The sequence below is a fragment of the Symsagittifera roscoffensis genome, chromosome 5 (genome assembly GCF_963678635.1).
Source record: "Symsagittifera roscoffensis chromosome 5, txSymRosc1.1, whole genome shotgun sequence".
NCBI classification, from domain to species: domain Eukaryota; kingdom Metazoa; phylum Xenacoelomorpha; order Acoela; family Convolutidae; genus Symsagittifera; species Symsagittifera roscoffensis.
This window is the reverse complement of record NC_087066.1, coordinates 13,127,975-13,198,452: the sequence shown is the minus strand read 5'-3', so window position 1 is coordinate 13,198,452 and position 70,478 is coordinate 13,127,975. Positions and strand designations below refer to the sequence as shown.

At 36.2% G+C, this 70,478-nt stretch overlaps 5 protein-coding genes across 8 annotated transcripts; all 5 read left to right on the top strand.

Moving 5' to 3' along the window:
- The first annotated feature begins 3,549 nt into the window (after positions 1-3,549).
- On the top strand, positions 3,550-7,420 carry LOC134846606 (uncharacterized). Its single transcript, XM_063863991.1, has 2 exons — positions 3,550-3,776; positions 6,841-7,420. The coding sequence occupies exons 1-2, from the start codon at positions 3,595-3,597 to the stop codon at positions 7,418-7,420; spliced, it is 762 nt and encodes a 253-aa protein (XP_063720061.1). The 5' UTR covers positions 3,550-3,594.
- A 4,585-nt stretch (positions 7,421-12,005) lies between these two features.
- Positions 12,006-14,746, top strand: LOC134846394 (5-phosphohydroxy-L-lysine phospho-lyase-like). Its single transcript, XM_063863729.1, has one exon. It carries the CDS (start codon positions 12,790-12,792, stop codon positions 14,344-14,346), a length of 1,557 nt encoding a protein of 518 aa, XP_063719799.1. The 5' UTR covers positions 12,006-12,789; the 3' UTR covers positions 14,347-14,746.
- Positions 14,747-23,462: 8,716 nt separating this feature from the next.
- LOC134845970 (NADH dehydrogenase [ubiquinone] iron-sulfur protein 3, mitochondrial-like) lies at positions 23,463-25,840 on the top strand. Its single transcript, XM_063863117.1, has 4 exons — positions 23,463-23,847; positions 24,200-24,308; positions 24,587-24,735; positions 25,606-25,840. Exons 1-4 carry the CDS (start codon positions 23,474-23,476, stop codon positions 25,772-25,774), a joined length of 801 nt encoding a protein of 266 aa, XP_063719187.1. The 5' UTR covers positions 23,463-23,473; the 3' UTR covers positions 25,775-25,840.
- Positions 25,841-26,044: 204 nt separating this feature from the next.
- LOC134845968 (uncharacterized) lies at positions 26,045-28,507 on the top strand. Of its 4 annotated transcripts, none has more exons than XM_063863116.1 (3): positions 26,045-26,786; positions 27,072-27,781; positions 28,004-28,507. In XM_063863116.1, exons 2-3 carry the CDS (start codon positions 27,087-27,089, stop codon positions 28,350-28,352), a joined length of 1,044 nt encoding a protein of 347 aa, XP_063719186.1. In that variant the 5' UTR covers positions 26,045-26,786; positions 27,072-27,086; the 3' UTR covers positions 28,353-28,507. The 4 variants fall into 4 exon arrangements, with proteins under 4 accessions (XP_063719186.1, XP_063719185.1, XP_063719184.1 ...); XM_063863115.1 differs by having other exon boundaries at positions 26,045-26,808; XM_063863114.1 differs by having other exon boundaries at positions 26,045-26,818.
- A 3,073-nt stretch (positions 28,508-31,580) lies between these two features.
- Positions 31,581-62,474, top strand: LOC134846494 (rootletin-like). The gene is made up of 32 exons (XM_063863869.1): positions 31,581-31,766; positions 33,719-34,240; positions 35,000-35,211; positions 36,665-36,830; positions 37,107-37,213; positions 37,577-37,804; positions 38,298-38,385; positions 38,692-38,798; positions 39,094-39,271; positions 39,531-39,757; positions 40,157-40,312; positions 40,687-40,966; positions 41,290-41,532; positions 41,888-42,193; positions 42,928-43,113; positions 44,016-44,195; positions 44,953-45,149; positions 45,605-45,780; positions 46,055-46,240; positions 46,902-47,146; positions 48,029-48,192; positions 48,545-48,783; positions 49,091-49,325; positions 57,490-57,667; positions 58,127-58,333; positions 58,669-58,809; positions 59,063-59,287; positions 59,600-59,707; positions 60,343-60,480; positions 60,802-60,971; positions 61,237-61,378; positions 61,613-62,474. The coding sequence occupies exons 2-32, from the start codon at positions 34,058-34,060 to the stop codon at positions 61,919-61,921; spliced, it is 5,907 nt and encodes a 1,968-aa protein (XP_063719939.1). The 5' UTR covers positions 31,581-31,766; positions 33,719-34,057; the 3' UTR covers positions 61,922-62,474.
- Positions 62,475-70,478: the final 8,004 nt, after the last annotated feature.

The following is a 70,478-nucleotide window of genomic DNA, read 5'->3' as shown; positions in this document are numbered from 1 at the left end:
TTGTCGGCTTATTTACCTATGATTTTGTTTCTTTCAGGTTTCCGATTTTATTTATGAGATCGATAAACTTTGGCTCCAAAGTTTCGAAAATTCAAAATTTAGTTTTGACCTCTTTTAACTATTTAAATAAATCTAAATTATAAAAAAAAACTTAATTTCAGTTTTATAGTTTTGATAATAGTTTCTATTATAAAAAACTGTTATAGTTTTTCAAAATAAAGTTTGGCAAATTGAAAATGGGCTACTTTTTTGTCATCTGAAAGGTACCTATGTCCACCCTATTGGAATAATTGAAACACGAGGTATATTTCGTTCTATTAACGCGTGAGCGGCAAATTAAGCCGGCTCAAAAATAATTCCAAATCGAATTAGGGCAAGCTGCTTGGCCTTATTGATGCATAACTAGACGCAAATCATCTCTTTTTTCTTTTTGCATAGCGTGTGAGTGGGATGTTTTATATCAGTTTTGACCAGTTTTTATCTCAGTTTTGATCGGTTATATCTTTGATTGGCCATGCGAAGTTCAGCTTTGCCTCTGAGTTAAAACTAACGTGCTGATCAGTGTTTCTCCAAATGAAACGATAAAAAGTAATTGTATTTATTTATTTTCGACCCAATTAACTGATTTTTAGTTTTTGCCAACAATATTATCAATTAATTTTTTTAAAATTAATGTCGATAATTTTTTTTTCAATTCCGTATATCAATCATCTATTTTCATCACCAAATCATTTAAATATATGTCGAGCACTATCTCCTCCACATTTAAGATCATTTATCCACGAGGGATAGGACCAACATACGAGCTGTACAGCTCATCACGGTGAACCGCTGTTGTGCCCCTGCTTAAGAACTACATGCAATTTTTTTGGTTATTTTTCTGGGCTGGGTAATGTTGCCTCACCCTCAAGCAACGAGCACGGATCATGGTGGGCCTAGAACATCCGACCTTTCGATTGAGAGGCGGAGACGTAACCACTTCACCACTGCTCCCCAAATATATGTTACTCTTACCTCAGGTGGATACAAGTAAAGCGTGTTTATTGATGCGGCTCGTCTCAAAACTTTTTTTGTAAACGCGTGATTTATAGGTGTGGTGCTTTGTGACACAGACCGATTAATGGAAATTAATTTCAGCAAATTAAAATTGAGCATGCAAAAGTCTTAAAGAAATCGCAAAAGTTTCAATTTAAGCAAATAAATCGAGAAGCCTGTAGTTTAGTATATTTCAAATTATTACCTATTTATATCTAGTGCCACTTTTGCTGCAGACTATTGGGAATTTCTTAGCTTATGTAGCTGCTCTATTTGTGGCTAGTGTTAAGAAATTTTCAAGGACCAGTGGCGCAGATTTAAGGACAGGGGACTCGAAATCTCCTGATTGTAGGATCGAATCCGCCACAGTAAAATATCTAGTTTTCAATGCGCATTTTATCCTTTTGTTTATTTTTTCTTATAGAGCTGCATTTTGTCGTTTTCTCGCTAGTGTTTGCAAAATGAAGCTTCGCCCCTGTGTAACTGTTAATATTACAAATCAAATGGAAGATTTATACATAAATTGAGTAAGTTGATCAAATTTTTTTAAATGTGTTATAACTCAATTTATATATAGTTTTTAAATTTTATTTGTAGTATTAACGGTTCTAATTGTTGTTTTTACCAAGGGTATTGCAATCGGTTTTTTGTCTTTTTTTCCCGTAAATAACTTTGTTTACGCGAAACACCTGGACTCCTGGTGATACCTTGCTTCATAATGACTTCAAATTTAGTTTTTCCTGCACACAGCCAGGATGTAACGAATACGCCTCGGACTACGAAATTCCTGCGTTCGAATCTGACTGACATGTTTTTTTTTTAAACGAGACATTGTTTCAAAGGAAATTTTCAGCCTAATATTTGTCTGCTGGTGTTGTCGGCTTAGTTGCAACATTTAAGATACGTTTATTTTTGCTGTAAACTATTGTCATTTTTGTTGCTTTTTGTGTTTTCGAATGCTCAATTTCAATACCTTTTTGAACTTGTTTTTCTAGTTCTCTCTTCAACGTTCGAAGTCCTCTTTGATAGTTCTTGAGTCTCTAGCTGTTCTAATCCTATACTTGTTGTATCACAAGTAAGTGCAAGTATTTGATTAAAATGATTTTTGGAATTAGCTATTGAAATTATTCGATTGCATAAACGCAATTAAAAGTATAACTGCAACTTATTTTGAGCAGCATGAGGCCGATAAATTACTTTAATTCAAAGTTGTCAAGAGTGACTGAAAGCAGTGGATTTTGGTTTTTAGGTTTCTTTTGATCCAGATTTATCACATTGAGTTCATTTAATCAAAAAGTCAACCATAAATTTGTCATGAAAATCGAAGGTCATTACGGCCATATTTTCTACTTCGGAATTCTAAATTTGATGTTTTTTTTTTCAAAAATACTTCCATTTTTTTCTCTGTTTGCTTGTGTTTACTGACTCTTGTAACTGTCTGTTGACTATGTTTTAGTTTCCATGGCTTATCCTGCCAAAGCACTCGTTCAGCATAAAATAGAAGCTTATGTGAGGTTGGGGAAAGAAAACTGAGCCAAAAATTCTTCCTTTTCGTCCGATTGAAGTCGACAAGTTTAATAAGTGCTCAAACATAGATGATTTCGCTAAGAATATGAGTGTTTAGAAACAGTTAATTAAGTCAATTAACATCGTTATTTAGTCGATTAGCGAAGTGGTTAGATCTCCGCCTCTCAACGGGGAGCAATGATGAAGTGGTTCCGTCTCTGCCTCACAATTGAAAGGTGGGATGTTCGAGGCTCGCCCGCAGCCGTGGAAGAGGCAGCACTACCCAGCCGAGAAAAATAGCTAAAGAAAATGAATATAATTCTTAAACCGGCGCAACAGCGGTTCTCCGTGAAGAGCAGAACACCTGGTATGTTGGTCCTTTCCCTTGTGAATAAATCGTCCTTAAATAAAGATCACAGATTTTCTGAAATTCAGTTCATCAAATTTTTTATTACATAAGGTCAAAAGTCAGAAACGCGCTCTACATACGATTGAAATTTGTTGAATTTTTTATGCAACAATTGTACAGAAGCAACAAAAATTGCTGAGATTGTTTTTGTTACTATTCTGTTCTCCTCGCCGAAAAGGATGAACTAACTTTTGTAAGAGACTATTTTCTATTGCCGTCTGAGCATCCGAAGCAGCGTGAAATCCAAACATTGTGTAAAAATGAAAAGCCAATTTTTTTGTATTGAAATGACATAATATGCAAAAATTTTTCGATGACATTTCATCGCTGTAGAATCTCAATGCAAAATCTTTTTTCCGTAGTAGATATCAAAAATATTTCAAATACCCCCTCCAAGCTTGACAATCTTTTTAGGAAAATAACGGATAAGATGCAAAATGAATATCTTTAAATATAAAAACTTGGATTTTTGTGGGAAGGTTTTTTACATAAATTGAGTAAGTTCAAGTTTTTTTAAAAGTTTTTTATTACAAAAACCCTTTAGATGAATTTTTGCGGGGAAGGTGTTAGGTTTTAAGTTTTTTTTAGCAAATCGAAGAAAAAAGCTGTAAAGAAAAGAGCCTACTTGTTACCATTAAACTAAGATGCAACGATATCAGTTAATCACCAAGCTAGATGAGATTTGCAAAAGACCTAAGGAAGGATTCCGATTGGACGAGACAGAAAGAGAGAAAATTGTGGATGTTTTGAGAAAATTGGATATAGGCATGTTCGGACTTGATGTAGAGGAAATGCACGAGTTGATTGTTGACCCGAAACAGGAACCGTTAGTTGATTTACCCGATTTTTTTTTCAACTTGACCTCTTTTTCAAAATAACCAAACTCGTTTCTTTAAATTAACCAAACTTGGCTCGAGGAACAAAAACAGTTTTGAACCTGAAAGATGCCAAAATTCGAGGAAAGCTCGACAATAGGAGCGCCGATAGTTTGGAAGTTGAAAGAAAACGACATTTATTGCGGTCGTGTTTTTATTTTCAGGATAGTTTCTTTTTAGTCCCCGGTCCTACGTACGCAATGCAGGAGTATTCTGCAGAAAAAAAGTAACGCAACTAGAAAAAAGTAACGCAACTAGAAAAAATAAAACCAAAAATTGAGTGAAAATTTTTGAAGCCACAAGATAAATTGGTTATGTTAGTTTTTGCCCCTAGATAGTGATATGCTCAGTTTTTATCCGAGGAAAATTACAAAAAATTTGAGACTTTTGAAGAACAACTAAAATAAGCTCAATTTTCTAGCCTATTATTGAAAAAAATTTTAGACAGTTTTTGCAAAATGTTCTAAGCCGAGCGATAAAACGTGATGTGAAGTTGCATCTCTCAAAGAATTAAACGAAAGTTTTCACTACTTACTGTTTTTTCCGGATCAAAATGTGCGAATTTTGTGTTTTTGATGTAAGGGGCTCTCTGTCTGTCAGATTTCAATTTTTATTCTGTTTCAATTCATGGGTCAGACAAAACGTTCTGTTTTCACACAAGGAATGAAAAAATTTCATGCTCACAAGGTTTCATAGGGATTTTTCTTTGAGTGTTGAAAATTGGTTGCGTTACTTTTTTCTCCAGTATATTCGTGGGGTAGGTGAATGTCGCCGTAGCCAGCCGGTACCATCTTCAGTTCATCAAGCTCAAATTTGATTTTCCGCAAATTATATTTACGCTTGCGATTGGCAAGCGTTATCAAACTGGAATATAGACTTTTTCGGGTTAATAACTTGTTTAACAGAATCAATTGTATCTTGATTCATAATCAATTCAAACTTCTGTGGGTCCCCGAACAACTTAGCCTGGAGTTAGCGAATATGCTTTGGACGGCTAAGGTCCTGGGTTCGAATCTGACCAGGACTTTTTTTTCCAAACGGGAAATAATCTGTTTCAAATAAAATTGTAGGTCAATGATTTGTCTGCTTATCTGTTGTCGGCTTATTTGTCTTATCTTGGATTCTTTTTTTTGCTGCGCGCATTTTTTTAAAATGCTTTTAGTGTTTGATTCATTCCTACAATTTGTAAGTTTACTTACTTTGACTTAATATTTTTCCTTAGTTTTTTGTTTTGCTCAAAAAAAAATTTCCACTGCCTAAAATGTTTCGGTCTATTTTTTTATTGGCTTAATGACCTAATTTGGGGTCGCTTCAAGGGAAACATTTTTGACTTTCCCCTCCACACTTATCAAGTTGGTTGTATGTTTACCAATCAGTTTGTTGAATTATCTAATTTTTCTTTATGGAAAATTATTTCCAAATAAATTGGAAATTTTTTTGTTTTTCTCAGTAACTCTGAATGATTTTGAAAAAAGGGGTATCAATTGAAAGATCGCCTACTCCTTTGTATACCTGTATACTTACTTAGAGTGTTTTTACTTGAACCCTCTGTCTACAGCCTTCGAAAAAGTCTGCGGGGAATATTTATTTGACCCATTTTTTCAATTTTTAAAATCGTTTTCTCGAAAACTACCCCTCTCAAATCCTAAGTTTTTGGTTTAAATGAAATAAACGGTTTTGAATAGTTCCCTGCATGAGCGGCTACTCCCAATATTTTTTACACATAAAGTTATAGCCCTCGGAATAGTCAAATTTTTTATTTTGACCATTTTGTGAATCTTTTTTGACTTTACTCGAAAATTAACGTCTCAAGTCTGATATCGGTGGGTTCAATGGAGACAATGGGTATAGGGAAGCTCCCCTGCATTGGCGGCCTCTCTAAATTTTTACACAAAAAGTAATCGCCCTAGGAAAAGTCAAAAAGTTTAAATCGTTTTCTTCGAAAACTACCCCTCTCAAATCCTAAGTTTTTAGTTTAAATGAAATAAATGGCTTTGAAAAGTTCCCTGCTTGAGCGACTACTCCCTATTTTTATACCTATAAAGATATGGCCCTCGGAAAAGTCAAACTTTTGATTTTTTGTTTTTTTATATAATTTTTTTGACTTTTTTTGAGAACTACCCTGTCAAATCGGAGACTTTGGGTTCAATCGAAATTACAGGTTGAGTGAATCCCTTCTGCGGCTACATTTTTGGTTCACCGTTTTTTTTTCAACATTAAAATTTTGTTCGACATGTTTTTCATGTTTGTGTTGTATCGTAAGTGGTGCTAAGCTATCCAATTACGAAATAGCAAGTGGCGCAAAAAAACAAGAAAGCAATTCCAGTTTCGAATGTTGAAAAGGTTGAAGAATCATTGTTACAATATTTGGTTAAGAAGTTTTGATGGAATTCACAAAAATGAACTGTGATTCTTAAGTCGAATTATTAACACAAATCCCTTCAGCGAGTTATGATAAAGCTAGGTTTATCCTGGTGTTGTTGCTATCTTTTAAAGTCTTTTTTTTGGTCCGGCTCATGAGTATGCACTTTTTTCAATCTGGGTAAGTTTCATATAAAAAAGTGACCGTCATATAAGAATCTTCAAAATTAAAAAACATCACGGCCATATATTTGAGTTTACAGACTCCGTGAGTTTTTGGCCACTGTCAAAATTGTCTGTTGGTTAGGTTTCACTTTCCTCTAGATCTATTCTAGGTGTCTATTTTGGTATTTTTACTACCCCACCCTTCTCGTAAAATATTTTTGAAAATGCTTATAAATTGTTTATACGACCCTTTGCCTTTAAAATGTGATGATACAAATTGCTCACGCTGACAAGTTATATTCACTCTAGCGTTCAGCGTAGTGTATTAGTACACTAGGGCGACTGCTAGAAGGGCGACTGCTCGAAAAGTTTTCATTTTGACTAAAAATGCAGACAAAAGAATATGAGGGAATAAAAAGGCTTGGGGTTGGAAAATATTGTGAGAAGAGGGTGTAAAGAAAAAACTGGGTAATTATGTTTCCTATCCAGTGACGAAATCACCACGATAGTGAGAGTGTCCCTATCGGAATCGAAGTGTGTCAGTGTCATAGCATTTGGGGTCAGGCCAGGACATGCAATCCCCTTGCACAACCACGCCTACATGTACGGATTCATGAAACATGTATTCGGAAAGGGAACCATAAAGTCGTACAGCTTCGCCGAACAAAACGACTCTTACATCACAACTAACAACCGAAATTTCTCTGTCGGAGAGCAAGTGAAAGTTGAGGAACAAGAAGTTGTTCAAGTTGATGAAACGACTGTAAACGAAGTGTTCAGATTCGATCCTGTGATTGGTAATTTCCACACAATTGTAGCCGACAAAAATGAACCAGTCGGTTTTATTGATGTTTTGCTGCCGCCGTACGACAACATTTTTAGAAAGCAAGTTTATTGGAAGGTAATTGAAGAATCTGATCTGAATTGTAAATCGCCAGTATATTTAAGGGCCATAGAGTTGCCTGCAGATTATACAAAATATGTGATAGATTTAGATACTGCATTGAATAGAGTTAAATACATGGTAAAAACTGGAAAATTTAAGCGCAAAATGAAGGCTGACAACTAAACAAGCTATAAAGCAAATCAAAAATTGATATGTTTGTTGACTTTTTTTCTGCAGCAATTAGATTCGATTGAAGCAGGAAGCTGTCTTGTGACAAATTAGTAATTCCTGGTGACTTGTTTCAGTTTCAGGTTTTGGAGTAGCCGTTGGTTAGTTTTTTAAGTTGTATTTGACCATTTATTCGTTTTCCGAGCCTGTGTTTTATAAGGAAGCAGCTTTTTCGAACAAAGATGCATCAATCAATGACATGTTTCAGGTAAAAGCTCAAAAAACGAATTAAAGACACTTCGGGTCTATTTTTTTTCCAGAAAATGTTTGTTCACGCTTGAATTTGATTTTCTAGCGGTTTGACTTTAGATTTAGGAAAAGTCGTAAATGCCTTAATTTTTTACGGAAGTGCATCCATGCAAATTAATGCTTTATGAACACTATATGTATATGTGCACTATTTGAGTTAATTCATTTTCGTCTGATAAAAGTTAGGTAAAGTTGCGCTCTCCAATTATGAGAGTTAATTTTATCAAAAAAGTGTCAAAAAAAGTTGTTCTTGAAGTTCAAAGAGCTGTAAAGTCATATACTTTGAAATTCGCAAGTTAGGTTTTTTTTCTGTTACCTTGCGTTGATTGACTTTTTTCCAGCTGTCTGTTGGCTATGTATTTTAGATTCGATTACATTTTATGGAGTCCTACAATTTAATGACATACAATTTAACACCGTACATTTTAACACTTAGTCATTTCACTACTAAACAATTTAAATCGACTACAATATAACTCCTATTTTCCAGTTTAACACAGTACATTTTAACACCTAGTCATTTCACTATTAAAATTAATGCTGTATGAATTCCGGCTCTTTTCCAGTCCCCCCCCCCTTTCATTTTTTCTGAAATTCATTATATGAAAGTCTTTTTAAAATGATTTTTAATGTTGTAAACTGCATTAAAACGTGTCAGCGTGAACAGGTGAACAAATTTTCACAACATTTCTAACATGCAAATTGCCGTGTGAACAACTTTTGAACATCTCTGTTTTGTAATTTAACAAGGGGGGGGGAACTGGAAAAGAGCCTGAATTCCTTATCTTAACTCTTATCACACCAAAGTTAATCCTGCAATTAACACACGCACCATAATGAAAAACTTGGTTTATCTTAGTTATACATGCTAAAAGGAGGCTTCCTAATTTACTAAGACTCTTATCTACAAGTTATTAATTTATTTTCAATTATACTTACCGCTAAACCATTATGACTACTAAAAAAAAGCTGCTTGTGCTAATTCATGACAATTTGACGTAAAAATTCTCACAAAAATTAAATTCTGACAATCACTTTATACTTTACTCAAGTGATAAACAAACGCAAACACAATAAACACATTATGATTGATTCTTCTTTCGAGTTCACAGTTTCATCTAAAATTAAGCCAATTTTTATAGCGTCGGGCCATGAATTTTATTTCAAGCGAAAAACTAAGTTTACAGAAAACTGGATTTGCTCAAAATATCAAACACATAAATGTCGAGCAACTGCCATTACTGAAAATAAGGAATTAATCGAGACGCGTGGAGTGCATAACCACGACATTCAGCGGGAAAATTGGAGGTCCGAAATGTCATAAAGCATATAAAAGATCTCAGCGAGAGATTTACCCTGACTGTTGCGGAAAGTAGTGGGCAAGCCTGCAAAAAGACGCTTCCCTACAAAAACTCAACTTTTTTGATGCGTCGAGTGGCCATAAGTTCACAAAAAAGAAAAAGTACGAGTATTAAATGAAAAATTACAAAAAATAATGTCCGTTTACGAAGACAAACTGATCTGTACTTTTTCAGAGCGTTATCTAGTTTGTGTTAAACCATTGTAAATTTTGTTTCATTTTCGTTTATTCTTTCGTATGATTAAAGTTCAAATTTTAATCCTACTGAAATTTTTGTCAGCTTTTTTGAAAAGACGTTTCCTTGCAGACTCCCGGAAACGTAACTAAAGCAAGAACTTGACTCGTGCCTTGGCAATTTAATCCCAGGATAATCGCCCTTATTTTCGCGATGCTAGGTTGGGACTACGGGCTGGCAAACACTTAAGCTTTGCGTTTATGTGCCAACAGTTCAAAAAAAGCTGACGAAGCGATCAGGCCTCAAGTTTAAGTTCTAAAAAAAGCCTAGAAAATTAGGCCATATTAGTCAAAGGACGCCTAATTATTTGCGGGCTTTTGAAGTTCATTGAATCATTGCTTGCTTTTGGTTCATTATGGAATGATTCATTAAAAATATTGGCAAGGCCATTTCATTTTGGTTTGAAACATTTCTTTGAATTCGTTTGCAAGGTCATCTCTGTTCAAAACTTACGCGAATTAATTAGCGCGAATTTGTCTGGCTTTAAATGGCAAAAATTCCTTTTGAAGTAAGTTTTCTTTTCATTTTGGATTAAAACGGTGTTAAGTCATAGAAATTGTTTTAAAATGTAGCGATGTTAAATTGCCAAGGCAACAAAAAGTAGGGAGTGAAATTGTAGGTTGTTAAGTTGTTTAGAATTAAAAAGGGGGGAACCAAATTTTATTTTTTAGTTGCAAAATTTGGCCGCACATATAGTTTCACAATTTGATTGAACAATTTTTCTCTGGATTTCACAACAGCCAATGAACAAAATATCAAGGAAAAAAATCTTGTTGGGAAATCCGCTGACAAACAGAAAAAGGTGCAGCTTGCTCTTGTAATGAATGATTGAGTTTTCTCGAAGAACGCTGATTTTATCAAAAAAAATGGCAGTCATAAAATGTTTTAAACGAAAAGAGCAGAAAGGTGATATTTTTTTCGGAAGCTTGATATGCTGAAATTTTTTTGATCGTTTTACATTCTACATCGTATATATTGGTGAGACATGAGTAAAAAGGTTGAAAGATGGGCCTCAATGGCGTAGTTTTAATCGTGTGCCACTGTCACCGGTGGCATTTGGTTCGATCGCATAGGCTCCAAAATATCATGATTACACTAGCGTCAGCTCAGTGTGTTATTATGAACCTTTTTTGTCTAACCTAACTCGCTAATAAAAGTGGTCCTTAAAATTGTTTACTTATTTAGAAATTTCACTGTAGCATTAGAAATTGCATAGCATCTCTGCTTTTTTTGCGGCTAGCTTTCTTTTGGCAGGTGTTTAATCTTTTACCAACTAATTAGCTTCAGTGGTCAGTGTGTGTGACTCTTAATCTCTAGGTCGCGTGTTTTTGTTCTTGTGTTTGCGAAGTGCAGCTTCTTCTGCGCGGTAAATACAACAAGCGAATTTTTTTTACTCCGAGTCTAGATAAATTGGTAGAAAGCGGTAGTTTAGAACACGTAATTTCAGTTTCTTCACCAACAGGACAGCAGGAAACTACTAAGAGAACTGCTAAAAATAATTATTGGTCATGTCGTTGCTGGTTAAGGACTTGCGATGTTATGCTTCACGGAACTTGACTTGGTATTGAAAATGCTGAAAACGCGAGCTTTTTGTCTGTCAATTAAAGAAATCTTCTTTTGCAATTTATCACTTGTTATTACGCTTGCTATAAGCAAGCGTTAACAAATCGGAATATAGACTTTTTCGGGTCACCAACTTGTTTAACAGAATCACTTGGTATCGAGGTTCAAAATGAATTCAAATTTCCAAAGCGTCTCCGACACACTTAGTCTGAAGGCAACGAATACACCTGGGAAGTCGAGGATCCTGAGCTCGAATCTGACCAATTCCTGTTTTTGTTTTCAAACGGGAAATTCTCCGTTTCGACAATATTGTCGGCTTATTATTTGTCTGTTTAAGTTTAGAATTTTTCGCTGCATGCAGTTTTCATTTTAGTTGCTTTTTATGTTTTTCTTTACTCCTGCAATTTGTAATTCTACTAACCTTCGCAGGTTTTCGCTCAAAAAGTTTTGATTAATTGATTTGGATAATATTTAATCGGCTTACTCACCTACTTTTGGGTCGTTTGAGGGAACCATAATTTGTATGTTTTCGTCCTGATTGCACAAAAAAAAGAATAGAATTTATAGTTCAAAATTTTGCTTGAAAAGAATTTTATTTTCGCTTGATAATCGTTTTTGAGTTTTACTAATCGCCGTTCAATGTGTTTCTGGATGTTTTACCCGCAAAGTAAAGATCATTCCAGACAACATTCTGAAATTTTCAATTGTGGTTTCTTCGAAAATTCTTCGAAATTGTGGTTTCTTCGAAAAGTTCAAAATTTTGCTTGAAAAGAATTATATTTTCGCTTGATAATTTTTTTTGACTTTAACTAATCGCCGTTCAATGTGTTTCTAGACGTTTTAACCGCAAAATAAACATCATTCCAGACACCATTCTGAAATTTTCAATTGTGTTTCTTCGAAAATTCGTTACAAGGTATAAAATTTAAAATTCGTATATGATTAAATGTTCATTTTTTTCCCAATAGGGGGAGGGGGATTGTTCTAAGGTACCATTACGGAGGTAATAAAAACAAAATTATTTGAAATTCTAATGTGATAGTGGAAAAGAGCAACAAAATTCTTATGAAATTCTAATGTGATAGTGGAAAAGAGTTAATGTGAAAAAAAAGAAAAGTCACTTGAGTTTTTTTTGGATTACCGGAGTAATGTGGTTTGTTTCGCGCAAAATGAGCTACCGCAAGAAATATTGCAGTGTATTGAAAGAGATCATGAAATTATTTTCAGTCATGGTTCAATAAACATGTAAAATTTGTTGAAGGATCAATAAAACATTCTCATATTCGACTATTAGGCGCGTGGTACACATTTTCCAAGTTGTGGGCAAGTTTGTAAAACTTCTTTTGTATGCAATTTGCTCATTTATGTTACTGTGAACTTCTTCTTAACACGCGGCCCTTGGCTTACTGTTATAAATTGATGACCTCTTATTCTTCAGAATTCCACAAAGTTTGGCGTTAAGTCTGACGATGTTCGAATCATTAAAACAATGAAGGCGCCCTTTGGAATTTGAGATAAAGTTGCTGTTAGACTGCGTATTTGCTCAGTAATCGGTCAGACTATATTTATTCTCCCAATTAATCATCTGATAGCCGATTTTTGTTAACTATCGTCCAATGTGGTGACCGAATGATCTCGCCATCACTTAATTATTGTAAGATGAAAGATAATCAAATGATTTTGAAAGTTGGATGGAAGCAATGATATATATCGTTGATATAAATATTTAGATAATGATTCCTTCAAATCATTCCCGTTCTATATATATATATATCACGTTAACTACATCATTCATTGTTATAGAAAAGCGGTCAGAGCTAGACTTTATTCTATATTTTGGAGCCACTTTCACATAAGGGGTGGTTTGCTCGAGTATTTTTTTTGCAAATTTATTATCTCGCCTTGCTCTAACCAATTATGAATTCAGGTACCAAATTGGCACCAGTTCTAAATATGAAGCGCACAATACCATCTGTGTCGCCTTCAGAAAAAGAAGCATCCAAAATTAATTACCACGAAAACAAAGTTGAACAATCGAAAGCTACCATCGGCCATCTTAGACAGCTAGATGAAGACGAAGTTTTATTCTCTAAGTCGGAAACAAAACGACTAAGACAAGAACATGTTGGTCCGAACGTGGCCATCTTCTTCAAAGAAGATCCGCTCATGATTGTTAGAGGGAAAGGTCAATACCTATACGATGAAAACGAAAACGAATATCTAGACTGCAATTCGAATGTAAACCACGTAGGCCATTCGCACCCATATGTTGCAGAAGCAGTCTACAAGCAGATGCTAACTTTAAATGTAAACAGTCGTTTTTTGAACGACAAACACTCGATGTATGCGAAACGGTTGACTTCGAAGTTTCCTGAGAAATTGAAGTTGTGCTACTTTGCGAATTCGGGTTCAGAAGCGATTGATCTGGCGGTCCAAATGGCAAGAGCATACCACAAAGGCGCTCGCCAGAAGGTGCTATGTCTCGAGATGGCTTATCACGGACACTTAGAAACAACGATGCGCATCTCGGATTATAAGAAGAAAAACGGAAAACTTCCGTATGGTTTCGCAGATTTGGGCAAACAGGATTGGGTGAAAGTGGTGCCCATGCCTGACCCTGTAAGAGGAAAGTTTGCCCATATTAAGGACGAAGCGGAGCAATGTGATGCGTATTTGAAAGATCTTGCCGAAGTGATCGAGTCTGAGAAAGATGAAAATGGAGTTTGTTCAGTCGCTGCTTTCATCGCCGAGTCTTTTCCCTCTTGTGCTGGTCAAATTATTTTTCCGAAGAATTACCTCAAAAGAGTTTTTGAACTTTTGCATAAAGAGGACATTCTGTGTATTGCAGATGAAGTTCAAACTGGTTTTGGGCGAATTGGAACCCATTTTTGGGCTTTTGAAATGCACGAAGTCGTACCGGATATGGTCTCGGTTGGAAAGCCGATTGCTAACGGGTACCCTTTGAGTGCTCTTGTTGTAACGAGTGAAGTTGCAACTGCATTCTGTGCCGGAAAGAGAACGTATTTCAACACGTTTGGAGGTGCACCCGTCTCAATGGCTGCTGGCTTAGCGGTACTTGATGTTATTGAAAACGAAAAGCTACAGCAACATGCTTTAGAAGTGGGGACATATTTGAAAGGAAAGTTGGAAGAGTTGAAGTCCAAGCATTGGATGATTGCTGATGTTAGAGGTCAAGGACTATTTGTAGGCTTTGAACTCATTCGGAATAAAGATACGCTTGAACCAGGGACTGAAGAAGCGGATGAGTTGCAAATGCGAATGATGAAAGAAGAACGCGTGTTGATCAATCTTGACGGCAAGTTCAATAGTGTGATCAAGTTCAAGCCGCCGATGTGTTTCTCGAAGAAAGATGCAGACACGGTTTACAAAGCGGCAGATAGGATTCTGGGCGAGATTGAAGCGAGTCTGGAATCGAATGAGGAACATGCGAAAGAGCGAGGCAACAGTTCTTGAGTTATTGAATTTATCACACTTGTTAATCATACTTTAGTTAGTAATATTTTAGATCTAATACTAACTAATAGTGTATGATAGCTTGTTATTTATACCAATCGAGGGTTCGAATTTTTAGTATAGTTAGAAATTGTATAGATCTTGTCCGTATCTGGTGCTCTATTTAGACTCACAATCTTTATTCTGTTCGAAAAGCCTGGTGCTAAACTGATGTTATGAATATTGAGTACTTACTAGTAGGATACAATACGGTAGATTAATATGTCTGATCTGGTATCAGCCAGCAATAGATTATATAATCTGTTCACACTGCGACCAGCTGTTTGCAAAAATAATCTAGTTCTCAAAATGTTACTGCTTCAGCACTAACTTGGAAACCAATTAATATATTAGTTTTGAACTAATGATGCGTGCGTTGGCTGTTGCGGACGAAGTCATTGTTTGGGGTGGTAACGATTTAACTAGCGCATCCCAACGATTTGTTCATAGACACGTAATGACTCTCATTGATCTAGTGCTGATGTACTTGTCGAGATTCCTTCACTCCCCCGCAACATTATTACACTTCTTCATAGACCCCACCCCCTAAAATATGAACCCTTCGTGGGAAAACTTTTGGCGGGTCTGCAGCTAGCCCCGAAGGATTCTGCTGCTAAACAGAGCAAGTTCTGCTGCTCTATAAAAATGTCTGCTTTTTTCTTCCTTATGAAAATTTTTCAGTAATCATGCGTTAATTACAACTTAAAATAACAGAAAAGGAATCACATTAATTTGAGTCCGATATGCTGGTGCAAACACGAAATAGTCGAATACAAAACAGTCAGAAACCATTTGAATTTTTTTACCTTGATCTTTTTGGCGCTGACAGAATTGACTTATGCTTGAAACATAGCTGAGCGTAATTAAAGATCAAAGAACCAAAAATCTAGCAATTAATCAGATGAAAATCAAAGGACACATGGTGTAGTGGTTAATGAGTTAGACTCAAACCCTTCAGATCAAAAGATTGAATCTCCGGCCGCACAAAATGTTTTCCAATATTTCGAAAAAAAAGTTGAAATTTGGGTAAATAAGATCACTGGTATATCCAGGGTACAAAAATGGGCTCAATTTTAGAAAGGTGGGTGAAGGGTAAGGGAAATTAACACCATGTATGTATCCATCATTTCACCGATCTCAAATCGATTCAAGCTCAATTTTAAAAAATCAAGGAAATTAATCGAACTTGGAAAGTTTTTTGCTTGGCAATAATGAATAGAAATGAAAATTGAAAACAAAACAATGTTTTTCGTAATTTAATATAGAAACTACATCCCCGTACAAATCCATTGATATCGTTAGGTGGATATGGCCGCATGATAGTGATTAAGTTTTGTCGATTTTTTGGTGTTTAATTTTCTGGGTCTGGTTACTTTTTGTCCGGCGCACACTTTTTTCACTAAAATGTGGTCGTTCTCTTGCTTGTCTCTGAGCTTCTTGATGAGTTGTAGAAAAAGAAGAGCGCTTGCTGTTGACTAGTATCATGAAATAGCTTTTTTTGGAATATTGGAAAAAACATTCGGAAAAGCTATTTTTCTTGAAACTTGTCAACAGCATGCACTGTTCTTTCAATTTGACGCAGCCAACTAAAACTTCGTTCATTATCGGTTTAATACGAAGGAGTGTATGTAACGTTTTTTGCGATTTCTGTAAATTTGGGACATCCATTTTTTTTTCGTTTGCATTTTTCCTTTTCATGAATGGAAGAATAATAAATATAGATTTGCCATTATCGCAAAAAATGTCATTGATTTCGAGACCATGTATATTTCCGAAGTAGCATGTGAAGTCGTGGAATAGAATTGACCGTTTTGCCTTGAAAAAAATACAATTTTTTCGTGGACACTTGAAATATATTTCATTTTTTTAACAGTCAACTTTATAGGCACCTTGAAAAAATTGAATCCCCTGGCCCAGATCAAAATCACAATGAATGTTTTTCGCGTCTAGTTTTTTCTTCTCCGACTGCAAATAAACTTGAAAAACAATTGATTGGTCTTGAGGAAAATGGGACGTTGCTGCTCCATTTTTTTTTTGAAAAAATGCCAAAAGATTTTGAATAATCAGCTAAAACTTAGTGTTCAGTTTCGGTAACGTTAAATTTAAGATCCTGAAATTAAGATTCATAGGAATAGTTAGATTCTTTGATGCTGAGTGAAAACAATTTATGTATTTGCTTGCTTTAATAACCCGTTGTCCTCAACCATGTTGACCAGAGTGTAACACAAATTGACGGCTGGAAATTCGTATTTTCAGTTCTTTTTGATGAATGATAGACCAGGAAAAAGTTCGTAATATTACTTTTTACAATGAATTCAATTGCTGTTTAGCAACATTTGCAGCATCAGCAGAGCTCGACAAAAGTTTTATTGAAACCAAACTGCATTTTTTCTGATACCGCAAAATAATTTTTAACAAGCTTAGATAAGAGTTTTTTTCGGGGTATAATTTTGGCGTAGATCAGAAGCTGGAAGAATTGCACCTCCATTGTTGCAATACTTCCGAAAAAAAAATTTGATAGAGATGATTTTTTAAAGGAATGTTTGCCCGTAGACACATAAACAAAATCCATTACAAACTCGCTGCATTTGTCGTAAGCAGAAATTGCAGCAATGATAGTAGGTTGTTTTTCAGTAAACAGCTTGGGTTTAATTTTCACAGGTTTGCCGATGACAAACGATCAAGGATTGTAGATAGTTTCATTGAGATACTTTCACAATAATATTTTCAGAGAATATCTTTTCGGGAAACATAAAATGCCGGGAAAATGAGATTTCCACTGGTAATTGGTATTTGTTGTAGTTGAGCTCTTTGGAGGCATAATTTAATATTAGCTTCTTGAATTGATGCTGATTTGAATTTCTGAGATGTAAGTTACCATTTGCTATTAGCAAATACAGCGATTTTTGATTAAAGCCTAGTAAAATAGCAGATTTTGTTAGATGAGCTAGATGCAATTTGTATTCCTGATTCTTGAGGAATATTATTCGAGCATTTTTTGGGATTTTTTGATAAAATTTCTATTTTTTGGGACTTCTGAGAAAATGTGTAAATTATTCCGTGTGATTGAAACTCTTTCTGCTGCTCTTTGAAATTTTGTGATCCATAAGCCCAATTCCGCCAGTTCTGCTGTAAGCGTAACTCTTCGGTCTGGTCTGAACTAAATGAACCCCAATGAAAATAATAAACTCTAAATTGTATATCCAAATTTATGAAACGTACTATGTTGAACAGTTTGGAAAAAAAAACATTTTTTTTTATGAAAAAGTAATAATATCAATACAACACTGAAACTTAATGCAATTTTTTGTCCAAGAAAAGGTTTGTCTCGATTTTGGCTTGATATTGATCAGAATTGTACCACAGTGTATTGCGGGGCCCCGACCCTCCGAACAAAACCCACCCGCAATGATAAACAACTCTTTTTGTCCAAAAAATGACCCAACACCGGTAATTTTTGACCACCGCCAATTAGTTTCTGCAGAGTACTTGCTGGCGTAAATATTTTAAAAATGCAAACCAGACGTTAGAGCAAGTCTTCTTATTAGGGAAAATCCATTTTCGGTTTAGTTACAATTTTTGAACAAAATTTCATTAAAGTTCTGATGGAACTCAAATAAGATTCATCAGCTTAGTTAGATTCTATGATATTGAGTGAAAACATTTTATTTATTTGGTTGCTGTATAACTAGCTACTCTCGACCAACGTGACCATAGTGTAACACATATTGACGGCGGGATATTCGATTTTTCAATTGTTCTTTTTGATGACTGAAAGATCAGGAAAAAGTTTTAGTTATTACTTTTTACAGCGGTTTTCATTGCTGTTTAGCAACAATTGCAGTATCAATAGAGCTCGAAAAAAACTTTTATAGAAACTAAATTACATTTTTTTCTGATACTGTAAAATTTTTTCAACAAGCCGTGATAAGAGTGTTTCGCAAGATTGTTTTTTTTTTGCTTGTTCCGGGATGTAGTTTTGGCGAAGAGCAGAAGCTGGAATAATTGCGCCTGCATTTTTGCAATACTTTCGAAAGAAAAAAAATGATCTAGATGGTTTTCTCTAAAGAAATATTTGCCTGTAGACTCATCTAACAAAATCTTTTACAAACTCGTTGCGTTTGTCCTAAGCAGAAATTGCAGCAATAAAAGTAGGTTGTTTTTCAGTAACCGGCTTGAGTTTAATTTCAAATGTTTGGCTGATGACAAACAATCAAGGATTGTAGATGGTTTCGTTTAGATACTTTCACATCAATATTTGCCGAGAATATCATTTTCGGAAACATAAGTCGACAGGAAACGGAGGTTTCTGCTTGTAATTGGTATTTATTGTAGTTGAGTTCGTTGGACGAAAATTGAATATTAGAGTTGTGACTTGATCATTTTTGGATTTCAGAGATATAAGTAACCACCATTAGTTAATAGCAAGTAGAGCGATTTTTGATTGAAGGAATAGTGAAATAGTGTAGTAGTGTATCGGTGCGTAATTTGTGTTTCTGAGAAAAATCAGATTTTTTTGGAGATATGTTAGATGCGTTTTGTATTTCTGATGAATGATATTTGAGCATTCTTATTATTTTATTCTGGGATTTCGGAGAAAAATGTGTAAATAATTCCGTGTGATTGAGTTTCTGCTCTTTCTGCTGCTTTTCAAAGTTTTGTGCGCCATAAATTCAATTCCGCCAGTTCTGCTTTAGCTGAATTCTTTTGTCCTGGCCTGATCTGCAGGGACCCCACTGGAATTATAAAACGATAAAATGTAAAGACAGCTTCGGAAAACTTACTGTTTTTAATAGTTTGGAACAGTTAAAAAACCTGTTTTATGCAAAATTTATAGCAATACAATACTGAAACTTTAGGCTATTTATTTTCCAAGAAAATGTTTATTTTGATTTTGGCATTATGTTAATCAGAATTGATCCGAAGTTAATTGAAGGGACCCCCCTCCCCCATTAAAACCCACCCGCAATGTAAACGTCTTTTTGTCCAAAAAATGACCAATCCCCAGGTAATTTTTGACTCCCGCGAGTTAAGTTTGCAGAGTACATGTTAGCGTAAATATTTTGAAGAAGCAGACCAGACGTTAGAGCAAATCTTCCTGTTAGGGCAAATCCCTTCGTATATAAAGCAAATTAAATGCCTTCCCTTAAATGTTTAAGATTTTTTGAAGTTTTTTAACTCTGAAAGATGATGTCATTTCAAAGTTTGAGTTTTTGGTAAATCACCCCCGCGCGCTTTGTGAAGCACTAAGTGATACATTAAGTGTCAAGTAACGTAATAGTTTTTAACAACTGGCTGTTTTCAAATCAGTTTGGATAGTTTTTTTATGCTGGATTTTTTCAATGCTTACGCGTTAATATCACGCTCTATGTCGCGTGTTAATCATCACAGTATGGCTTGGCAATTTTGAAACCCCCATAATTTTAACAAATGAATGATTGCTGGTGAAATAGCATTATAATTTTGAGCTCAGGGCAGCACATGCTTCCAGTTGATAAAATAATTCCTGTCAAAAATAGATTGTTGGAAGTTTGTCTGGAGAAAAACAACCAGTTCAAGCACAGATAATCCGTCAGTTTCTTTGAAAATTGGAACAAAAATAAATTTACAATTTTAGAACTTTTTATTTGCTCTAAAATATCATTTTGAATTGAATGCGTTCAAATATTATCACATTACTGCTATTATTTTTCTGTAAGTGGTAGGCAACGTTTTCGCCGCCTGTGATTTCATCAAATGATATTTAACTCATTATTAAACGATTGTCTGGTTTTTGTTGCAGGTGAAGGGAGTATGACTGCTCAAATCCTTGTAGTTTTCGAGATATGACGTGTTTTATGATTTCTTTTCAATTTCTCAAACTTGTAGTTGGGTACTGTAAGGGTAATCTCAGGAGTTTCATGTTGCAAGTTTTGCGTTCCATTGCCTTCCAAGTTTTGCTCTAATGCTTTCAATTTCTGAGATGTGACGTTTGTAGTTTTTTTTTAGTTGTTCAAAGAACTTAGGTTTAAAAAATTTTTTATGTCCCCATCTCTTTAGTGAGGCTTTATCAGGGCACTCCTTGGAGTTGCGAGTTTTTCCTTCAAATTTGACTGCTTAAATTGTCGTAGTTTTCGAGATATGACGTTTTAATGATTTAAAAAAAAATCAGAAAACCTAAATTTAATTTTTCAAAGTTTGTGGAATTCCTAACCCTCAAGTTGGGGTCTGTCAGAGTAGTCTCAGGAATTGCGAATCTTGCCTCCAAAAGAGAGTGCTCCATTTTTTTAATGCAGTTTTGGAGATATGGCACTTTTTTTGGTGTTTTCAAAAATATAATCAGAAAACTTCAATTTGAATTTTCTCAAATTTCGAAGTTTCCGACCCTGTAGTTGAAATTTTTCAGTACCCTCAGAAGTTACGAATCTTGCGTCCAAATTCGATTGCTCAATTGCTTTTAGTTTCAGAGATGTGAGGTTTTTCTGTCCTGTAATTGGGTGCTGTCAGTACACTCAAAGGATGCAAATATTGTTTCCAATATATACCGTTTTTTATGACTGTCATAAATTCGAAGCACTGGAGGTGCGTTACACGCTAGTTTTTTTTATTATTTCTAGATGGAATAAAGTGGAGTATCACATGTATGGTCTTAACTGACCTAGATTCTACGGATTTTTTGTCGAAGAATAAAATATGTATTGAGCAAAGTTCGGTTTTTTCTATAAAACTTGTAATTGAAATTGGGTTCTTAAATTTTTGTGAGGAGGATTGCGAACATCAAAGAATTAAAAAAGAGGCAAATAAATCATGGTAAACTTGTCAAAAAGGCTATTAGCAAGTGCTGTCAACTGGTACTCTATGGTACTCTACTTTTTTCTTGTTTACACTTGCGAGCTTTAGCGAGCGTAGTGTAATAGTACGACTATTTTTTTTTCCAATCTAAGTCACAAATATTGGTGCCGAATAAAGCTATTTGATTCAAATAACAGTGCAATGATATGTATTCAATTTTAGAAAATTTCCTACTAAATATATCAGAAATTTTTGCAAATGCATAATTTGTTCGTAATTTGGTCTCATGCTTTCCAATTTTTTACATCCAAAGTTTGTGTGGATATCTTCAGTTTGTTATATTCCAAATTATTACATGCAAAATAGTGTCTAGTTGTGTTTGGTGCCACTTAAGCTGCATCGCATTGGCAATTTGTTAGCATTTGTAGCTGCTTTTTTGTGACTAGTGTTTGCCGATAGTTAAGTGTCCGTGGCCGCTTCGCCTCCGTGAAAAAAAATGTCTAAGAAGACTGTGTAAGAATTTTGTAAATTCACGTAGTTTTCTTAAAAATGAGAATGACTTTTTCATTTGTAATGTCATTTCTCATTTTCAATTACCAATTGACATTTAAAAAAGTCTTCTGTTGCGAGCATAAAATTCAGTTCTAACTTTAAAACTGCAATAAGATATACACAAAAAACTTAGGCAATGTGAAAAGTAAACTTTTTCCGCAATTGATTCCTTCACCTGCCTTAAAATTTCCTTCGCCCGTCGGCCAAAGTCACAAGTGGAATAGTTGATGTAGACTCAGATTTTCAAGAATTTTCGCTCTCGCTATTTTTAATTTTTTTTATTGTATCGCAAAGCTATGCTTCGTTTCTGGGTAAAAAGTGAAACCTCCTTTCGTTTCTTTTTTTTTCTCAAAAACAGCGATTGGAAAATTCTGCACTATTTGCACAGCGAATTTTTTCCCGATGGTTCAAAATAACTCCGATAAGGTCTTCATTAAGAATTACGGTTTCGTGAAAGGGAAGTATAGTAATGTAATATTGATTTTTTTAAAATCGCATAGTGGTTCCAATATGGGGTCGTAAAATAGTTCTTCCTTCCAACTTTTATAGTTTGGAGAAGCCTTGACTTTGAGTTTTCCTTTTGCTCCGACTACATCACGAAGTCAGGGGAAAAGACTAGGGTATTTTTTTCCGCCCAACAGAGGTTGCGTAGGGTGTTTTTTTTTCTACCGAGTTTTTCTACCCTAAGAAAAGATGGTTAAAAAGTCAGAAAAAATACCCAGCTGATTAGTAATTGGTTTTTGGAGCGTCCGCGGCCAAGCACGTATTTCTTTTAACTTAAGGCCAAAAACTTGCAGCGAACATCCCGAAAACCTTGGTTACTTTTTCATTTATAGCGGCAACCAGTTTAGCCGGAAGTTAAGGTGCTTTTGTAATTTAACCGGACTCTCTGTAATTATTGCTCGCTATGCGTTGTTCTGTTTTTTAAGCATCATGTTTTTCATCAAAGTCATCGGGCTTTTTGGGGTCATTGCAATAAGCAAGGGTGTTGCAACCGGGTACTAGACTTTTCCCGTAAATAACTGTGCTCATATGATAACTGAAATTGGTAGTTTTTCTTGTTTTTTGTCGACTAACAGACAGACGAAGCTTAAGCATTTCTTCGTTTTATTCGGCTTTTAAGGTTTCGGCTGATACTATATCGACTCAGCTGTCTCATTTTGAGTCGTTGGATGTGCAAAGAAAATTTTTTCTTCCAAATTTTATGAGGGCGACTTTAAAGCTTCTTTAAATCAAAATCTTTTTGTTTCGGCTCAACGTCTGCTCAAGTTTTGTCGGCTTTTTAACGCTTTGTTTTCATTTTTGAATCTTATTTACCCTTAAATTGTCTTACTGGGCATGTTTTTCTTGTCTGAAGTTTATTTAAGACAAAATCAAGAAAAAGTATGAAAACTTTCTGTCTGCTTTCGTCTCATGTTCTGTCGATCATGCTAATTTTTTGTGTTGTATCGCAAGTGGTGCGAGGTTTCGCTTAGTCTCTTTGAATCTTTATTATTAAACCGAATGATGCATCGTAGGAAAAGCAGAAGGAAAAATGCAGAGGAGTATTGCTGTCTTTCATGTCTGGCCTCAGGTCGCCAATTAGATCCATTAGATGATTAGGTGGCCCTTGTCACTGTTCTTCGGATGTCAGACATGTACGTTTTCGGAAATTTTCTGTTTATTCTTTGAAGTCCCGCGGAAAAGTTAAGGCGTCGTTTCTGTTTCTGAGAGGGTGGTAACCGATGAATGTTAAAAAATCATCTTAATTATTCTGTAGATAAGAATGTTATCTTTTCGCAATTTGGTTCGAGTGGTCCCGCAAGCAATTCAAAGAACAGCACCTACTGCAACTGCAGTCAAACAACTCTCAATTTTACCCTCTAGGAGCTCAACAACTGCCAGTACAGCTAACACACTTCATCGAACATCAGTGCCACCCGACACTACAGAACGACTGCGTACTTTTGGCCAGTATGTTGCCGACTGTTTGCCCAAATATATCCAGCGAGTCATGATCCAGCATGGAGACGAACTGGAACTGTGTATACATCCGGACGGAATAGTTCCGGTTATTATGTTTTTGAAGGACCACCATAATGCGCAGTTTAAGAGTCTGGCAGATATAACTGCAATTGATGTGCCGGGCAGACCTTACAGGTTAGTGGTGGGGTGTAGATTTAAACGAAAACCGCATAGCCCTATTATAGTAAGTTAAGAAATGTCAATTTTTAAAAGGTGCCTATCACTACTGATGTGCTTTGGTGTTAACAATTTCCTTCTATCTTTGTTTTTTTTTAACTAAAAATACGAAAAAACTGCGTAGAATATCTAGAGAATGTTTGGTTGCTATAGGGTGAGGCAACATTTCCCAGTCTGACCGTAAATTTTAGGCGCAGCAGCAGCAGTTTTCTTCAAGAAATTGAACAGCTATGTTGTGTAGATCCTTGGTCTGTAGGAAAATGGTCTTATCAAAGTGACTTGTTGGAATGAAAAATGGTATTTATTGTAGGTTTGAGCTGGTCTACAATCTCCTGAGTCTGAGGTACAATTCTAGAGTGAGAGTGAAGACATACACTGATGAGCTGACTCCAGTAGAGAGCATCTTCAATGTACACAAGGTATGCATACAATAGTCACCTTAAAACACAATCTTTGATTGATTCTGATCATTATTGTGAGTTAATTTGCGTTTGACGTGTACGTTTTAGCGGTTTCTGCCAATTTATTAGATACAGCGCGGGTATCACCCCAAAATTGCGTTAACTTATTTTTGTTAAACGTATTTAAAAAAAACTAATTTTTGGTTGCGAAAACATACATGAAAACTTGAAAACAAAATAACCTTGAAACGAGATTTGCATCTGCGCCAAATAAATTGAGCTGCTCTTTGTTGTAGGCAGCCGACTGGTACGAGCGTGAGTTGTGGGACATGTTCGGTATCTTCTTCGCTAATCACCCCGACCTCCGTCGCATCCTCACAGACTACGGCTTCGAGGGGCACCCCCTCCGAAAAGACTTTCCCCTCTCCGGATTCGTCGAAATCAGGTAGTAACCACCATATTAGTGTCATGAAAATAATTTTGTCGAATGAAGTTTTTTTTGGTCAGCTTCTACTTCGCTCAGAAATCGTGCTAGGACTCGACCTGCGATATTTAGCGCGGACGCCGTTCGATATTTCTAACGTGTGGGTGTTCTCAAAAGCCTGAAATTTATTGAAAAAAAAAATATTTTTTGTTTAACTTAAGATGGTAACAATCAAACCGTGAGACGACAATTCGTAACGGGCGACAATTCGCAAGGGGCGACAATTCGTTACACACGACAACTCGTAACAGGAGACAATTCGGAACAGTAGAATTAACTGCAAAAACGGACTCTCGTGCCAAATGTAAGCCCAGAGGCGCAAACTTTCGCTGCTTGCCAATGACTGGTTACGAATTGTCGCCCTGCCCCATCAAACTGAACAGGTTTCTAGTAAGCCGCGCTAGTCTAATCGGATGGAACCCAACGGCCTTCATACTAATGGGGCTTTCGAACCATTTAGCGCCATTCATTTGAGCGGCTAAAATTAATACGTTTCTCCAGAGGTGTCGATAAACAATAATTTTACACGAGTCGAAACATGTTTATCTGCCACGTGGTCAAAAACATCCAAAGATTGCCTGCAATTTTTTTTCATAAAACTTATAAAATAGGGCTCACCAATGTTTTCGAAGAGTGCAAATTTTGTTGTAAGGCAGCAAAAACCAATACCTAGAGAAATAAAAATTAATGAGATTTTTTGCCAAGAAGAAGCATGTTGATTTCCCCGAAATGTAATTCTTCATCATTCAAGATCTGATGTTAATTTTAATCAAAATACATTTGGATTGATTGTCAAGCCACTCCACGTTTCCTCACCGCCCGGTTTTTCAGGTACGACGACGAATTGCAGCGAATAGTGCAGGAGCCAGTGGAGCTGGCCCAGGAGTTCAGGAAGTTTGACCTTGAGTCGCCGTGGGAACAGTTCCCCGAATTCAGAACTCCGTTGATTGAACCGGCCAAGGAAGAGGAAGTGAAGGATGAGCCACAGGAGAAGAAATAGATTTTAATATGTAACCCTGCAATTGATGCAAACAAAATTGATGAAATTTAACATTTAGCTGTTTGCGTTTTATTTTGCAACCGAGTACCAGACTTTTCGAAAATTAGAAATAATTTCGTCCATAGGACTTATCTGGGCTCATTTCCTGCTGGCAGCAATTTTACCGCAACATATATATTTTGTGCATGTTAGAATTTGAAATATCCGTTCGATTCGAAGTTCGCTTTTTATTTTTGTTTTAATTTTACCAAATTGTTTTGCTAATTTTCATTTTTTTGTTTTCGGTTTTGTCTTAAGTATTCTCGACTTTGTTACCGCTTAGTAAGTTTTCTTCTCATGTAAATTTAACATTCTATTGTCTTGGTTTGTTTTTTTTTTCTTCAAAACTTGGTTTGGTATGCTTGGCTTGTTAAGGGCGTAGTGTCCTCAACGCCCTCAGCTTTATTCATTTCGATAGATCTAGTTTTCCCCACATTTTCTATTTTTTCAACTTAGCGGCTTTTTGGATTGTATTGCAAGTGGTTCGAAACTCCGCTTCTCCTCTGTATCTCAAAATTGTTCTCAAAATTCCCATTCGAGGTAATGGGTCTTCAAACTTGAGTTTTGGAAATTCAAAAAGCGGATTGAAGTTCAATTGCGGTTGGTAAAAATTTTCTGACTGTCATTAGCAGTACCATGACTCATTTTACTTCACCTGATTGTTTTCCTTTGACAAGCTATCGGTAAAGTGTCTATTTGTAATGGCATCCTGTTCGTTTCTGAGGATAATTTGGTGTAATAGTCCAAAATCATCAATCTTACCAGTTTTCATTTGTTATATAGCACAATCTCTTGTCCGCAACGCCCTTAATGCTTACTTGGGGGTGTCATGTTGCACATTGATATAATTAATTGATCTTATCGATCAGATGTCATTCATCACATAGTTATTTTGGTAGCCAGAAATCCATAAGTTGCAAGGCATCCAGTTTTATATTTTAAGCGTCCATTCTACTAATTCTCATCTTTTGCTGTATCTCTTTCATCTTCGAGAAGTTATTTGAAGTGGTCGCCTTTTTTGAATAGTATGATGTTTTGAATAACTTTTTTGAAGTAACGGATCTTTTCAACGCCAAACACACCCCCCCTTTATGGTACCTAGTAAGGAAACCTTAAGGACCATTTCAATGGCTAAGAATAAGCACGTGTGAAAATAGAGTATAGTAACGCTTTTCCTCTTTTGCAATAAGGGAAGTGGGGGATTGGTTCTAGAGATTCAGTAGCAAAATCGAGACACTTCATTTATTCCCGATATTAGCGGATATTAACTGAAATGATGTCGTCTAACTTCAAAGCTATGAAGAAAACGCTTGCTAAACAATTTCGAGATGAGAGTCAAGATTATTCAGCCGCAAATACATTGCCAAAGAGCTTGAAGCATAGATATACGAAACCAATAGACAACAGTTTCGGACAAAGTTTCATCGACACTGATTCAATTACTGATGCTAAACAAGAGAACCTCCTGAAAATCCTCTCTCGTTTCAACTCTGATATGTGCATTAAAGAACTAGACGTTCGTCTACACAGTTGCAAGCTTGCTCTGGAACTTATCGAACAGCAGAAAGTTTTTGTAGACGATTTACTTCTGACGCTCAAAGAGCAACGAATCAAAGCTGGATTGTTGAAAGTTAAACAGAATCAATTGGAGAGTTTGAAGTATTATAATACTTTTCCGGAAGATAATAAATTAGCAGTGAAGTTGTACGACTTCTACAAAACAGATCTGAAGATTCTGGAGTCCGAGGAGTTGCGATCGAAAGGGTTCCTTGCCTTGGTTAGGGAATCAAGGTATCTCTCAGCGCGTTTCGTCGACATCGGCTCCAATGAGTTCTGTGGGAATTCGGCGAGGTTGTTTCTGAGAATCGATGACGTCACGTGTTTGAATGAGGGCGTGGTGAAAGTTTCTGAAGATGTGAAGCTATGGGGTTGCATGTGGAATTTCGGGGTGCAGCTGAATAAAGCTATGTAGGTATTCGCTTAAAATTTCAGTTCTTTTGAAGCACTATTGCTATGATGATATTGTACAGCAAAATTTTACAAAAAAACTCTTACAACCAAGTCTTTATAAATTTTGGCCAGGATTTTTGAAGGAAGAAAACATAACAATGAAATGGGATTCAAAATTGTTGAATAATAGAATCTACTTCCTTCTTTTATTAATTCATTGGGTTTTTGTAATATGTTTAGAACCCTGAAGCACCGAGCTCTCGCTGTTCTCCGTCACGGCAGTGGAACATTTCTTAGTTGCTCGCTCTACTGTAAACCCCCGAAAATCAACTCACAATTCCGTTACTGCAATACAACACTAATTGCAAAATTCTCTCTGCTCAATAAACAGGAACCCGAAAAAAGCATTGAAAGACTAGTGGAAAGTGGGTTTGAAGCAACAAAGCCGAACAGCTGGACAGCCGACGACTTAATCCAGTGGGAGGTTTTGAGGACTGAGTGGAAATCATGGACTGCGGGAGGTACTTTGCTGCTCGAGTGTAACTTCCAATTGAAACAAGACAAGTTCATGAAGTTTGACGAAAGCTGAAATACCGGGATTTTGACGATCGTTCTTGATGACCTGTCCACCATGTATAACTTCGTTAAATTTTTTATATAATTAGTTTTGAGTAATTGAAGAATTTTTTATTCGACGTGGGTTTTAATTTATGCGTGTTTATGTTGCTACCCTCATATGAATTCAGGGGATTTGAAACTACTTTTTCCCGTCAATAAATTTGTTCACAGAATGTTCAACTTAGTAGGAATGAAAAATATCACTTCTGACCTGCTCAATTCCTTGAACATTCAAATAAAACAGCCATCCTTTAAGTAGTAGTTAGGTAAAGCCCGTTTCAGGTTGTAATTATGTTTTCAAAAATCATTTTCGGGCTTGTGATTTTCGTCCTAGTTTCTGTCGGTTCATATTCCGTTTTTTAAACGCAATTTTTTTTCTGCTAGGGTTTTATTGGCTTATTTTCTAGAGACAGTGTTTTGTTCCAACTTGATTATTTTTTTGACCATAACTGAAAGTTCAGTAATTTGTAAAATAACTAAGTCTGATTTTAGGTAATTTTATGCTTTTTTCGTTTCTTTTTTGAATATTTAATCAGTTTCAGTTCATGTCATATGAGCTCAGTCAACTTATATTGCATAATTTTGAGGGTAATTATATTCACACAAGATTATGTGTTTCAAACTTTTAAAACTTTTTGAAATTTTTTTTACGTTGCCGCTCGGTAATTGAATTGATTCTTTTTAAAGCTGTTTATGACGTTCTTCCTAAACAACCACGAAGTTTTTGTAGCTGTATTCGTTCCAATTTTTCGGGAGTTATTTTTAAAATAATTTTTCAACTTAATTTTTCAGAAATTTTTTCTAGATTTTTTTCAGGTTCATTTTTCAGATTTTTTTCATTGTGTTCATTAAAAAATTGTAGTTATTTTCTTTAAAAACTCAACGAGTGTAGGACCCATGCTTGTGATGTCAAATCTCGATTTCAGATTAAAGCTCTTCGTAAAGTTTCTACTAGTGCAGGTAATTTTGTTCAGGAATTTATTGTCCTTTTTTTTGCAATTTTTATAACTTTTTTGACAATTTTTTTTCAGTTGTTGATTTGTTTTTTCATTTGCTGGTAGTCATAGTCATTCATTTTTGTATCGCACATGATTCGAAGCTCCGCTTCCCCTATGTGTGCTAGTTTTAATCCGCAGTTTTTTAACCAAGCTTCGGCGCTAAAAAAAAGTCGAGATCCTCGTAGTTTTTTTGTGAATTTTGCACGTACTCATTGAAAATCAATGAGTGAAGTTTTTTGTGTTAACTTATTATCGTAACCTATTTTCTCGTCTGCTAACATAGTTTTGAAAAATCGATTTTGCTTTTTTACCTATGCGATTTGAAAGGCTATTGCAACCGAGTACTAGACTTCCTCTACCCCCATAAACAACTGTGTTCACAATACTCATCTTCGGGTAGTACCTTGGTTCTTAATGAAGTCAATTTTTGTAGCGTCTCTGGCCTACTTAGCCTGCAAGTTATGAGTACAGAGGTCCTGGGTTCGAATCTGAGCAAGATATGTTGTTTTTCAAACGGGAGACTTTGTTTCAAATAAAATTGTCGGTCTATGATTTGTCCGCTTATGTTTAGATTTTTAGTAGGTTTTTTGCTAGGATTTTTTATTTGTCAAGAAGTCGCTGAAAGAAACTTGAAAAACTGATAACACTGATGTAAAACTGAATTTTTACGTCTTATTTCCTTATTATAGACCTGCTCACTTGCTTAATTCGCTAGACCAAAAATCAAATTTTTTAACCGGTTGTTCCAAATACTGCGCCCCTTCGGACAATTTTTGTGGTACTTAATTTTGCTTGGAAAAAAGAAAAACGCTAAAACACACACGAATACAAAGTTCCTTCCAACGTATAGTTTTTATAGTTATTATTTCTTATAGTTTTCAAGTCAAGTTCAAACGGACTCGTTTACGGCAATCGGGGGATTCAGGACTTTTTCTTACTCCGAGCAGAGCTGTTACACATAGACAATGGATAAAGAGTGTGTTATACAAGCAAAACTTTCAAAAAGTTTACAAGCGCTCCCCCCTCAAAATTAGTATAGATTGGGGCAGACAAATTTTAAGGTCAGTCAGCCAAAAATGGATCCCTTTAGGGCGGCAGGGGGTCGAATCCCTGGAGAGGGGGGGGGGGGGGGGGGGCGTTTGACCGCCTTCTAAATCCGCCCCTGGATATTAAATTCCAGGATGTTTTTAAGGCTATAAGTATTCGCTTATCAAAATTAAAATTTGACGATGTGCAGTATTTTGACCACGCTGGCTGGAGCACGTTTTTTTTGGTTTTGCAATTTGATGATTTTTATGACCGAATCATTTTAACGGCCCTCTATAGTTTATACCATGATGCTATTTTAGCCATCTATTTTTTTGTTATGCAAGCTAAAATTTGCTGGTCAACCCTTCTGTGATACTTGCTTCTTCCACAACTTTCGGAAACCCTTGAAAAATTTTAGCGACAGAAATGGCTCTACTAGTTTTATTATATCACATTTAATGGTCGGTTTCCGTCTATTAATTTATCAGCTTTCATGTCGAGAAGTTGTGTGATCAATGGGTATGCTGTACCGCATGACTGTGACAACTGCGTCTTGAATGTCACCGAGACGTCTCGAATTTTGATGTTAGAAAGGCCGATTGTAAATACCAGCTGTATATGTTGTTAAAATGTTAAAAATATTTAACTTCATGCCAAAATTGAGAGGGTTTTAATTGTTGTAGATTGCTTATACCATTCACAGCAGGCGGTAAATCATCACGCATGATTTGCTGCGCCAGTTCTCATTAGTAAAGCAGAATAGAAAAAGAGTACTTTCAGTCTCAAAGTTCTGCATTGAACGAAGTAAAGTTGACGACTTTCGATCCGTGAAAAAATGAACGTGCCTCGCGAAAAGCACCATTAAATCAAGCACCGTGTAAAATTTGGTGTAATAACAATCTTATCGCTTTTTCATACATGAACCATCTTCAAAAAGACGAGTTTTCAGCTAACAAATGCTTTTGGTTTCTTTAATACAGTAAAGCTCGGGCCTTTTGCTTTTAGCTACTGTGTGGTTATAGCAACTAGCCATTTGTAATAACTAGCCGGTTTAAAAATACAAATATAACTTTTGAACCTGCTGCTGAGAGCACGTGTTTTAATATTACATGTGGTTTTGGTGCTTTTTGTTTTTTTATCATGAAAAACATCTAAGTTTTAAACAAGAATGCTTCAATTTTGTTTGCGAATCTTTTTGCATGGTATACCAACTATTTTTATACATTGATTTGAACACTGGCAGATCTTCTGTGTTTTCTATTGAGAGTATTTTAAATACTTGTCTTCGAAGCGTGCGGTTACCATCCAAATAGGGGTAGTTTGAGCTTACTCGTGGAGTTTTTGCTGAATTAAAAAAGGTAAGCAAATTATCTTGAGGATTTCTCCCACTGGATTTTCCAAAGCAATTAAGGAAAAAACGTGACCTAGTTTTACCCTGTATTGAATGATTTTTTTTACTGTTCTAGTTTTTCGCAGTATAAGCTTGGCTGAGAAGCTTATACCTCTAGCATTTTTGAAGCTAGTTTTTTAGTGGGTACGTAATTGTGCCTTGAACTTTTCAGTATTGAAAAACATTGGCATACAAGCTTTGGCTTCCTGAGAACCTTGATATCAAATTTGTTTTTCCGTTAACAGGTTTTCTATCCTAACTATTCTGTTTTTGACTTATCTAAATTATTTTTGCATTGTCTTTTTGATTCGTTTTTCATCATGGAAATCTGATAGCGGTTACAATAAAAAGATGAATTGAAATTTGTCTTTTTTTTAGAATTTGTTTTTCTCCCCAAAAACTGTTTTGGTCGTTTTTTTTTCAATTTTAAGCTCGTCTCGAAAGAATATTTCAATCCTCCCTACCAGAAAACACGTCTCAATTTTAAGCACGTCTCGAAAGAATATTTCAATCCTCCCTACCAGAATTTAGCGATTATTTTCGTTTTGCTTTGCTTTGATTACTTTTGTCAGAACATTCTACACTACCTGGACATAATCGAGTTCTCTTGTTGTTGTCTGGCATCTTAGTGGAGCCGATTCCAGCAATTGACAGATGTCATTTCTGATGCTTTGATTGACTTTTCCTTGTTCAAATTATATTCAGCTACTAATCTGCTGTTGTGTAATTTTAAAAGCAGGAAGTTTTTAGATTTGAGTTGCTGGTAAGCAAATGATGATACTTGACCTTTTGTTTCGAAACTGAATTTTTTATCTAAAATTTGGAAAAGAGTCAGGTGAATATTTTAGCCATCAATTGCAATCCAATCGATTGGACTTGTTTTTGATGCATTTGCCGATTAAGTTGACATTTCTGATCAATACTTAATACCAGTCTTTTGCACAACGTTTGTTTTCACCATCTTAGAGGCTTTCAATTTTCATTAACTGTGGTTTTAGTGGCGTCTCATTGTCTGATTGCCGCAAAAAAGTCATATATATTTAATTGGAGCAAATAATTCTTTTTACTTTTTCTATTTTTGACCAGAAATTTTGGTGAACTTATACATTTGAATCAATTTTAAATAGAAGGAGTACCTTTTTGGCTTTGCTCTTGTATATAGCGACCAAAATTGGTACTAATCTTTGTTTGGCTTTGCTAATTTTGTAACCATTCGCTCAAAATTTGCTGATTACCTGTGTACTTATCGATCTTTTTGTGTTTTTTTGAATTGGGAAAGCCGGAGCTTTTGATTAGATGTTTTGTATTGTAGCTGTTATCAAATATTTATCCATAAATATCCAATTGAATTATTGGTTTATTCTCGTACAACTAAGGAATAAATTTTCTCCTTGCAGAAATTTTTCAATGTTGCTTGCAGTGTTGCTGGCAGTCTGTTTAAAAAGCGTTTTCCACCTTTTCCTCAGCTTAAGTTTTGCTGATATAAAACATATTACGCTGGTTAGATCTCATCATTCCGTCTGCTCTCTCCAAGTTACTATATGACTCATTTTTTACACGATCTTCTTCGCTGTTTGCGGTAGAAATTGATTTCAAAATGACCGTTATGAAAATTGCGGTTTGAACTGACTTTCGATAGATGTTTTGCATCTTACCTGCTATTTATATTATTTTTTTTCGAGTGTTCATAAAATAAAATTTTTTTATTTAATCGTTTTTTTCAACAGTATAAATCTTTTATTGATTTCAAAGACCAATTACGTTTATTTTTCTCGTTTTTGCTTTCACCTATTGCGGCAAATGGGAAGGATGAGGCGAGAATTAGACGACAACGTTTGATTTCTCATTTCTTGCCACATTTAAATAACCTTTGAGTGTAAGCTTTTTTCAAATGATTTTTTACCTACAGTTTTGTTTCAGATAGTTTATAGAGATCATTGGAAGGCTTAAGAGTGTCTCCCTTCCCTAGCCCAATTCAATCTATCACACCAGGAAACCAACCCAAAAACAGTCCTTAGAAGCAAAACAAAACAAGCCAAGATCCAACCCATTTGGACATCTTGCCGAAAAACCTCATTCACGATTCATCAATCTCATCACTCATTGGGTAATTCATCATCCTATCAGAACTGTCGAAGCAGAGTTGAACTGGATCTCAATTGGAATAGTACATATCTATTTGCACATCATACGCATCAAACTTAACCATCATCATCATATCGAATCTTGAGGAGCTGCAGGGTATAGAGAGTATCAAACATGGACTATGATTCGGAATCAGGAGGGGGTCTGGGTGCGAGTAGCATGCAGGGCCTGATGATGCAGAACACGGAGCTTAGGCGGAAGCTGGAGGAGCAGAATGACAGTTACAAGAGTAAACTAGCCGCTTACCAGGAGGGTCAGAGCAAACAAACGGAGATCGTGAAGAAACTGCAACAGAAGGTGAACATTCATTCCTTTTGATCTTGCAGTATTTTCAGTTTTTTTTTTCTGTGCATAATGAGAGAAAAAATATATGGCGCTGTTTTCAGAAAAAAAAATTGTCTAAGCTGATGAAGGCATTTGATCACCAAACTAGCGCAAAGGTGGCGTTTTAAAATTCTTTTCTTAATTACTGCATGTACTTCCCAATATGAACAATCCCAAAATAAATAAGGCCATATTCGCCATTCGTAGTAAAATGGGCAAATTGGACAACAGTGTAAAATGACTAGAAAAACAAAACAAATTATTTAAAAAAAAGTTCATTTTTTCAATTTTTTTTTTGCGGAAAACTTGAGTAAAACTAAATTTTCACGGCTTAAGTTAAGCATAAATAGCATAAAATGTTTTGATATTGTAAGCATGCTCTATTTTTCCTCGAATTTAAGACTAAAAGTCAAAAATTTCAAACCTCTTTCTCTATCTGACGCAACTTTTTGAAAAATGTCGATTGTATCACACTTGAAAGGGCTTTAATATTATATATCACTCGGCCCATTGATAATTATGTGTGGTATCTGATTTTGCGTGGAAAAAAATTCAAACACATTCGAATACAAAGTTCCTCTCCATTTCCAACAATAATTAGGCTCGGCTCAAGTATAAACCGACTACTTTTGAAAGATTTTTTTTTCTCATTCTAGTATCCTTCATTCGACTCTTACGGTTTGTTTGCATTTAATTTAACTCCACCCTTTAATTTGTTTCTTTTTTTTTCAGTTGCTGCAATACAAGAAGAAATGTGGGGAATTAGAGACGATGTTGAACGAGCGAGCGAGGGAGAGTGACCAGACTAGGGTGGAGTTGCAGTCGGTGCAGGACCAGCTGTCGACCAGAGTTGAGGACGCGGAGAACAAGTTGAGAAGGGCCGAACATGACCACAACTTAGATCTGGAGAGTGCGCTCATTAAACTCGAGGAGGAGCAGCAGAGGTGTGTGTGACTTCTATTCTTGTTCAATCAACTCTCCAAATAGCCAAATAAATCTAAAACGTTTTTTTTTCGCTCTGTTTTTGCCGCCTCAAAAAATCTCGAGAATAAATAAACCAGCCGAAGTATACACCAACCGAAAATGCGCGGAGTATATTAGCTAGCCGAACCGAAAAGTTACTTCATGTGAATGAATTTGTATAACTTTCGTAACTGTTACATTATTTTCGGCTGGTTAATACTTCGGCTTGTTTATATGCCACCAAAATTCTCATATGAGGCCAAGTGTGGTATCATATTAATACTTCAAATCGCAGTGGATTTATCAAAGGCCGTGGACCATTTCTAAGGATAGTCGTTTTTTATTTCACCACATTCCAGACAGATTATATTAAAGACTTTTTAACCGTGATTTGATTCCTAAAAGATTTCAACATCTAGGTTTTAAGGCACATTAACAAGGTGCAACTCAATTGCTCAAGTTTTCAATTCAACTTATCATCATTTGACAAAATTGATTCAGTATCACGCCGCCATCTGATCTTTTTTGATAAATAGTTTTAAAGCGTAGCTGTACCTCTGAGGCTTGAATTCTGTTATCTTTCTACCGTCTTAATCGCCTCTTCTTTGTCAATAATTTTAATGGCGCCTTGCATTTTGCTGTGTCGCATTAGTTCTGCGTGTATTTATTAAACATCTGTAACTTCTATTTTTCAGTATCCTTGGATGACTCAAATATAATATGCTATTCAATTAATAATTAATCAAAGCAACTCAAAATATGATTTTATATAGAAAAGCAGCAGTGTACGAAATTGATCCATAATTTTTTCGCAACGTACGCACAGCTGGGGAAATATTTTTTTTTTGAGGAAATAGGTGTATTTTTAAAATGGTTTCTTTTCTGCTGCCATAAATTGAATCGAACAGTTGCAATATAGAGCAATTTTGACCGTTCAATTGTTTTATCATTTTGCCATAGGCGTGTCGGTTTTGAAAAAAAGGAAGTTTTTATTCCCAGGTCACAAATAAATTGATAGACAATAAAAAAATCATTGATCTACAAAATCGATCAAACAACTTGCTTAGCTATTTTGAAAAGCTCATTAACATCAAAGAGAATTGTTTAAATTTCCACTACCCCTTCAAATTGAAAAATCAGCTTTTTTGGACGTTTTTCTGTAGATAATTGAAAGGTTGTAGGCGGAGGTGTAATGTAATTTAAATCAACCTCCCATGTCTATTGTTGCTTAATTTTTGGGCTGTGGCTCTAGATGAAAGTGGTGGGAAGTTTATTTTTCTTGCTACCTATTCAATAATATCCGATATTTAGCGACTTGAGATCTTTTGTCTTTTGAACACCTACTTTTCCTATTTAGTCCTTTCTGTTCTTTTTGTGAACCTTATTTGGCTCCTCTGTGTGTAAGTTTGTGATGTGGTTTTTTGGGCGTTGTAGGTCTCTGAGTCTGAACCAGATGAACACTCTGCTGTCTGACCAGCTGAAGGAGGCGACCACAGTGAATGGACAGCTGCAGAGGGACATTGAGAAGATGAGCAGTGAGTGGCAGAGACAGAAGGCCGAACTGGAGAACATGGAGTCCGAGTGGAGGGACGAGGAGAGGGTCAGTAGTCATGCTTCACCACACATTACTTAAACCAACACCTTATATTATTATTATTACGTCACCAATGCCGAAATACGTCACCTTGTTACGTAATGCGGAAATGGACCAAAGTGGTCATTAATGGTCAAATGGAGCTCAATTAGACGGTAGAACAAGAACTAAATGAAGTTGTTCGGTCATATAATTCAGGCCTAACTTGAAGATCACCAACTGTAAAGCGATGCTTCGGAGGATATAAAATTGCAGGTTGAAAGAGTGACATGTGTTGTTTAGGCGTTCAACGAGTACTTCTCCAATGAGCATGCCCGTCTGCTGACTCTGTGGCGAGCAGTGGTCGCATTCAGGAGGTCATTCTCGGAACTGAAGAGCTCCACCGAAAAGTAAGCCGATGTGCACAACTACTAAGCAAAATATCGAAGTTCTAAATCGGTTATAATTCATTTCGACTTCAATTCACAAACAATAAATATGAAAGCGGCATTGAAAGCAGCCGGATTGTTGAAAGTAATGCTCGAATTGCTCGAGCTGTTGTTTGGATTGCTAAGAAAAAGTTATGAATATCCGAATTACGTCAGAAATGTTCTCAAAGCAAAGCTTGCGGCCTATTGGAAAAAAAATGGTGCAATTATACAGATTGTCAAAGAAATTTTTCTAGAATATAACAGGATTCTCAATAAACTTCTTTCAGACTGAACTTATTTCTCAGTTTGTTGCACTGTTCTTAAGTCTTGGTACTTTTCCAGGGACATGACGGCAGTGCGTGGTGAGATCTCGAAGGCAGCTCGCAATGTGCAATCGGCGTGCATGAACCTGACCTCTAATCTGAAGCACGAAGAGAGCAACATGGCGATGGAGATGGAGAGACTGGGGAGGGACAAGCAGGTACTGGAGGACCAGTTGAGGGAGAAGGCGAGACAGCAGCAGGAGTTGAGCAGTCAGTGGGACCTGGAGAGGAACCACCTCAACCACAAGTACGCACACCCCACCCCACCCCACAAGGCCACACATTTTAGAACTAATTGGTTGATAAAGTATTAATAATAAATTGTTTTCAGGCAATTCCATTGTGGTTAGTTGATTAGGAAAAATAGTAGTAATTAATTGAATGGCAAACTTTCGTAGCCCTAGAAAAAACATAAACAAAAAATGACATGCGGGTATTAAAATAGAGGTAAAACATTTGTTCTCTTCGGAAAGTCAAACAGATCTAATGTTGGTCTTTTCTTTTGCGAATAAATGGACTTCATTTTTTTAAAACGAATTATAATGTTAGTTACCGCAATCTGCGTTTATCCTGGGTATGAGGTAATCTACGTTCAGAAGAGCTGTGAATGTATATTGTTAATAACATCGAAGTTTTATTGAACCTCTGAGATCTTAAAGATTGTCGGAACCCATTTTATGGCCGGAAACGTTAGTACTACCAACTTAGATACTTAACTTATAATTGAAATATAAATTTAGAATGAACGAAGTCGGATCTGCAGCTGAGAGTCTGAAGGAGGAGCTGAACCAGAAGAACGTACAGCTCAAGAAATACATCGACACCTATGTGAGTACTAAATACACCTACCTATTGTTCAGGCTGTCTGTCTATTATATTGGACATATTTTTCCTAGTTGCTACAAATCCTGATGAGATTTTGGAATAAATGCAAAAAGCGTCTTTTCAGCCTAGTTCATTGGAAATTAACAAAAAGAAACGAAAAATGTGTAGCGAAAATTCCGTCAGTCGAAGAGCTGAATTTTAATTATATTTCTGTTCGTTTTATAACCTTCTCTGAAACATCAGTCAGTAAGTTACCATTAAAATCCAGTGCTGTCCATGATTCCATACTTAATTGTGTTTTGGTTGTAGGGCGATGACTCTCCTAAGATGATGGACATGAAAAGACAGAATGAGGTGCTGAACCAGAGCATGAGGGACATCGCACAGATTGTGATCAACGATGCTAACACCACCAAGTAAGCAGTGATTTGAATTATTTTTTAGAATTCACGTTTCAAATCATCCCGGTCTTCAGAACAGAAGCGTCGGACCTCTTAGACAATTTTTTGAATCGCGAAAGGGGGAACGTTTTTGACAGGTCCCACGTGTTGTGTTGTAGGTAGCATAACGCTTGTATAACTATCTGATGCCAATGAGATCATGATTTTAAAGTTTTTTTTGAATACAATTCTATGAGTTTTCAATTGAAAATATAAATTGTTTCATTAATTTTTCGGCGCAAGGATGCATAAATTATTTGTCTTTGAATAGTTCCCTGTTCGGCGACGAGTTCGACACTGCGGATGAGCTGCCGAAGCTGAGAGCGAGACTAGACAGAAGTGTGTCTCCTGCCAGAGGACGATCCGGAAGATCCCACTCGCCCGCCCTCTCAGACTCCACCTTGAATGCTGTCCAGGTGGTGCTGAGCAAACGACAGATGCAACTGCAGGTACTTATTGATAGGAAATTTAAACATGAATGAAATTCGATGGTTGCTCTGCCGTCGAAGAAAATGTTCAGAAGCTAAAATTTATTAAATTTTCTTGAACTAAATTGAAACTAACGAATATTTTCTGTCAAGATCAAGAAACTGATGCATGGCTTAGATATGCGAACTAGTTGAACTCGTTGTGTAGTCTCGAATATAGATATTATTTTTAAAAAATCACACTCTTTTTGTAAATATCAAATATTGGACTGTGTTGCAGGAGGCCAGATCTAAACTGACGAACAGTGAGGACAAATTTGTGACAATGAAGAGACAGTTTGAGGAGGAATACAATCAGAGACTGCAGTTAGAGAGGCAGGTGAGTAAGTTCAAGGATGACTTAGATGAGATGAGGAAGAAGTTGGAGGAGACCTCGAGGGACAGAGACAGGAAGGGCAAGCAGTTGGACATTGTCTCCAGCGAGAAGGGACAACTCGAGAGATTCAGGTCAGTTCCGATTTTTGTCCGAGTTTTTGAGGGTGTCTGTTATTATTTTATTGTAGTTATAATTTGAGTTTGAATAATAGCGGTAAAAACTGGAATCACTGATATGAAAATTGCACTCCTTGCGATGAAAGTTGGAGGGAAGCCTGGTGAAGTAAACTAGCAATTGGGATTTTTTCAGTTCGTGAAAACTTTTAGTTCAGCTCGTTTTGCGGTAGTCAGACTATTCATCGTTCGGTTTTGGGAGCGATCGTTAAAAAAGGCATTGCGTTTTTTCCCACAATGTATTCAAAGATACTTTTGTGACCATCGATTTGCAGTTTTCACTTGTTAGATTAGATGTCTCTGATAAAGTTATTCACTGACATCGCGATCATCTATTGAGGTGTTTGTTTACTGTAGGGATGAGTTGGTGAAGAGCAGAGAAGAGTTGATGGGTGAGAAGGAGAAGTTGACGGATAGTGTGAACCAGCTGCAGATGAAGAGGGATGCTCTGGAGGAGAGTGTGGCAGACATGGAGATGGAGACCCAGAGGAAGGCCAAGGAGATCACCAGATGGTAAGACATTACATATCATTATAGTCACGTTCATTTAAGATAGCTCATTACCAATTAAAAGAAATTTTTCAGTACGAGTTAGAGTTTATTAGCCAAGAGTTAGCCTGATAGTAGGAGGCTCCCCGTCTGTGTAAATATGTTGTTTGAAGCAATGTAAAAAAATAATGGTGGAAGGAAAAGTAACATGTATCGAATGATGTTTTCTTAAAATCATTGCAATACTTCAATGTGAATTTGGTTAGTGGTCTAAACTCATTATTGAAGTTTTTTTTTCTTTATCGAAATACAGTACCAAGACAGAGGAATATGTGGTTTCGGCATCCACGGCCATTTGAGTTTCTTGCTTCAGACTAATAAGTTATGATACGTTTCAGCACTGAACACATCCGCAACCAAGACGGCCAGATGCAACACCTAAGAGAGGAGCTCACATTCGTCACTGAGGAGATGAAGAAGCACGTGTTGGAGAAGGAAGTGCTCCAGCAGGAGAAGGCAGAGTTGAACGAGACTCTCTCCCGGACTGAACTGGCCAAAGCAGAAGGGGAGTTGAGCTACAACAAGTTGAAGAAGGAGGAGGCTGCACTGAGGGATGCTCTGCTGAAGATGCAAGTGTTGAATGAGGGATTGGGACAGGACAAGATTGAACTGAACAAGGTAACATGCCCGAGTAATTTAGCACAAGCTAAGCAATACTTGTATATGGGAATGATTTTTTTACAGAGATGATTTGATGGAACGAAAAAGTTGTTGACGAATTGGGTATTGCCGAATTGATAGTATGATATACCTTCAAACTATATTATTGTCAATTTCTAATAAGCTTGGTGGACCCGCAAATTTTAACGATTGCATCGATCTTGTTTTGTACCCAGAAAAAACTCATAACGCTTGCCGCTTGTAAGATTCGAGCTTTTAAAATAAAAACAGATGTTTTTATGGTTCATGTTCCAAGGATTGAATTTGATATTTCTTCTTAGGTGATCATGGCCCTAGAGGCAGACAAGACCTCTCTCACAATGGAAAAGGGAGAACTAGAATTTGAGAAGACAGCAATTAGGGATGAGTTGATGAGGACAGAGCAGGAGAAGAATGAGGTTGAGAATGAGAAGAGCAGTGCGGAACAGCAGCTGGCCATGAGTGAGAACAGCTGTGAGAAGCTGGAGACAGAACTGGCTCAGACCAGAAGGGAGAAGAGCGATCTGTTTGAACAGCTCCAGAATGTGAGTCACCTTAATGATTTGTGGAGCTCATTCCTTTTGTCTGTCATGACATGTGTAAAGACATGAAATTTTGGACATGTGTAAAGAATCGACTTGAGTTTAAAAAAATTGAAAAAATATAACGACACAATAATTTTGATGATTATCAGTAAAAAATCAGTGCCACTAACTACAAAAAAAATCATATAAAATTGTGTGTTTGACTAAAACCTTTTTTTCTCGCCTTGTCGTCCTGGGTTGACTCAGTTTTTGCACAATGGAGTAAACGAACTATCAGTGGAATTTTTCTTTCAAAAAGAAAAGTTTCATGCTGTATTTCTAAAAATTACTGTTCAATGTGTTATTTTTTGTCTAGGTGTCCCGCAGCAAGGCAGCCCTGTCGGAAGAACTGATGCATGCCAAACACGAACTGCAAAAGAGCAGCCAATCCCTGTCCATCCTGGCCAAAGAGAAAGAAGAACTGACGAGAGAAAAGGCTAATATAGTGACGTCACTCACAGCCAGCGAGCGAGAAGTGAGACAACAGAACGAGGTGATCGCAGCCTACAAGAGTGACAAGGATGCACTTGAGAGGAGTCTGTGGGAGTTGAATCAGGCCAATAATAAATTGGAGAATACCAAGAGTAGTCTGGAGTCAGAGAAGGCTGATCTGCAGCAGAAGGTGAGGAAACAGTTTCTATCAACCAAAAACGTACACAGACACAGTGAAAGAGTGATTAAATGGCTCCAAATTTTCCAAATATTGATTTGATTTTAATTTAGTTTCACAAAAGCAAAACAAAATCCAACCTGAAACATCTGACCAAAATCAATTCAATTCGAAAATTTGCAAAATGCCGTTTTGTTTTTTTTTCTCACGCACTAATGTTTTCTTTTTTTTTCGTGTGAAAGTACGGTTTTATTGACACTTTGAGTGAATGTATGACGAAAGCAAGTGCAAATTTTTTGTGAAGGTAAATACGAACTCTCGTGTATTTTGTTTTGGTTCAAGTTTTCTATTTTCTGCAACTGCGTAGCATTGGCCACGAAACTGAAATTTGATTAAACCAATTCACCTTTTCACTCAATCTACAGGCAGTTTGAAGTTGTTTTGAATTGTTTTTGCTTATCAGTATACAGATGTTTGTTACGATGCATAATGGCTCAAAAAATTTGATTCTGCTATAACACATCTAAATTTCGTCTTTCTAATCAGTTGTCGGTAAATTGAGATGATGAATATTCTGCTCATAACCTGAACTATGGTACTTTTATAGCAGGCATTCATGTCGACAATAATACGAAGCAAAGCCCAGGTGCCAGTTATTTAGGTCGTGAATAGATCTTTGCAAATTGTATCTGGATTTGCATTTGAGCATCTGAGGGAGCAGGAACAATTGCATTGACTTGTGTTAGGTGGAGAACCTACAGGCGGACCTGGTGAGAGTGCAGCGGGAGATGGAGATTGAGTTGAGTAGGCGGGAGAGGGAGAAGGAGCAGTTGAGTGTCTACATGCAGCAGATGGAGAAGGACCACAAAGTGGCACTCAAGAACGAACAGGAACAGCACCACGAGGATGTCGACAGACTAGTGCGCGAAAAGGTAACAACACTTCTGCCACAAATAAAGCAATTAACCTTTTAAAAAAGTAATGATGTAAAAGATTCGTCTGGGAAAAAAATGCTGGTATCAATTCAATTCAGGTTTGTCTGCGAAAAACTAAACTGCACAGTTTTGTTACATGCCGATAATAATGGACGTCTTTCTTTATCTAACCATTTTTTCTTTTTGAAGATGTTATTACCGGGTCAGATTTTACTGTTTTTTTATCGACCGGGTCAGCTTTGGTTGATTGGTATGGTTGGGCTATGATTGATTTTTGAGAAAGAAGGCTGGGGGAAAGTTGGAATGCTTTAATCAGAGGACTTGACAATGGTTTTGAAGAGTTTGTTTCATTTAGACAAGAAAAGGTATGGTACTCATCTCACTAAAGCAACTGTCATGTCGCTTTCAGTTTCTATTGCGATTGGTTGTCGTCATAATTTGATTCTTCTAAAAGTACCTGATAAGCAGCCATTCGAACCATCAATATCAAAAGAAGCAAAATCCTTCAACTAGGCATCATCAGTTTAGTTGGTCATGATACTTTAAAAACCATAGAAAAAATAAAAAGCTGTCTCATCTCAAATTTTAGTTCTCATCTGACTCTTAGATCATAAAACGCGACGTACGCCTATTAACAATGGCAAAATGGCGGTTCCTATATCGGCGATTCAATAAACCTGCCTGGAGCTTCATTCTTTCTTGGACCTTTGTATCAATTGGCGAAAACTTTTTGCAACCGCGAGTACTGAGTTTTTAAAAAGCTGATAACATGAGATCATCGCAATTATTGAATGTTTCAAATGTGATGCTCAAGGTTCTTGTTAATTTGAGCCTTAGTCTAAGGCAGACTGTTGTTGGTGTCCAAGGTCGACTGTGATGGCATTTTTTATTGCTTCTAGGACTCGCAGCGGAAGTTGTACGAGCAGGAGCGTGAACAGCTGCTGCACAAGGCCAAGAGTGAGATGGAGGAGAGTGAACAGAAGCACGAGAAGACAGTTGGTCAGCTTAAGGAGGAGATGGCCGCCGTGCACAAGGACAGGGACGAGAGTCTCCTCATGGCCGAGAACGACAAACAACAGGTAATGAGTGACATCAATGCGAAGGAAAGAATGAATATTCGTTTCGACTCCATATGTATATATAAAAGAAAAAAGATTAAAACTAATGCGCGAAAAATGTCTCAGGATCAAATTGAGTTCTGCCTCAATTTTTATAATTAAATTTTAGACATCTGAAGCATAGGTTATAGCTTTGTCGTAAGTTTCGGATGATCTGAGAAAATCTAACTCACCGTTGGCTAACAAAAATATTTTGATTCACACTTTTTCGAAAACCTAATTTCCGGTGCTCAAAAATAGTTGCCATTTAGATGCCATTGTTAAAAGTCGATGTAGGTAGTGATGATTTTTTGTTTCATGTTTTTTTCTTGTTCAGGCTCAAATTTTCTTTGACTTTTTTTTTAGTTCAGTTAATTTCTTTTGTTAAAAGGAAGGTAACTGCACTATCGCGCAGCAAAAGTGTAAAGTTCACGAAAAACGTGAAAGACTTATTTCGAAAATGGATTTAAATTTTCAGATTTTCCAGCGAAATACAAAAAGGGTTAATTTTATCAAAATAGCGTTGTCAATCATAAATTGTTCTCGAAACTCAAAGAGCTCTAATGCATTCTATTTTTTTTTCTTCGAATTTCAAAATCAAGTCAGTTTTTTCTGTTTACCGGCGTATATTGACTCTTTTGTTGACTATGTTTTTAGGTATATAATAATAAACAACCTCAAATTGTGTTATTTTTGATATACATTGTCTCGAAGATAATTTGGTTTTTATGTTTTGCAGGCGCTTCACTTGGCGGAAGCAGAGAGAGTGCGAATCACAGACAGACTGAGCAAGGCGAATGCAGCCAATGAGCAGCTGAAGACTGACCTGGACGGACTCAAAGCACAGCTGTATGACACCATGGAAAAGGCACAGCAGACGGAGCTGCAGAAGGACGAACAGATCAAGGACCTTGAGAATGTTCTAGAAGACTCCAAGTCAGTATATTAGTACATGAAATGTCGCCAAAATTAAGATGAAAAACTAGCGTTGAATTGAAAACTCACTTTGCTTAAAGAATTCTCTTCCAATCGGGCAAGACCCTAAAATTGGCCACGTTTCAACTGCGAGTTATGAATGTAATTGATTGTCATATAAAAAGGAAATTTTGGTATAATTTGAATGCTACTACCTGTGAAGTTTTTGTGGAATCTTTTTGAGTGCTATGTGAATATATAACACTAGCGGAACGCAGTGTTTTACATGAATTTACCAGACTATTTGTGTTCCTGATACTTGAGCTCCCGACCAAAATGCAAAAATAGTTGAAGATATTTGGTCTCGGATACACAAAAAAATTTTGCCTAGGACACAAATGATACACAAATACATATTCACTATTCGAAAAAGATTTTCATTGTGAAAAGTGTTGAGCATGCGTGTGTTTATCCAGAGACATGAGTGCGAATAGTGAGAAGCAACTGAAACAGCAGATTGCGGTGCTTGAGGGAGACAAGGAGGAGCTGGGCCAGGAGATCCATGAGCTGAAGAGTCACTTGGCAGCCGCCGAGGAGCAGAAAGAGCAGCAGAGGAGGGAGTTGGGAGATGCACACAGAATCATCAAGGAGGGTCAGTTATTGTTCACTTATTGGCAATCATTTTTTCCATCTTCCGGAAGAAAAACTAACGTTCACAAATAAATAATCTACACGATGCCAAAAACTGCAATTCTTTAGTTTCTCATTCACGTAACGCATCTGGACCACCGGGAATTCGCGATTTTCTACGACATTTAGATTTGAAATGCTTCACAAAATTTCTCTAATGATTTGAAAGGAAGTTGAAGATAGTTGTGTTTGGCGAATGTTTCATCGAGTCTAATTGTTGTTATTGATTAATGCAGGTGAGGATGCACGTGACCTGGTGAGGAAAGAGAACTTGGAGCTGAAGAGGGGACTGAGTAGTGAGCAGAGTGAGAAGGAGGCCATCAACCAGGCCAACGAGCAGCTCAGAAATAGTATCAAGAAGATAGAACAGGAGAAGACCAATCTGTTCCGAAATGTGGAGGAGAGGAACCAGCGCATCGCCAGTGAGTCACCTCACTCTTTTGGATATTTTTCGATGTAGATAGTGGCATACTAATGAGTTTACTCCTCTTTACCCTTGTTTGGTAAAATATGCACAAACAGATTTAGGGGGGGGGGGGGAGCGGACGCTTCTTCTCTCAGGGATTCGACCAGCTGCCGACCCAAAGGATCCCCCTTTTTACTACTTCTGAGATATCCATTTTTGGCTGATTTTTTGGTCGAACTCAATTTTTTGGTCGACATTTTCCAAAACGTGCATAAAAACGCCCTTTTTGGCCTGTTTTTTTTCCACAAATTAGGCTCTTTATAGCGATTTGAGAGAGCTCAGAAAATCAATTTGGTTGACCTAAAATAAACGATCGACAAAATTCTCAAAACTTTTTTTGAAAATCCGCTTCCCCCTCGAGAAATTCCTAGATCTGCGCCTGAAAATATCAATGCAAACAAAAACACTAGAAAATGAATGGTTATTTAGGATGCATATGACTTGTGCAAGGGGAGATGGGAATTTTTGCAAATGGTTTCTACGCAAAAAAAATCCTTTCTAGTTCTAGATACTGAGATTGCTGCAATTTTATTTTTTATTTCTGCCCAATTTTCATTCGAACGTTGTCGAATTAGTTTTGCACGCCATATCAAAACGTCATTTTAAACTTTTTTCAGTGCTGGAGCAGACGAAGAACGAGATAGTGCGTGAGGCGAATGACCAGAGAAACCAGCTGAGAGAAGTGGACAAACAGAGGGTGGAGGCGAGAAGAGACGCACAGGAATGCAGGAGGAAGATCAAGTCGTGTGAGGGGGAGATAGCCCAGAAGAGTCAGGAGATATCAGAGCTGCACGCCAATGTTGACAGACTGGAGAACAAGATTGAAGATAACAAGAATGAGATACACGCTCTCAAGACAAAGGTCAGTTTATTTTAAAGCATCAATGAACAAAGTGAAGACACTTAATTTGGTCGTGTTTTTTCATTTTTTTTTTTCAGGAAAACTGTTTCAAGCTCAATATTATTGTTCCGCGGCCACTGATAGTGGGGAAGAACTTTGTCTTTGAGTTAATTCAGTTTTTTTTTTACTTTTTTCCCTTGCAAAATTAAAAACCAAGAAAATATCGAAAGGGGTCGAGTGATGTCATATTAAATCTCTGTAAATTGTGATTCGAACATATAAAAATTTCCAAAAAAAATATTCTGTGTCGAGAAAAACTGGCTCTGAAAAACTTAGTGTACCTAAAAGCTTAGTCTTAATCCAGTAAAAAATTTGATTTTTTAGCGGCTACTTTGAATTAAAAAGATTTCAAATATTCAAAAAATTTCTGCAAAATATAAAAAAGAAAATTTTTTGATGTTTTGCTTTTCTGGTGTTTATTCGAGGAAAACTGTTTACCAATTTGCCTACTTTAATATACCTATCGAAAATGCCTTAGTTCTAGGCTTTCTGTAACTTCCTCTCATCCCACCACTCACAATATAAACGACACTATATTGAAAAAAAAAACCCTAATTGTTTGGTCGGAGCATTCTGTGCTACTTGCACAGCAACCGGTCATCCTTGTTTTTTGTGCAGTGCGACGTTGATTTCTTTTTTGAAATCTAGTTGTTTTTGAGATCATATAAGCTCTATGCTTACAGATCAACGAAGCTTTCAGATCTGGGCATCCAAGCTTCGAGATCAACTCTTGAGTTTTTCTCTGAAGAATTCGTTTTTCTCTGGTGTTTTTAATGAAGAGTTTTATTTTGAAAATTTGATGTAAATGTGTTTATGATGAATGATCCTTCATTTGTTTTATAGCTAGTGGAGACAGATGCTGGGCGGGAGAGTGCCCTGAAAGAAGTGGCCTATCTGAATAGGAAGAGTCAGGAGCTAGAGGATGAGATGAACCTCAAAGAGAGAGACTTCAACGCCGCTCTTGAAGAAGTCACGTTTGCAGAGAAGAAGGCAGAAGAAAAAGCTAGGTGAGGTTCATGTCTCAACTGGTATAGTTTGGACAGAAAAAAAAACACCAAGACAGACTTAATTGGTTGACCAAAAGTCATTCTTGGTTTTACCGTTGAAAACCTAACAAATATTTTTTTTCTAGTAGAGACTCGATAGGATGCCAAACAATGGGAATTTGGCCAGAACAAATTACTCCTAGGTGTTGGGAATCATTCGAATATGTTTTTGGAATTTGAAAAGGTGGTTATGGGCGCAAACATTATTTATTTCATACTTATTTGCTGCATTTGAATGTTTTTGTTTCTCAGTTTGGTCAGCAAATTGTATTTTAATTTAGGAATTTATCGGCATAATTATTGGCTGTTTTAGACAATTAGAGACAGTACTGGCAGCTGCCAATGACGAAATAGGCCAAATGAAGATGCGGTCTCAAGGTGCAGATGGGCGAATCACAGCACTGGAGGGTCAACTGGCGAGGACCGAAGGCAACAAGCGGGAGGTGGAGTTCAAACTCAGTCAGCTCCACTCCACCCTCAGGAGGACTATTGGACTGAGAGTGGGCGGAAGGAGTGTGTCCCCATGTGGAAGGAGTCACAGCGCATCCAAAGGTTAGTTTTTCTTCTGTTAAAAAAGTATTAAGTTTTTATCAAGTCTTTTCTTAGGTTTCCCGAATTGTGTGCATCCTCGATATGCAATAGCAGCATATGGATGACAGCATAAGTATTTTTTATAGTTAGATTTTACTGCTCAACTAGCTGTTGGAAGAGGAACTTTGCTATGAACAGAGCAGAATTTATACGATATGATAAATTGGTTACGCATCGAAGGAACCCTATGTCATTTGCTATATCGCATAATCTTAGGCAAGCCATAATATCGATCTTTACGACTTTATACCAATTGTTGACATTGCAGGTCTTGCCTCGACTGGATCGCAGAGAAGCAACTCGCCAGTGCGTTCGTGGAGTCCGACCAGACTGGAGAGATATGTGGCAGAAGTGGACCCAGAGACAGTGCGGATAGCCATGGTGGACTTCATCCAGCAGCTGAAGGACACAGAGAGGGAGAGGGACGAGTGCCAGGTGGCCATCAAACAGTGCCAGAGACAGCTGCAGGATATGGAGGAGGACAGAAACCGACTGGACCACAGGTAAATCAATTCAATTTTTCTGGCGAATACATGAGTTGCATAGCTTTTTATCGCACACATCTCGAGGTAAAAATGATTCGGAAACATGCAACTGGGTCGTGGGATATTTATATACAGAGGCGAGCTTGCATGCTTTTACAAGTTCAGCATTGCTTGTGTGTAAAATTTTGTCACGCGGAAATCAGTTTTTCATGGTATGACTTTTGGTTTCTCCTAGGATGAATTATAATCGCGAATTTTTGCTATGTTCAGATCTGTAAAGTTGTGCTAATTACCCTTGCGATAAGCAAGGGTATTGCAACCGGGTACTAGACTTTTTCCCCGTAAACAAGTTTGTCCACAGGACTCATTAGGACGTCTGGAGTCATCGCTACCTTGTTTCTTAATGCATTTACACGTGCAAAGCAAAGTGTTATCGTACGAAATTTCTTTTTTCCAACCTAAGTCGCAAATTTTGTTGCGACTTGAGGCAACAATATTTGTGTCATGCATCGAATTGGCATGACAGCTTTTTGTTGCACCTTTACAGCTTATTGATAACATGTGTTTTGACATTCGAATAGTTAAAGTTTACACAGTCGATGCATTTGAACAAGTGAACCGAAAAAAGCTATTTGTTTCAAACCATATAACAATAATAAAATCTCGATTTCAGTAATTTTCTAACTCAATATCTCTCGCAATTTTTGAAATGCATAATATACACATAATATGGCTTTATGATTTGCAATTTATTACATGCAAAATTGTATCTTTTTTGTATTTAGTGCTACTTTTGCTGTATGCAATTGGGAATTTATTAGCATATGTAGCTTTGGGGATGTTAAGTATTCGTGGCTGAATGATTTTTGCATGAGACTCAAATTTGCTAGGTCGTAGATTTTTGCTAATTCGAGTTTTTGCAAATTCGAGGCTTATTTCTACTTTTTTTATCTCACTTGATAGAGCTATTTTTTGGCCGTGTTCTCACAAACGTTTGCGCAGTCTTCCCGAACAACTTAGCCTGGAGGTAACGAATATGCCTGGGACGGCAAAGGTCCTGAGTTCGAATCTGACCAGGACCTGTTTTTTTTTTCGAACGGGAAATATTCTGTATCAAATAAAATTGTCGGATAATTATTTGTCTGCTTATCTGTTGTCCGCTTAGTGGTCACATCTTGGAAATATTTTGTTTTCTGCGCGCATTTTTCTTTAATGTTCATTAGTGTTTGATTTGCACCTACTTTTTTAAATTTTATTAACCTTGACTTCGTATTTCCTGTTTTTTTTGTTTCGCTAAAGAAATTCCTCGGTCAGATTATTTTGACTTAGTTTTCATCCATTTAGGAACGTAATTTTGGGCCGTTTTAAAATAAACACAATTTAAGCACTCCGCTCCGCACTTTTCAAGTTGGTTGTATGTTTAGGCAATCGGTTTGTTGAAATTTAATTTTTTTTCGTTTTGGAAAATTTTATCACTTTTTGCTAAAATTTTAGTTTTTCTCTGAAACTTCTCCTCATTTTCAAAAACAGAATATCAATTGAAAAACCGCTGACTCCTCCTTGTGCCTGCGTGCTCCTCCAGAGTCTTTTTTTACTTGACCACTCTGTCTACAGTCTACGAAAACCATGGGGGAATATTTGAACCATATTTTTGCCTTTTCTCGAAAACTACCTCTCTCAAATATGAGTATTGGGTTTTAATAAATTGAATTGTTTTGGAAAGCTTCGCTGCATAAGTGGCTACGACCAATTTTTTGCATATAAAGTTATGGCCCTCGGAATAATCCAATTTTTTTTTAATTTTGACCCTTTTTGAAAACCAACCTTTCAAATATGATATATTGGGTTCAATGAGATAACGGGTAGTGGGAAGCTCCTCTGCATTAGCTGACATTAACAAAAAAATTTGCACAAAAAGTTATCGCCCTTGAAAAGTCAAATTTTTGATTTTTTGTTTGTTTTTTAAATTTTTTGAATATTCTCGAAAATTACCCTGTCATACCGGAAATTTCGGGTTCAGTTCTCAGAACGAGTGGCCATAATTTGCTTTTTTTTTTGCAGAGAAACTTTGTTTTATAGAACTTTCGACCGTTTTTTGGTAAGTTCTTGAATTTTCTCGAAATTTACGCAATCAAATCTGAGACGAAAAGGTACATTGAAAAAACGGGATGGGATAGTTGTTTCTGCATAAGCTGCGATTGTTTAATTTTTTGTATGAGAAATTTATCTCCTTGGGAAAATTGTTTATCTCAAAGTTTCTTACTCTTCTAATTTTTTAAATATAGAAACAACTTTTCGTGCTGCATCAGTATAGCAAATTCAATCAATATTAAACATGTTCCTCTAGCTGTTCAATTGTGATTTTTTGCTGCTTGGCTTCTGATTTGAAATTTTCTCATAAAATTCACTTGCTGAAAAGATGCCTCTGTTTTCAAATGTGATTTTTTGCTGTTTGACTTCTGATTTGAAATCTTCTCATAAAATTCAGTTGCTGAAAGGAAGGCAAACTACGCTCTCTAGCTACGAAAGTGCAGATGGCGTGAAAACCTGAATGACCTTAGTTCCAAAAATGCCCAATGTAATAAAAATTACCTGATAGTTCAACCGGTTTTTTTGTATACTAGCCACCTTGCGAGCGTTGGTGTATTTGCACGAATTTTTTTTCTTTTCTAACTTAACTTGCAAATGAAAGTGTTTATTAAAAGTTTTCATTCGTTTGGTGGCACTTTTGCTATAATCACGATCTGTAGTATTGGAAATTTCATATCATCTGTTCTCTGCTTTATTTGTAGCTAGTGTTTGTGATTTTTTAATTGTCCGTGACTGAGTATTTAGTGTGTGAGACTCATAATCTCCAGGTCGCGGATTGATTCCCCGACGTAGCCAATTTTTTTTTTACTAATTCGAGGCTTATTTCTACTTTTTCTTGTTGTACTTTATAGAGCTACTTTTTGTCGTATTCTGGCTAGTGTTTAAAAAGCGCAGCACCGCCTCTATATCTAAATTAGGGTAGTTTTTCGACAAATATGCCAATCCTAGTTGTTTTTTAAAACTTTTTATCGATCGTAATAGATTCTCGGAAATTTTAAAATAGTTCAAAAAAGTTTTCAAAAAGTTAATTTGTTTTCTGGAGTTGATTGACACTTTTGCGACGTTGTCCTTGTCGAAGTTTTTCAAGATAAGTCGCCCAATTTTGTATTTTACATTTTTTTCAATTGAATTGCACCTATATACTGCAGAAAATCTTTGATTGATTTAGTTTCGATTGATTTAGTAGTAGGTTTTAGCAAAAAATCATTGAATCGGATGTCTTTTATTTACTTTTAAATGGTTTGCAAACTACAATACCGCATAAGCCGTGAAAAATTTCAATTGGTTTTGCTGGTGGCTCCGAAGTAGGTTCAAAGTTCGCGATTCGAGAGGGTGAGCTGCTCTGACTAGGTTAGATTGAAAGTTAATCTAACAGCTTGTAAATAACCAGATTATTTGCGTGGAAAAGGTACTGAAAAAAAGTTTTTTTCCCACTTAGTTGTTGGAACAATTAAACTCGGCAGTATACAGTTGTTTCTCAGATAGGCGCCTGGGCGAACAATTAATTGCGTACAGACAGTAGAGTTATCACTTATTACAGAAATATTGATTTTAGAACTGCAATAGGTATTAAATGCATGAACAAATTGTTCTCCAAATGCGCCATGAGCACATTGTACTGTTCTCAAGTTTGTTCAATCTACGTCTCTTCAAACTCTTGCCAGAACAGAGAATAGCATATAGCTACTTGTACTTCATCGTAGGCGTGCGCGAGACATATCTCTAGGCGGAAGTGGGCACCATGAGGAACTTGTATTTTAGTTTCCAGGAGTTTTTCTGATATCTCATCAGATTCTTTGTCATGTATCTCTTTCCTTGATGAATCGCCTATTTCTTCTGATTGCTGCGATGATTTGATTTGTGCAGGTTGATTTTGTGCAATTAGTTCCTTGTCTGTTTGTGATAAAATTTGAATCGGATGATATTTTTGTTCGGCTTTGTGGAAAAAATTGACGCTAGTTCTACAATTAATATTTAAACAAAATAAATGAAGACTCAACAAGAATACAAACTGCATCATAATTTGATCTTAAAATTGTGATTTGTGTTAGTTTAGGTTTATTCATTCGATATGGTTCCATAAGTTACTAGCAAACATTTAATTTTCTTTTTCTATATGCGCTTTAGTTATGAGTTAAAGGTAGTTTTGATAAGTCCATGGTTGCTGACTCGTTTGAGCAAATGTCAATGTTCCGCTAAACTGAAAGACAAATTTTAGTGGCTTAAGAATATCCATGAACCTGAATGTACTTAATTGTACGGTCTTTAGCTCACTCATTTAGAACTTGCGTGTGCTTTTCTCATTCCTCGTGCTACTAATTTTATATTGATTGACGGTTTTAAGTCCAAGTTTAGTTTAACTTCCCTTTTTGATCTCATAAATGTTTTTCCACAAAAAAATTAATCAAACTATGAATTTATATTCAAAGAAGGATAGTTTTTATTCATTTCACTATTATTTACCTTCTGTTGGGAATGTTTATGCACACTCCACTATCGAACAGCAAAAGTGTAAAGGTCACGAAAATGGTGGTCGACTTTTAGTTTGTAAATTCCCCAGGGTAATAAAAGTTATACCGATTCATCCAGTCCAGTGTTCTTAGATTGGGTAAATTTTATCAAAATTGTGCCAATCAAAAGTTTTTTCAAAAAAGGCAGTATTTTTTGTTTTCTTGAGTTATTTTCCCTTTTCCAACTGCCTGTTGGCTGTTTTAAGTCTTAATAAAAAAACGGAAAACACCGTTTCCCAAGAAACAAGTATTTACATTTGAACACACCTAAATTTCCTTTTTCTGCGGTTAAAATTTTGACTTTGAGTTCAATTCAAATTCATTCGATAAGTCGAAGGCTAATTACGCTCTCCTATTACGAAAGTGCAAATGGCCAGCATAACGTGAATTTTTGAGTTTTTGGTTTTAATACTTCGTTGAGTGTGTTATAATATTTATTGACCCAGTTTTGTTTTTGTTCCGACCATTGAAAATGGGGATGAACTTTGTATTCGGGTATTCTTTAAGTTCTTTTATTCACGCAAAATCCGTTTTCCCTAATATTCATTGGAATCACTCGAGTGATATATTATGTTGAAGTCATTTTTCATCATAAAATCCTACACTCAAAGAATATATATGCAATAATATTCCTCTCAAAAATCCAGGCTTTCTGTACCTGTCTTAAGGTTTGGAAAGGTGTTTTAGAAAGCTAAAAAGAACTTATCCGACCCTCAATTACAAAAAAGAGAAATGTTGCAAAAATTTTGAAATTTATTCGTGACTTCTCCTTTCCACAAAGGTAGCGTTTTCAAAGTTATACTCAATAGTTCTTGAAGGGAAAAGTTTGTTATTGTAGCCTATTTTTCGTGAGGATAATTGAAGTAAGCGCAATTTTCTTGGCTTATTGTTTCGATCTGTTTTTTCAACCGATTGTGTATTTTGGTCCAAATTCCTGGTTGCCTATGTTTTTGCAACAGTGACCATTTGGGGGGCAATAGACTCGGATTAAGGAAGCCCTACTTACTATCAGATCAGATCAGATCGTATTTATTTGCTAAAATATGGTGGTTTTGGCTCATAATTTCAGGAATTTATCGTTTTACCAGTTTAATGTGAAATTTAGTGGTGTTTAGCTAAATTTTTAATAAATTTTTTTCTCTCACGTTATGTGAAATTATTAAGAGTGATTAATGTAGTGAGTACTCTTACAAAGGTCTTGCTGATTTTTTTTTCAGGAAAAAGTCTAAAATTTGTTTACACTCAATTTTAATTTTTCGCGGTTTGAATTGTGATTTCTTTTCAAGTTCAGTGCGTTTCCATTTTTAAAAGAAAGGCAAACTCAACTTTCGAACAGCAAAAGTGTAAAGATCACCAAAAACGTGATCGACATCCAATTTCGAAAATGGAAATTAATTATCGGATGTCCCACCGAAATAAAAGTTTTGCCTATTGAAAAGTTTTCTCAAATTGGGTTAATTTTAACAAAAAGGTGTTATAAGAACATTCATTGATTGTTCAACAAATTCAAAGAGCTGTACGGCAATCTTTTTTTTTTCTTCGAAATTCAAAAGTTAGAGGTTTTTGAAAGAAAAAAACAAGTCAAGTTTTTTTTCAGTCTCCTTGCGTTCCTTACTCTTTTCCAACTGTCAGTTAGCTATGTTTTGTTCTTTAGGGCAATCTGGAAGTAAAAAATAGTTTTGGTTTTTTATTTTATACCCACCAAACGTTATGTTAGTGAAGAAGAAATTGAAATAGAGATCTGTTTCATATCGGCTAATGGCTTCCCGTTATTTTGTTTGTTTGGACTAAATTTCTTGAAGTGTAGAGTTTTATATCTCATTTTCGTAACATCTCATTTTCGTAACATTGTGTATCAACCTGTTTTGTCTCATTTTCGTTACATTGTGTATCTACCTGTTTTGTCTTTTTAGTTTACCAGCACTCGCTTTTCTTGATGATTGTGCTTTTTCCAACATTTATAGGAGTTATATTGCTATATACACAAGCTGAGCGTTTGATATTACAAAGCAATGTTTTTGCAACCTAAGTAGCAAATAAAAGTGCTAGTTTAAGTGCCATTTTCGGAAGTGCTTTTTATCGGTTTTTAAAATGTCTGTAGTTCATTTTAATCAGGAGACTGCTCTGGAAATAAAATATTATCTTGTCATTTTATTTGTAATGAGTGAACACAGTTGTAGCTTTTTTAAATCATCAAATGAAGCGATTAAAGGTATTTCACAAAAAAGTGCAGTAATAAAAACGCCTTCGCAAATGTTTTTCAGCTCAGTATATTTCACGAAATTTTTGAAATGCACAATTTATGCAAAGTTTGGTTTCACGTGCACAGTTAATTGATTGCAAAGCTAGCGTGGTTGCTTTTAGTTAATTGCATTCCAATTGATTGATTTTTTTATGTGTCTTTACAATAGTCTTGATTTCAAATGTGTCACGCTTAACAATCGTGTGCCTGGTGACATACTTTAAAAGCTTATTGATACGTTCCCGTTTGGCGACTGACAAACTCTTTCAGTGATTATTTATTGGGATAAACATTTAATTTAAATTTTTTTAAAGAATTTTTTGTCATTATGAAGAAGACAATAGATATCCAAAAAGCAGCTGATAAATGTCTGTAATGTGCTAGTTATCAGTTAACTATTCCAAACTCTTGCCAGAAGAGGACGTAACACAATCCAACTTGAGCATCGGTGCTTGCAAGACTGAGACACATCTGCAGTCTTACGTGAGACTCGTTTGGAATCATCGGTGTTTTTCTCAGAAAATTATCCATACTTTCCATTAGAAACTTTTCGTCTTCTGAAAGTAACATTGGCTGATTTTTCGGAAATGGTAATGGAGTTTTCAATAATTCTTTGTTTTGATATAAAAATGACTCGAAAAGTGAATGAAAGTGAGTATCTTCATATTTCGAATTCACTTTTCTCGAATATACAAATACCGTACAAAAAAGTATTAAACAAAAGAAGATAAGTTTTGCCATTTTTGGTACGAAGTTCGTTGGAATGAATTTTGGCTCACTATGTCTGGTTTTGTGCTACTTACACGTTTATTTACTTAAGTCATGGTTTTGAAATTTACGATTCAAATGTTGTTTTGCGATTCAGTGAGAGTTCGAGGTTGTTTAGAAACTTATTTGATAAAATGTTTTGATGACAAGTAAATTGGGTTGTTTAAATCGGTGTTGAGAGGAGGGTTTCAAGTAATGTCTTACGTTTTATTTGTTTTCGTTTGGAGTTAATTTATGGCTTCTGAAAATAGAAAAATCGTTTTATTGTCATAAATTCGTTTTTGACCCCAGTTGACCAGTTGCAAACAACTGTTGTATTTTATAAACAGGTTGTTGTTTAAACTTAGCGCTTCAAAAAAGAGAGCAAATTAACTAAATCAATCGGAGTGGTAAAACTGATGCAGGTCAAGGTTTTCGGAAATGATTGGCATATGAGATTATTTGGAAAAAGACAAAACACCCATATTTCATCTTCGAGATTATTGACAGAGTAGAATTAAACTCATTAAACCTATGACAGACTGTTTGATTTAGCATCAATTCAATTGAACTCATTTGTATCCTTGTTTAGACTGCAACACATCCAGAAGAGTCTGACAGAGGTGGAGGATACCAAGAGAGGGACGGACAACAGACTGAACAGTGCACAGACTGCCCTGATGTTGCAGGAGGAGACCATCAGGAGGAACGAGAGAGACATCAAGTATCTGAATGACAAGATAGGAGAACTCGAACGACAACTCAGTGCGGTTAGTCACATTAATTAAGTTGCTAGTATTCATTACTGTGTGAGCTAGTTTTTGGCTACTTTTTTGGCTGAATTGTCTGTATTTGAAATCGGCTGAACTGCCTCTGCGCCATCATTACAAATGGGGCTGAGAACAATTTCCGCTTGGTTTATGTAAGACATAACTACATGTCTGTCTTGGGTGAATTCAGGGTTTGTCGTGGGTAAGCGTTTTCTTGGGCGACCATGATGATCAAAAAGATCATTCTAACTATCAAAATCAGCGAATTGTGTGAGAGAACGGTTCAAAAAAACAATCTACATTTTTGTAATAGCTTTTGGATACTGCAAAGAGCGAAACTATTAAACAGAATTAATCTCGTCACTGATGATTCGAAAATGATGAAACATTTTATTGAAACGCATTTTTTTGTAACACAACGATGATGAAACTTGTTATTGGGATGGCGTACATTTGCAGGTGGACGGAGAGAGGAAGGCGGTGGAGGAGAAATTGATGCAGATGAAGAAGAGTGGGGAGCAGGTGGAGGCTGAGAGGAAGAGTGTGTGTGAGACCCTGGACTCAATTGAGAACAAGGCCACTAAGTTGGAGCTGGCCAAGAGGTCCCTGGAGGGAGACCTGCAGAGACTCACGCACCAGTTGAACGAGCGGGACTCCGAATACGAGGTAGAGCACAGTTCAATCTGCAAAATTACTTGATCGAATTTTTTTTTTTCAAGTGACACATTATAAGTAATCGCTCAGTGTATGGAAATCGTGTTGTTTTTTTTTGCATGAATTGAAAAATACAGTTTTTGTAAAGAACTAAATCTTGTAAAGATTTTGAGTCTTTTTTGTATTGATTGGAACTCCGTCTAAATTATGATTTTAATTGGTTTTGTGAATATTCGTGAGGTTTTTTTGGACATGAAATCAACCTCATTTAACCGAAGTGTGAAAAATTGTATTTAGCCGCTGAATTAAAGTTTTGAAGCGTGTAATTAATGTTTCTGATGGTTTAGAACGTGGTTGGGAAGAACGAGCAATTGGGAAGACACATTGCAGACCTGGAGAGCAAGAACTCTTCACTCCAGCTGAGCATCGACAGACTCACAGTCAATCTGCAGAGAGTTGAGGGCGAGGAGACCGAACTCAAGGACAAGGTAAACAATACCAATGGCAGATTACTGTATTTTATCACTCTGTGAACCAAATCGAGCAAAGCAAAAGGCCACTTAACCTGCTGGAAAAAAAACATCGATACCACGGTTCTTGTTGCTCTTATGTTATGTGGATGAAGCGAATATATGTGGAACAAAGACAACCCAAAGGGCGGAGATTTTTCGACCGAAGTGGTTGCAAAATATGTTAGTGTCCGTTGAATAAGAGTTTAATAAATACTTGATGTAATTTTAGCTGGCTAACGCCAACCAGACATTCAACGAGAGCAGCGCAGTCAGTGCCGAGAAGACCCACAAGATCAAAGACCTCGAGAAACATCTGGCGGAATCAGAACACGAGCGAAGACTCCTGCAGGAACGTCTGGACGCCGCAAGGGGAGCTGCCGCGGATGCGAAGCGACAAGCACATCAGTTGTCTGAACAACTGCAGCACAGTCAGCACGGATCGGCCGAACAAGAGGTGAGAGAAATAGATGAATTAATGCTGTTATATCGTATTAGGTAAACAACTTTGAAAAAATGATGAGAATTAACTGACGAGCAAATTAGTTGAACAAAAAATGGATTATAATATCAGCTGTTTATACCTCCAAGAATCTCGTCTAGATAACAACAGCATTCTAGTTTTGAGTTCGAATGTCATAAGTTACCATAAATGTATCAACTAATGGTATCAAGAATCATTATACGAGCTTATTCGCCGTTCTGGTAAGGAGAGGTTTACATTTGAGAGAAAGTGAAGTAGATGAGTAAGCATGTACGTGTGCGGCAGGTGAGGAAGATGGAGCTGGAGGGTCAACTGAGGTCCGCCAATGTGATTCTGAAGCAGAAGCAGGAGAATGAGGAGGAGATCATCCACAGACTACAGGAGGTGCAGGAGGTCAGTTTCAGTGCAGGGCTGTATCGTTTTGTTTCCCCCGATATAAGTTCCCTCCTTTTTTCAGACTATATGACACAAAATTTACAAATGACACGATAATGGACTGAGCTCTCAATTTAATTCAGCTGCAATTTATTCGCTTTTAAGCTATTTTTACATCTCAATTTGCCGTTTTGAACAATTCAATCATCCTTCTGAAAAATTTGTAAGTTTGGAGAAAAATGAAGAAATTCATGGAATGTATATTTGTTTGGAAAGCTTGAAAATTTTAAGCTTTGATATAAGATGATACTGGGAATTTTTTGATGTTTTGGAATGCACTGAAGATATGTTTTAAATGAAGTTTTTTGGATAATGGTAAAATATGCAGAAGACAAAAATAGACTTGCGATGTGCTACAATACATCGCATTCATGGTAATAAGCCAAGCATAGTGTTGACCAAGTAGCCTTGACAAATCTCACACTATTGGCTGCCAAATATTTTGTCTTATTTGAGTAGTATATGCTGTGCCTAATAGAGATATTCAAGTAAAATGGTATCATTTTTCTTCATGTGCAACATAAGTTAAATGTATCGTATCTTCAAATCGAAATGGTGTGTTTTGTAATATATACTTGGGTGGATGTGTGTAGGAGAAGAAGGCGGTGGGTGAGAAGGCAGCCATGTTGCAGCGACAGTTGAATGAGGCGGAGGACGACAGGAGTCAGCTGCAGAAACAGGCCGAGAGACTCGGCAAGGAAAGACACGCGCTCAAAAAGGCACTGGACAAGGTACACCACACGCTCACCTTATTGCTAGTAACTTCAAAACAAGAAGATTGGTGCAACTATCGAACTATTCTTAAATGAGAAACGAGGTCTTCATTTGCAATACTAGAAAAAAAAATTGTTTTAAGACCCTCAAATCAGATCATTGGAAACAATAAACTAAAATAAACTAGAATAAAAATAAACTAAAAATTATTTCAAATTTTGGGAATCTGTTGAAATTTTTACCTACTCGCTAGTCTTTAATTAATTTTTCGATGCGTTCGACGCGCTTGTTACAATTTACTAAATGTAACATCATGTATTTGAGTTTTTGTTTCATAGCTTGACCGGGAGAGGATGAAGACAGAGGAGATTGCGACCCAGTCCTCAGTGGCCAGGGCCACTCTGGACCAGACTCTCCAGGCATTGGACACTGAGAACAGAGATCTGCAGAAGAAAGTGGAGGATCTGCAGCAGATGCTGGCTGACTCAGACCACAAACACGCCAGAAGGTGACATAATGTCTTTTTGATGTGATCAACGAACTCCAAAATTTTCAATACGGCCATTAGAAATAGATTGACATCAAATAGCGTTTCTCACAGAAAATGCTCTACAACTTAATATGGGAACAAACAATATCGTCAGCCAATCTAAATGCTGTGCTATTTTGAAAAACGTCTCCTAAACCAACATGTTGAAAAAAATTCTCAAGCTGCAAATTCGTGGTGAGAACTTCTGTTAAATATATTTTGTGGATTAATTTTTTGTGTGTAGACTGATTGAGCTGACGTCTAAACACAGAGTGGATCAGGACAGGGAGATGGAGAGACTGAAGAGTGCACAGAGGACTGCTGAGAAGACCCTGGATTCTAGGGAGAAGGCACACAGGGACAGAGTGAGGACCCTGGAGTCACAGGTACGGATATGAAGAACCCCGGCCAACTATTGATTATCATTCGTTGGATATAGATCCTAATACTTTTTGAATATCAAAAAATGAAAACTGGTCTGCAAAACACTTTCACATTTCTCATATAGAATCACTAGGAAATTACAAAGCAAAAGTAGAAATTGGAAAGATGTTGAGAGTAGTTGACAATTGTATCTTTTATCAAACGCCAAACAGCGGACACATGGCCAACTGTTTCAGATCAACTCGCTACGAGATCAGATCGAGTTGGAAATGAAGCGAAAGGCCTTCACCTCCCAGTCAGACATAGCCAACATGAGCGGATCAGTCCAGAACCTCAGCTACACTGGGGCAGCAGACAAGTCCGGATACTCAGACCATCACGGGACATCAGCCGGCGGACTAGACTACACCCCCACCCGACTGACCCCTAGAGCCAGGTCACCCTTCAAGAGGTCGGCACGTGCCAGTCCCCTCCCCCAGTCAGTAGCCAGATTAAGAGCCGGAAGTCTGCCCAGGTCACGCTCAGATATCTCAAAGCTCCACTGAACGTAGAGGGCAAACTACAAACTAGTTCACGCACAATTCATCTGAAGCGGTGAAAAATGAACTGAATGTTAGGAAAATGGGCAATTTTGAAAATTAAACCCTTAGAAATCAATTCTGTTCACGTCCTAGAACAATTTCAAGAAACGTGACATAAAAATGATCTATTTTGTGCCTTTTCTGTTTGTCAGAATAATAATTTGAAATCAATGTGTATTTCGTTGTACTCACCCACTCGTCAAATTTGAGCGTCTTAAATGATCATCAGCTCATTTGTTCCATGAATATTTAATGAATGAATTTGCCAAATGGACAATTGTAATACCACTTTCTCACACATATTTTATACATATTATGTTCAAAACACAGCTTTGCCTTTGTGCTTGAGTTTAACATGTTTTACAAAAAAAGTCTGTAAATATGGTTGCCAATTAAACCTTAAAAATTTTATTTCATCCTTCGATTTGCTGCCGTTTAATGATAATTAACTAAATTGTATTGTAAATAGATAAATAACCTGTACATGTGTGAATCTCTCCATTCAATATTTTGTCAAGCAGTTGTTGAACGAGTTTTATACAGTCAGTATCGAACAGCAAAATGGAAGTGTGGCTCGAAAAAAAAACCACGATGAAGTCAATTTGTGATGGCTGGTTTGAATGAAAAACCGTTATTGACAGGGTTGAATGAAGAAAAAACCGCGCAGGAGGGTGGCTACTGTTCTATATGGAGTGCTGATTACACAAGGAATGCTTGTGTGATAGAATCAACTGTCTTTTTTTCCAACCCAAGTCTCAAATATTATTGCGTTGCAAATATTGTTGCGATAGAATGTTCATTTTGATCAATAAGCACAGCCAATGCTAAGGGTTTTAACACAGATTATTATTGCTTCCGACTTTTGTTACGAAAGTAACGGATTATTTGTGCTCGAGGTGGTTTTTTTTCAAACAAATTTCGACTTTTTAACTAGCCATTTTTGACGATTTTTATAACGGGATTTAAAGTTTCGGGGTTTTATAACTTGCCATTTGGGTCAATTAACGCGCGATATATTTTGCATGCGGAGATTTAATACGTCACAGAAGTCGTTCCAAATTGGTTGAAAGAAGCTTATTTTTCATAATTGATTTGTTAGTAGGTGCGAAATTTATCACGTACTAAATATGGCGTTTGGGGAGATAATTTTCACAAGAAATCTCAAATTTTAAAAAAATTCATTTTTTCATTACGTTCAATTTTTTCATGTTATTACTGCTCCATAGACTGCTCTATAAATTGAGGCATGTAAGTTGGTAATTTTTTTTCAAATTTGCTGGTACTGCTAATGCGTTATAACTGGCGTGAGTCAGATAAGACATTTTGTAGACACAAAGTCTTACTCACTCAGTTCTTCCCAGTAGCGTTATCGGTCATATTTTTAGTTTTGTAGGCTAAGTGCAGCTTAGCCTCTGTGTTTATATTATCCGGATAAAATGAACAAAACCTTATTTTCAAGCACGTTTTGCTTAAATTGGATGAAGATTAGACGAATTGAGAAGAGAACCAAATTTGCTGAGAATTTCATCAGAATTATTATGGTGCAAATATGGTCTCTGAAATTCTCAATCAAAATGTTACCCCAAAAATGGGTCATTTTGACTTTTTTCAATCACTACTTTAATAAGTGATGAGAAGTATCTATCACAAGAAGCCTCTTACGCAGCCCAACAAAGCTTCAGAAATCCTTAAATTGTTTAAAATTTGTTTGTCAGTATAGATTTTGGGTTTTATATAGTTTATATAGATTGGGTTTGACTATCAGGTGAAAACATTTTCTCTTATACAGGTTTTTGGAGATTTGACTCTTCTAGAATTTTGTTGGGTTGTTTAAAACGCTTCTTGTGATTTTTTTTCTAACCAATTACCGAAGTAGTTTCAGGGTAATTCTTGATTAATTGATAAAAGCTAAAATAACCCATTTTTGGGATTAAATTTTGGTTGACAATTTCGGACAAACAAATTGCACCATATTAATTCTTATGAATATCTAAGCAATTTGTTCTCTTTTTGTCTAACTGTTACCCAAATTCAGGAAAACGCGGTTGAAATTTCAAGTTAGGTTGTTTCGTCCGGATAATTTAAGTCACTTATAATACATAATATTATATACAGAAAAAATAACACAACTAATGGCTCTATTGGACTACAAAACTTGAATAAATCACAGGGAAAGTTAGAGTGAAAAAAATATATTCGAAATTACACTTGCGAGCGTTACTGTATTAGTACGAACCTTCTTTTTTTTCTAACCTAACTCGCATAAAAAGTAGTCATTTGGTGGCAAAGTAATCATTGTTTGATGGCAATTTACTTTAGTCACGATCTGAAGCACTGGAATTTTAAAAGCGTCTGTTCTCTGCTTTTTTCTACACAATTGAAACGTAGGGTATTATTACGAAGAATTTTTTTAAAACCTAAGTTGCAAATAAAAGTTCTCATATGGTGGCACTTGATAAATTTCAATTTTAATCTTATTCAAGATTATTTCAGCATAAAAAGTTTAACGGCATATAATGTTGCTTTATTTTTGGCTAGTTGTAGGTCCTGTTTGACAAAAAAATTGCATTATGAAAACATATGGGATTTTGTTTTTTTTTTGCAATTTTTTCTAACTTCCCGCAGAAATTTCAGTTTTTCTCAAAAACCACAGCACTGATTTTTCAAAAAATGGTACCAGTGGAAAAATCGGCTGCTTCTTTTTGTGCCTGTATGTTTTGCTAGTCTCTTTTCATTTTACTTCACGTTCTACGGCGTTCAAAATTTTCAGTGGGGGATTTTTCACCTATTTAATTTAATTTTTTTTTTCATTTTCTCAAAAACTAAATGCACAAATCTGAGATAAAGGCTTCAATAAAAAATACAAATAATTGAGATTTTTTTTTCTTTATTTTTTGTAGACTGCAATTCGAATCTAGCAGAAGACCTAGCAGAAGTTTTTTTAATTCGAAGCTTATTTCTACTTTTTCTTTTGGCAGTTTATAGAGCTGATTTTTGTCGTTTTCTCGTTTGTGTTTGCGAAGTGCAGCTTTGCTTGTGTTAGATAACTGAACAGGGTTCTCTAGCTCTGTCAAACTGCAACTAATAGCTGGCTGTTTAAGGCTTGAGCAAGTTCAGTTTGTGATCTAAATTGAAATCTATGGTACGCTGTGTTTCCAAAATCTGTGCTGAAAGCTTTTTCTGAATTTTTGGAACTGTTCTCCTGTTCTCAAACGCAGGACATGCTACTCCCGCTTAATTTCATTGTTTCAAAATAAAATAGAAAACCCAAAACAAAAGTTTCAATTAATTGGTCTTAATTCTGATTCGCCATCAATAGGGGGAAATGAAATGTCAATTTGTTGCGATCAATTAAATGAGTTTATTTGGTGAGCAATTCATGTTTTTTGAGACTTACTTATTGGGTTTTCCCTATTTCTGATGAACACAAACGCTTGAAAACTGCAATCACGCATCAGTGTTTTTTTTTCAAGAATTTTTCGAAGCAAAGAATAGAAATTAGTCTTGTTCGTTGTTTTTAGTGTCTTATCTTTGACATGTTTTCCTCTCCAAAACTATCTTTTGAATCATTCAAATGGAGTCGAAAAGAGCAGTAATGTGTTGCAAAACGGGTTTTCCTTTCCTCAAGGAAAGCAAGTAACTTCTTGGACAGAAATTTCTCGCCTCGTAAAAATGTGATGATAGGATTTTCGATGTTCATTACTGCTCAATCTTCAAAATATTCATAAATACCTCCAAAAAATGCGTCGCATTTAAAGCTTCTGATATCACAGGTTGATATTTTTTTCTTTTCTTGCAAATCAGCGCAAAACATTTGAAACCTACATATTAAATTTGAAACCTTCTGTTCGATGAAACGTATATTTCAGACTAACAAGATAATTTACACCTGCAAAAATTTTTTGAGGTGTAAATTATCTTTTATACGTGTTTTTGTTTCTCAAAACTTCATTGTTGCCTACATTACACTAAGGGAAGATACCCATCGTACTAATGAATCTTACTGGTTTTGCTTGGATATTTTTGATGTCCTCGTTATAAGTATGAGCAACCGTGTACTGCGCAAAAATATTAGTGTTTTAACACAACAAGAACTATTTTCCAAAGCAAAAACTTGAAAGGTAAAAAATAATCTATAGTTTTTCTGAAAATTTCATTCCTTATATATTATTTTTAAGCAACCTGGCAAAAATTCACTTTTTAAAACTACTGTTGAACTTAAAACCAAGGAATTTAACAACAATTGGAACTAAGATGGATTTTCGAAAGTGATTGAACGTTTTTTCAGCTCAATCATTTGAAGTATTTCAGGCTCAATCATTTGAAGTATTTTCAGACTCGAGGCATACCCACAATAACCCTGAGGCATACCCACAATAACCCAAAATGTGTCTATTGGTGGCACAACAATTTGCGACCAATGAGCAATTTTGTTTGCGAGTTGGGTTTGAAAAAGTGCGCATTCGTAAGATAACATTACCATTGCAAGTTCGCGGGTGTAAACATTCGTTTGTCTAAATTTTATGTTTATCAGCATATTTTTCATAAAATTTAAAGCCTTGAAGTTGGAACAAAAATTTTGAAAAAAGAAGAAATATTAGGGAAAAATTGATTTAAATCATTTCATGTGAAGTATTTTTACATTACTTACATAAATAACTGTGGTTTTACGATAAGGACCTAATTTTGGTGGCCAACATTGCATTGAAAATCTAATAGCATCAGTAGCTGTTTTTAGTTGGCTAGGGTAATTATATTTCAAAGCAATCGCAGATTCGAAAATTGTGAATCGATTACGGCACATGGCAAATGGTGACACTTTTGCTGGTAAGCTTAAAGATTTAATAAAAACTGCAGTTTACTTTTTTGTCGGGCAGTTTTTGTTTATTATCAAGCAACAAAAAAACTTATAAGTTGACATCAGAATCCTGCTCTTCCTGACAAAATTTTGATTCCGGCACGCGACAAAAACTTTTTTCATGGTTTATATATTAGCTATTTTTCTTAAGTTTACTCTTTTTTGTCTTTTTAGAGATTTCGTTTGCCTGCTTGCGTTTTCAAATGGCAATTTTGCTTATTTATAGAAAACTTTATTTTAAATGAAATTAGCTAGGGTGATTTAAAAAAATTTGAAAATGAATTTGAACAGCAAAATTAATCAGAACCCAAAAAAAATCCAAAAAGTTATTTGAAATCGATATCAGAAATTGTTTTAGGAAAAACCATGGTTTAAAATTGGCTATTCTGGCTAAATTGGTATCTATAACGCATTTTTATGCGTTCTCTAAATAGTTCAAAAACTAATTAAGGCGAACAATTTTGATTTAATTATGCGATACGAAAAACTAAAAACTCCTTTTTGTACTTTACACAGAATGCGGGCGATAAAATTGTGAAAAAAAAACTTTTTTCATCGGCTTTAAATGAAGGAATCTTCTAGACGGAATCTTTTATATCCAAAAAACTTAGGGCCGTAATGCTCTGAGCTCAAATTTAGAAACACTAATTCCCCTGTGAAAATTTTTTTTTGTAATGGAGGCTTTGAAATTTTCCAATTGTATATTTAGTTTGCAGCATTCTTATAACACGTAGCATCAGCAGTGAAAAATTCCTGCATAGAAACAAGATTGCTCGCATATCAGGGCAAAGCCCTAAATGTTTCGACTGTTCTTTAAGTCATATCGAACAGTTTTTGGGAAAGAAATTATTGAAAACCTATAGATTTTAGACAAAATCAAAGTGAGAATTCTTGAGTCACACGAAATTAATACGACCGATTAGCTAGCCCCAATTCAATTTGAAATGGTTTTGTTGTGGTAGATAACTTGTCACTCATACATAATTCGCGTTACGCTCTCAGTATTCTGAATAAACTCTTCAAAGCGCGCAGAATTTAGTCCAGAACATGGCCAATTCGGCAAATTTCAAACACCCAGAACTTTACAAAAAATAATTGGAGGTGTAGTATCTTTTTTTTAATGTTAACTAAAGAAGTCGGTAGTTTCAGTGGAGTATTAAAAATTTTTGTTGAAAACTATTATTTCGATCGGCGAAAATTGACTGAGCATAAAAAACCACATAGAGCATAAATATTCCGTTTTCTTCGAAAGTCGGAAGAACAAATCCAAATTGCATTGAGTTGCTCTAAATGCTCCAATAATTTTTATTTAGTGAGTGGACATGCTCTTCTGCTTCCAACTGAAGAGCAATGAATTTTCGATTTTTAAAGAAAAAAATAGATGCCCTTCAAGGTCTTTGGATTTCAAGAAAAGTTTACGATTGACATTGTTTTGATAACATTAACCCAAATTGAAAAAACTGGATCATTAGGTTAACTTTTTATTCCGCTGGAAACCTAAAAATCAATTCTACTTTCGAAAATAGAAATGGTTCAGTTTTTTTGCGCCATTTCCACGTTCGTATTTGGAGAGAGCTATTCTCGTAACTTTCGGCAGATGAATTTCATTTGAACTCAAAAAGGGCATGTATACATAAGTGCATTCATAAATGTATTAATATGTATGAAGGCACATCTTCAGTTATTAGAGCTTTTTAAGACTTTTTCCCGAAAAAAAAGTTAGCAAAATCTATACAAGAGTATTAACTACGTTCATTACTCTTAAAAACGTCAATTTTTATTAGCAACTGGAAACGTCAAATCGACATTAATTTTAGAGGTAATCTGCAGACTAAATGAGTAATAATTGTGTATTCAACTTACATGCCATTTTTCAAACGATTGCACTGCGTGAACAAAATAAGGATAAACAATGTCATGTGAGAGAAACTGTAAAAGAAAGAGTTGCCCTGATATACAAACACTCTTCCTTTGTCTTATGTTCATTGGGCTATGTTCAGTGGGCTTCCATTAATGAAGTCGATAACGAAAATGGTTTTTCTTATTCGAAATATTAATTAACAGCTGGATGGTATACAAATTAGCTTTCGAAAACCAGCCACAAATTAACTAAAAGAAAACCCTTGCTAACCATAAAATAAGTACAACGTAGCTTGCACATTCAACATTGGTGGTCGAGCGCGTTTTGCCAACATGTTCATGGTACGTTAAAGATGGTATCTGAACATCAGGTAGTTCCAGTTTTGATCCTTTTTCGAGCTCCGAAACGTTTTTGACAGATTCAGTTGTTATGTCAATTGGTTGTTTCGTCTGTTTGTTCAATTGAGCTTCAGAAGTCTGAAAATCTTGTAACGGAGAGCTTTTTTCTTCTGTTATCCTATCGTTGCTTAGACTTTCTGATGAGTTTTTTGCAGCATTAGACGTTCTGGTCAGAGAAGAAGTTGCCATCTCTGCTTTTGCAGCCGTAGATGTTCCCAGCTCAGAAGCTTCAGTTCTTGAATCCCAAGTGCCAGAAATTCCAGCCACCGAATTTTCTGCGCTGGATGTTCCCATTAGAAGTGCAGCTGAAGAAGCTGATGATTGTTCGGAGTCAGAATTTTCCCCCTGTTTTTCATGACCAGAAGTTGCATCACTTGTTTGCTGATTTAAAGTAGTGTGTTCAAAGTTTGTCGCTATTTCGTTTTGCTGCTTTGTTGTCGGTTCTTTTTCATCGAAACTTACCATAGTGGTGGGCTTGGTGTATACATGTGTCGAGCTTTCTTCCTTGCCGTTCACATCGCTTATGAGTTCATCCAGACCAGGAAAAGGAAATCCTCCGCCCCATTGTGGAATATCGGACGATCGTTTTTCTCTCCTTGAACTGTTAAAAAAGTTAAACTCATTTTCCACACGGCAGGGGTAATTGGAGCACAAAACAGTGCGATAAAGATAGAACTTAAAAATGCTTTTTAAAATTTGCATCATTTTTCTTTATGATAGACAAGCTTTACGCTTCCGAATTTTAGATTCGTTTAGCAGTTGAACGTGCGTCAATGTTATTTCTCTCCCTACCTTTTGCCCTCCGACAATCGCCATACTTTAAAGTAGTTCTGAGTAGTTTTTGGATCTCAAGTAGTTTTGACGAGAACGCCGTGTTTTTGGAAAACTTTGAACAAGAATTTGTTTTTCAGACGCGCGCTTGCACCTGAAAATTAACATGTGGTGGCGCAAAGAGCTATTTATTCAAAAAACACTATTGTGTCCCCATCCCCAACATGCGATCGTTTTTCCCCCGGTCTAGGATGCGTTCCTTTGCGGTAAACCTCTGAGACATTATCACGGTCGGCCTTATAAAAATTTGGCAATGAAGGCCCATTGGCGTAGGCCTTTGGCGCCAATGGAAAAAAATCGACTTGTGCATCGAGAAATAACTGTCATAATCTAATACCAAAAAGAAGACCCCACCTCAGCATAATACTGATCTTTGAAAAGCCGAGCTTTAATGAAGCTCGTTAGTTCTCCGTCTCTCAGTTGAAAGGCTGGTGGTTAGAAGTCCACCATAGTCTTTGATCGGTGATATTGCTCGAATCAACATAGACTACATGCTCGGGAAATACTTAAAAACTATATTTATGTCATAACCTCAGAGGGAAACAATACCGGTTTTCTAAATAGACCTTTTTT

What these genes read in the sequence shown, in the direction of transcription:
- LOC134846606 (XM_063863991.1), top strand. Translation starts at nt 3,595, where the DNA reads ATGCAACGATATCAGTTAATCACCAAGCTAGATGAGATTTGCAAAAGA. An exon ending in GTTGACCCGAAACAGGAACC is followed by an intron (nt 3,777 to 6,840) that starts GTTAGTTGATTT and finishes TTTCCTATCCAG; the next exon opens with TGACGAAATCACCACGATAG.
- LOC134845970 (XM_063863117.1), top strand. Translation starts at nt 23,474, where the DNA reads ATGTTATCTTTTCGCAATTTGGTTCGAGTGGTCCCGCAAGCAATTCAA. An exon ending in GTGCCGGGCAGACCTTACAG is followed by an intron (nt 23,848 to 24,199) that starts GTTAGTGGTGGG and finishes TATTTATTGTAG; the next exon opens with GTTTGAGCTGGTCTACAATC. An exon ending in TCCGGATTCGTCGAAATCAG is followed by an intron (nt 24,736 to 25,605) that starts GTAGTAACCACC and finishes CCGGTTTTTCAG; the next exon opens with GTACGACGACGAATTGCAGC.
- LOC134846494 (XM_063863869.1), top strand. Translation starts at nt 34,058, where the DNA reads ATGGACTATGATTCGGAATCAGGAGGGGGTCTGGGTGCGAGTAGCATG. An exon ending in ACAGACTAGTGCGCGAAAAG is followed by an intron (nt 43,114 to 44,015) that starts GTAACAACACTT and finishes TATTGCTTCTAG; the next exon opens with GACTCGCAGCGGAAGTTGTA. An exon ending in GAGGAACCAGCGCATCGCCA is followed by an intron (nt 46,241 to 46,901) that starts GTGAGTCACCTC and finishes AACTTTTTTCAG; the next exon opens with TGCTGGAGCAGACGAAGAAC.
- LOC134845968 (XM_063863116.1), top strand. Translation starts at nt 27,087, where the DNA reads ATGATGTCGTCTAACTTCAAAGCTATGAAGAAAACGCTTGCTAAACAA. An exon ending in GTGCAGCTGAATAAAGCTAT is followed by an intron (nt 27,782 to 28,003) that starts GTAGGTATTCGC and finishes TAATATGTTTAG; the next exon opens with AACCCTGAAGCACCGAGCTC.
- LOC134846394 (XM_063863729.1), top strand. Translation starts at nt 12,790, where the DNA reads ATGAATTCAGGTACCAAATTGGCACCAGTTCTAAATATGAAGCGCACA.